We start from the raw sequence: 70,761 nt of genomic DNA on the forward strand, positions 1-70,761 counted from the left end.
AAAAAAAAAACCAAGGCAGGTGGAACTATAGCATTTCATTTTGGAAAAAGGTAGCCAGTCACGCGTATTCAACTTTCAAGTTAGCCTACACAGCAACTAAAACAAATAATTTGCTCATGCAGGTTACAAACTAACTGAACACTGTTAACCTAAATGCCACATCATAGTGGATTAGATTTCATCCATAGCTCCATGTTAACCTATTCTATACAATGTGAACGGTAACCCTAGAGATCCTTAACTGTGCCATTTCTAATTGTAAGTTCAACTTCAATAAAAAAAAAATTTAGCAAACCATAGAAGTTTTCATGTTCAACAATTCTAAAATTATAACGAATATCTTCCCTTCGCTAACTCATACTGAAACCGCGAAAAATATCATGAGCAAGGTCCAGTTAGTCGGGTACTTCAGCATCTGTATGGGGTGCTCCAAGCAAAAAGAATGTTGCCATTATTTGCCACTCTATAGACCTGCAACTCAGCGAGGAAAATAGGGCACTAATTTAAGCTATACTTTGAATAAAATGAAAAACACTAGTTATGGAGTAACCAGAATAGGTATCAGACTTAGTATGCGAACATGTAATTACTACTCTTACAAAATAAACGTTAGTTCTGACTTACCAGAATCGGTGTCAGTCTAAGTATGCGAACTTGTAATTACTACTCTTACAAAATAAACCTTTGTTCTGACTTTCAGTGGTATGAAAGACACATGCCCTTATTCCGTGGCTTGTGCATACCCAAAGGCAATGTTACCCCATTCTAGAAAAAATGTTAAACTCTAAGAGTATATAATAACTAGAAGAATTTGCACTTTGCCATCTCATCGGTTAAGAGTTCTTTCCAACATGACAGTGCAAAAGGCGCAGAAGAAATGAAAAAAAGAACAAGGTGTTCTCTCAACATCTTCACCACACTAAACGGCTCTGATGCACAGAAGTTTAGGCAAACAATCCTAAGAAGTTGAAAGTTTAAATCAATAGATTTTTGCATTTATTAAAAGATAAATTCAGTATTGGAAAATTCATGTTTTCCTTAAAAAATGAACATAAATTTTTTCATACTATCATGTTATGGAGACTGAATTACGCAGACAATTAATCATAAATATGGTAGTAGTGAAAATAATTCAAATGTAACTAGAAAGGCATAATTCGGAATTTAGTAAACACAGAAAACGGGAGTCTCAGAAAAGATAATAACATATATTGAAGTTTGCATTTTACCCATAAAGGATGAGGCAAAATCAGTCCAATACTCAAGAGTTAGGAGATGGCTCACACTTTCTTCCATAGCTCATTAGACCATCATGGATAGTCTATTTTAATCAGCACAGGTTATCAATATAGACCCATTCAAATTCCATATGATGTCTAAGCAAACCCCGAGTATGATCACATTTTCCTTCTGATTCTGTGTCCACAGTCCACACCACATGAAATAACACAGAACACGCAGCTATGGACTGGATGAACCCACTGTTAAAGCACTGCAGAGACAAAGGAAAAGGCTGGAGCTTACCATGGTAGCAGAGTGAGTTTCAAGCTTCCCCTGAATATATAAAAATAGTAATAAATAAAGTTAACCACAATGAAGTTACTACTCAACAAGAAAAAGTACACATCGAGAAAATGTTACATTTTGCAATTCAGAAAAAGTACAACTTAGATTCAAGTCAGAAACTTTAAATGAAACTTCCCAACAATCATCCCAGGGCTTACCGACTTGACTTCTGTTTGGTTAGTTGGTACCTCAAATTTTTACATGGGTGTTAAGAGGCCTTGCATACGGTGTCTGCTTCCAAGATCTTGACCAATATTGATAACTAGTACTAGATAAAACACAGAAACACTAGTGGGAAAACATAGTCAAGCCTTTTTATGCAAACAACATTAGACAAACAACCAGCAAATGGAGAAAAACTGGCTAACCACATTCTAAAACTGGACAGGAGACTCAGAGTGTGGTCTAGAAAAAGCCAAACTTGTTTAATCTAACACAATACAAGCTTATAGCGACTATTCTGACAAAAAAATTATCACATGCTTACACCAAGAAACCCAGAAGCCAACGCAGTAAATAATCAATGATTGAACATCTTTAAGTACACTAACTTTCTCCATGAAGAGGCTTACCCCCAAGAAATTTGCAGTTTTTTCGAAGAACAATGACCTTCAGCTTATACGATTTATGAGGAATGAATTATACAAAAAAGAAAAAATGCACAGGTGAAAAGGTCTGCACTTAGGAGAGAAGGGGAATTGAGGATGGGACTACATCAATAGCATGTTTGTGCAATTAAACAAGAGTTCCATTTATTCAGACAGATCATGAAACAAAAACACTCTGTAAACTTGACGTTAATGCAGATATATGCATAAAATTATAACATAGAAATTGATAATAATAAGCCATTACAAAGTGTTGCTTCAAAGTATACAAAATAGAAGACATTCTCTCTGTCTTTCAGGTCAAATTGAGACACCCCATAACCAAGCCCAAAAACAAGGGAAAAAGAAATGACTACAGACTGAATGACTGTAGTGTCTAGAACACACTGCAAATCATTGTTGCAGGTTCACAACATACCATTAATAATGAAAAACCTGTGCACATGCCTTCAATCAATCAAGTAATTATTGTTCAAAACTATACAAATATGTAGAATTACCGATCCAAATGGCCGTGAGATATCTAACATGGGCACATAAGCATTTCAACACCATTGAAAGACAGTGCACAGGTGATTGTACTAGATGCTACATGATGGTGACAATAAAGTATAAATTTTGCATACATCAACTCCCATTGCGGTGATCAGTCAACTTGGCTACAGTGGATCTTAGCTTCTTAAAAGGGGTACTGGATAGTGACTGCTGTTTGCAGTTATACACGTGCACAAACAGCCAAAATGTGTGGCATTCCAACAAAACTTTGATGGTTCATGAAACAGTTCGACCATAGCAAACGGATGCAATATATAGATTCTTTGCCCATTTCTCCTGCAAAAGAAGCCTTGTGTGAGTAGTTGTGCTTCTAGAAAGAAATTTGAGTATTGAAAAGAGCAAAGAGATAGAAAATAGCTCAACATAATTACGTAAAGTAAACAATGAATTTGAATGGTCCACCTTAACATGAGTACTAGGAAAAGCAGAAGTCCGTAGAGTCTCTTGAGTTTCATCGGCTGGCTTTCGTCTTGGAACACTAAGAACAAAAGCAGCCTGGTCCCCAGTCGCTGCAGTTGATGTGATACGGTAACCACTATCCCACCTCCGATGAATACCTTCACTAGGATACAGAAAATCTAGTTCCACAACCTGCAGTTAAGAGCAAAAGAATGTTATATCAGACATCTTTCTAGCCACCACAATGTGTTCAACTTGTGAAGACAGTTGCAAATCCCAAAAGAGACCTGGTCAGAAAATCCTGCACCGCGAGACATAACAATTGCCCATCTACCTCCAGCTGTGGCCATAGCAGTGACATAAAAACCCTCCCTCCATTTTTTATTGATCCACTTAAACGGAAACGAATCACTGACTTTGTAGGATTGCTGCAAATACTGGGTCCCTATACAAAAAAGAAGAACAAAATCTTAGTAAGGAATAAAAAATATTTTGAGTCACATTAACTTCACCAATAGCGAAACTAACCTTTAGACATTACAACCAATGAGCTACCATTATTAGCTCCTGCTATTGCACTGATGTAGTAGTTTTTCTCCCATTGCTCCATAATCCATTCCTTCAAGATATGAACAAAGTCACAAGGTTTTTGTTTATAACAAAATGCTGAAGATTTGATATGACTAGCATTTAATGGAACACAAGCATAACCACCCTCATCGCTTTGTAAAAAATGCAAGATGCAATACACATCCCTAAAGATTAAAAATAACTAGAATTTATATGGAACACAAGCAACCTTGTGAAGGAAGTAGGGTGAGAGTTCATAAACTTGAGCAGTGAAGCCGGTGCCTGCATCCATAATTAAAGCCCACAGATTTGAACACGAAGCCACGCTACTGATAAATAGCCCATCTTCATTTCCTTTCTCTATATGTTGGGAGAGCCTCCCATCAGCTACATTATAATGATATCTACACAGAAGCAGGGGGAAATCATCAGTTTTCTTTACCCCTCTATCACTAACTTGAAGAACTTGAGAGTTGACTTCAAGTAAATACCTTTGCTTCATAGGCCGACGAGCATTATAAACACTAATCCATTGTGTTGCAGGCATCCCCATGCGAACCTTCTTCTTTGGCTGTTCATCTTCTTCGTCCTCAATTGTCAGTCGTCCTCTCTTATGTCCTACCTGATATATAAGCTTCACGGCACAAATATATACATCAAATAAAATCCAAATCAAGACAAAAAAGAAAAATATTTATAAAAAAGAAGAAGCTCATTAGTCAGAGAAAGACAGATGCAATCAAACTACCTTCTGTGCACCATCAGTGTTTATTGGCCGAATATCTGGATTTGGACCAACAATTCCATCGAAAAGGGAGATATATTTTGCATAATTGGGTTCCTCATCAAACTTCAAATTCACCACATACTCAACAAACTGCCGAAAAGGCTGAGGGCAAAAGCAACACAAAGTTTCTGCGGAAGTGGCCATCTTCTTCTTGCACACAAGGAATCCTTTACTTTCCCCCTAGAAGAAAACACTTGATTGGAGTGACATACAAATTAATCAAAGCATAACACCAACAATTTAGAAATTGCAAACCTGATATCCTTGCCAAGGAAGTCGGCCGCGAAGAAGAAAAATGAGCGTGTATGCAAGAGACTCTAGGTCATCTCTCCTGCTACCAGTTCTACCAAGATGAGCATGCACACTAGCATAGCGCACTGTTCCTCTGCACCACAGAAATCAGAATGCACCAGTAAATCATGGTCAATAAAACAACATTTAAGAAACCTAAGCTGTAACTATTATATGAAAACAGATTCAATATTACCTGAAAACATCTGGACGTTGGTCATATTCAACATGTTGGCCAGTTGAACTATCTCGCCACCTTGTAGCTGTAACACAAAACAGACAACAAGATGATACATTGTTAGGTGTACATCTATAACATAACACAGACGACAATATGAAACATCATTAAGTATACAACATTCTGCACGAAGAAGACAGTATCTGTCACATCTTACCTAGCCCAAGGTCAACAAGAAAAAGCTTTTTCTTGTCAGGAGTTCCTGGGGGACCAAGCAAAAAGTTCTCAGGTTTTACATCCCCATGCACATATCTGGCAAAGATAAAAACTGTAACATCATATTCAAAGCACCAATACACAGCAACAATAGGTTGTAAAAGAATGGACCATCACCGATCTTAATTGGGCATTAATGGATAAACTGAAAGAAATATCATAAACTAATAAGAATTATCACCCTCTAGAGTGCATCTTCTCTAAAATGGAGATTGCTTCAATAGCAATACATGCAACCATTTCAATTGACATCCTGAATAGAAAAGCAGAAGTAAAACATTAGATCAGGATTAAGTGGCCCACTCAGTGAATAGTTTTGGATTGAATAACATTCTGCTATCAGTTTTAAAAAGAACTTACGTATGTGAATTGTTATTCCAAACATCCCATAAACTAGGTCCAAGCATATCCATAACCTGTATGCAATATTGGATTATAGTATGAAATCATTCCACATGCATAAAAATAAAATTAAAATAAAGCCTCTTGGTCTCATAATAGGACAGTATTAAAGCAAGGACATACCATGACATAGTAGTCACCTTGCCGGCCCTTGAAATGAACTCGTGGCACACCATGACTGCCACCAAGTGCACTGTTTAAACAGCAAAAAAAGTGAAAGTTTATCCTCGCATGTAATTTTTACAATAATTACACAATACATGGAAAAGAATACAAAACAAGATAAAACAGAAGTCTCACTTGTAAACTTGCCACTCATAAGGCGGTCCATAATTACACCCTTTACTACTTCTATGCTCAAATTTTAAGGCTACCTAGAAATTCACAGAGAAAATGTAAGTGCATTGCTCTTGTAATTCAAAACAAAATGAAACAAAACAAAAGCAATATTAGCAATCATGTCACACCTCTAAAGCTCCTGGGCCAGTTCTCTCAGTTGTTGGACTAATCCGCCGACCAACATACACTTGCCCAAAGCCTCCTTTCCCCAGTTTTCTTTCTATTCTGTACATTGGGGAACCGCCAACCTGGACCTGTTCTCATGAATCAAAGTATTAGAACACCATAATGACAGCCCAATCTTTTCAGTTCTCCATAATTCCTAATTGCTATGACTTATCTTCACAATGCATTTTACTTCTCAGCATAAAAATATTTGAAAGAAATAATAATAAGATTTTTTTTTGATAATATTCATTATTCATATATATTAATTACCGCTAAAATTCCAAAGCAACACAAAACACGACTACAGCAAAATGAAAATGAAATTCGTTATTTTCCACCATTTTCACAGCATTTCTACCAACCATCCAAATAAGATTAACAAAAATGTTTAGAAAGTGGATGAAATTGTTAACCTTCTCGGGAAGAGGAGCTGTGCTTCCTTCATCCTCAGCTCCGGCACCCTTATCTGCGCTACGGCCACCGCTGTCGTAGTCATCCATCTTTTTCTCAGCAACTTCTTCTACCAAAACCCTAACCTTTTCGTTGTCCTTCAACGGCGTTGTTTCCTGAACGTTCACAATATTATTATTACCGTTCTTCTTGTCATCAACAGCGACGATCGTCCTGCGTTTCGTCTTATTCTGTACGGTTCTCCTTTGTTGTCGAGTTCGAACAGTCAACTTCTTCCTGTTATTATTATTGTTATCGTTAATATTATTGTCGAAGTGAGGTTGTTGGCTTGGAGCAATTAGTTCTGGATTCGGGTTCGGGTTTTGGTTGATGGAGGCCCGATATCTGCGAGCTCGGCTGCTCAGTTCAGGCATCGTATGGACTTAGTTCATCCATGAAGGAGAAGATTCACGAAACTTCTAGAATCATCGTCCAGATTCGATTCAGTGGTCCGGAAGATGACGACGACGACGCCGCGTTTGCTTTTACAGAGATGCGAATGAGAATGGAGAGAAAAAATTAGGGTTTTGAGAGTAAAATTTTGGAGATCTGTGGAGGGAAATGAAAAGAAAGAGATTCTATTAGCCCACACACAGAGATGAGAGAGTTTTTTTTTTGGGTTTTTTTTTTTTTTTTTTTTAAATTTGAGTGCAGGATGTATGTAAAAAGTCACACTTTAATTTTCCAATAATGTATTTTAATTAAGTTTAGTGATGATAATAATTTAATTAATATTTAAATAATCCCATTCTATAAATAAACTTGTGAGGATCAATGTAAATCCAATAGACATAGCATAAACAAAAGAAAGACTTGGTTGGCGAAATGCCAAATTTCCCTCGGTAGTTATATTATATTATAAAATATGTGCATGCAAAGGTAGGGTAAAAGACGGTGCACGGTGACTAATACTACACCAAACAACATTTTTTTTACAATTTTTTTTTTTTTTATAATCAAGATGTAATAATTCGTAATTAATTAATGAAATTCATATGAGATTCATGTGAGACTCGTTGGTATAATATTATTCTACACGGATAAACGTGTGTTGGAAAATGATGATTAATTTTGGCTTTTATTTTTATTAAGAATGAAGAAAAGTAAAAAATGTCAAAACAAATTATTTGAAATATTGGAGAAACTGTTTAAACCAACTTTGAACATATGAAAAATTCCATTTGAAGCAAGCAGCCATTAACAATCTATATTAGGTTTAGATTTTGGTATGATGGGTTGGCTATTTGGGAGATGACACGTCATGGGGAATAAAAGGAACTTTATGGTAAGGGCTAATGGTAGAATTTATCCTCCAGCCATATAAAGTTTTACAACTTTCAAAAACAAACCAATTTGATAAAGATGTATGTGAAGACGACGCATCCATTCTTGTATTTTTTTTAGGATTCGTCGACCTTGGGACTTTAATTAGCAGAAAATCAGCTTCTAAATAAGTTTTTTTACATTGGAATTAGTGAAAATTGAAAAAGAAATTAGATGGTAGATGGCATATCAAAGCAACATGAATACACGTTTATCATGAAAATCATGCGGCTGGTAATTTGTATCCAATTGAGCCTAATTAAAAAAAAAAGAAAAAAAAAAAGTAGGGATTAGGTGAAAATGCTTTCCAATATTTGGCTTGGAAACTAGAGTATTTTTCTCAACAAAAATGAGTTTATAATGAAGATGCATACTTCCTGAATCAGAGTCAACAGAATTTGTCTGCATCTATCAGTCTTTGATCCAAGCCATAACAGGCTCTTTCCAAGTCCCCACCACACGAAACACTTTTGAAAAGGATAACTCAACCCAATTCTCTAACTGAAGCATCCCACTTCATCATCTCAACCCAAAGTTCGTTTATGGGCTTCAGCCCAAACATTGGCATCGAGGACCCAAATCTAAACAATCCCCAGTTTTAATATATCATTTGTTCATTTTTTTTGGTGTGCTTAAAATAGATCCATATGATGGATCAAACCAAACCAAACCAACCCTATAAATATTAAAGCCATATCGGACCAAATTATAGCGCGATGTCTGGGTTCTGTCATAATCTTAAGGGATTTGACTCATGGGATCCAATTCACTAATTTGAAACATAATCATTTACAATGAGTTTATCATTATGTACATATAGGTGGAGGAACCACGGCCTGGCAGCCTGACTTATCCAGTGAACAACAACTCACTCTGTATCAGCCTGGGCTCGACCTATTAAGTTGTGTCACCGGTGTCACTGTAAATGAGCCCACAAGAGATATGTGCTTCTCCAGCTCAATTCAAAATCACTGCTTCTTTACTCCCGTTACCGCTTTATTGACATCACAGAAGACAAAGCTGATACGTACGTGGTCGACATGCCACGTCATCCATGTAGGTTAGCTGTTTTGCGGGTAGATTTCCATTTCTGCAACCTCAACTGCTTGTAAAACTTCTGGATAAACTCCTCAGCTTCCTTGTCCACGTGGCAGTCTCTGTCATCATCTTTCAACGGAAAGGGCGAGTCTCTGACCCTCACCCGGCGACTCACCGGTCCCACCAGAGGTGAAAACTCTGTCAAATCACACTCTGGAACTCCCACATCATCCTCACAAATGAGTGGCGGTGGCCGCGTTGCTGCGGCATGGTGTTTGCGATGATTGTACGGAAAAAATTGGGCTGTGCGCTTGCCGAAGTGCAGGTTGGGAATGTTGGGTGGAAAAGCTGGACTGTTACTGCAGCTGAACTCGTAGTCTCGAGGTGTTATGAAGGAAGCGTGCATGTCATGTGACCGGCAACTGAGTCTGAGGGTGGTATAATGGTGGATCATGAGATCGTTTAGAGCTTTCCCGACGATCTTGCCGCGTTGAACCAAGAGGTGGAGATCAACAAAAAGCTTGCTCTTTGTGACACCCTTTTGAACAATGAACAAAAGTAGACGCATCATTTTGCATAATTTGATAGGAATAACGGGTGGGTTTGGTTCCATTTTCATGAAACTTTGAGAGAGAGGTGAATACGGAGTAGCTTGCAGAGGAAAGAGTGATAACGAGAGGTATTTAAAGAGTGGAAAAGGTACAGTGAAACCCCACAGGGCCACTAGAGAAAAATTTTAATTTCTTATTTTAAAATAACAAACTAAATTTAGTCATTGTTTTGTTTTGTGCTGTCTGTTTTTTGTTTGATATAATTTTTAATTTGTTTTTTAATAACATTATTTGTCATTTACCATGTGATTTTTGAGTTACGTACAGAAAAGTGCTTTTAAATTCAGCGTTCACTGCGGGGGCCTGATTTTGATCGAATAGACAAATTTTAGTATAGCTATATGATAATGGTTATCCGGTTTATTAACGGAAACTACACAGTTACCTTTAGGTAATTAACCACCAATTAGTCTAATTTTTGGACATATTATTTAAGAAGTTTAAAATTTATTTTACTTTATTTTTTAATAAAATTGGCCATTTGGTATCTTTGCTGAGTCAAAAAATATTAGTTAAAATTCATATAAACTTAATCAAACATCTTCGGTCAACAATATATATATATATATATATGTGTGTGTGTGTGTGTGTGTGTATACGTGCACGCGTGCGGGGGGTTAAGCCATGGAATTAATGTCCCTTAATTTCTTCCTAATAATTGACACATCTTGTTCAATAAGACCAAACTAATTAATGAGCAGCTGTAATATAGTTGTATCAGGTTGGCAGTAGCCGTTAGACCTGGCAAAAGAGGGCTTGTACCCGCTGGTCAACGGGCACCCAAACCTAACAGGCGAGTACAAATATCTTTTTAAAATACCAATTTCAAAGTTACCTGTACTCGGCCCAGTCGTGAAAATTGTGGGTGGGCCAAGTAATGCCCGCAAGTACCCGCACTTGAATTTAAAAAAAATAAAATCCATAATTATAATTCAAAATAAATGAATAATTAATCAAGTCAAAAGTCAAAACAAATTAACTAACCCTAACTCTCAAACTGAAAAAAAAAAAAAAAAACGCGACTCACTTAGTCTCATTCTCTCAAACTCAATCTCAACTTTCTCACAGAGTCACGTTGATGACGAAATAACAACAACTCTCCACTCAGTCTCATTCTCATTCTCTCAAACTCAATCTCAACTCTCAACTCTCTCACGGAGTCACGCTCACAGCTCACTCACATTGACGCGAAACAACAGCAGCTCTCCACTCAATCTCATTCTCTCAAACTCAATCTCAACTTTCTCACAGAGTCACGTTGACGACGAAACAACAACAACTCTCCACTCAGTCTCATTCTCTCAAACTCAATCTCAACTCTCAACTTTCCCACGCTTACAGCTCACTCACTCCAACGAACGACAGCTCCCAAACCCAGGCCAACGACGAAACAACATCAACTCTCCTCTCACTCTCATTCTCTCTCAATCCGACGCTGCCTCACTCGAATAGCAGCGACTCTTACTCTCATTCTCTCAACAGCAACAACTCTCTCTCATGCCATCGGCAACTCCTCTGTGCTTCTTTGTTGTATGAAAATGAGCGGCAACTCTCTCTCACGCCCAATCATTCTCAGCGGCAGCTCTTTCTCACACTATCGCTGCCTCACGCCTTCGCCGCAGCTCAATCTTCCAATGTCTGTCGTTGTCACATCAACGCCATAGCCATCTGAGACTGAAAGTAAGGTATGTTGTTTACCTTGGCGATTGTTTGGACGTGATTTTGGGAGCAGTTGTGATCCTCTATGCTCCCTTGTTGTATGAAAATGAGCAAGTTAAATATGTAGTTGTTTTCTCGGTGCCGATTTCTTGATAGAGCCTGCGCCATTTTTTGTCAAAAATATGGAAATGCTTTCTCAATTATATTAAAATTATTCAGGTTAGCAATTGTATAGATAACTATCCGTCATATTTGGAGATTATATTCATCTTGGGTTTGTTAATATATTTTGCAAATTCAAAATCTATGTAGGAATGCAAATATGGAACCAAATTTATGTTTGTTTGTAGCCTGTAGGCTCTATTCTGCCTTACCTACCTGAGAGTTCATATTAATTTAAATTATAAATTATATTAACTCTAAATGTTAGGTCTTCGATTTGCATGCCTAAATTGTAGCCTGGGTTGATCTATTATGAATCTGTTAATTTTTAATAACTCAACATAGATGTTAACTTATAACTACTGTTTTGCAGGTTAGTTTCATTTTAGAGTTTAGACAATACTGAGTTGCAGTCTGAAATCTGAATTATACCCAGGTTAGTTTGTCCCAAAACTTACTGTTTTTAGTTTTTTGAGTTGAGGAGTGTTGACTGTTGAGTTGGAAAAATCCAGTCATTTGGTAGAGCTGGTTTGCTTGTAAAATATATGGGAGTGTTTTGTTTTTATTTTGGCTGGATTGTTTTGATCAATTAATTAATTTAAACACAAATACTCTATTGTGTCCTTTAGATTGGCTTGGCATGGAGGAGTCTATAGATTTGTTTAATGAGGCGATAGAAACGGGTCGTAATGTAGTCGTATGTCAATCTCCTTCTAGTGGTAGTACTGTTTGTCCAAAAAACCGTAAAGTTTAAGATGTTTGGGGTCAATTTACAACATATATGGCCGAAGAGAATGGGAATGTGAGGGCAAGGTTTTTGATTTGTAGTAAGTCTTATGCATATGGTAGTTCCACTCATAGGACTAAGAATTTAAAGCGTCATATGGAAGGTTGTCCTAAACGTACCCTTAGTATTGTAGATCAATTGATGATGGATTGTGATACTTAATTGAGACGTTTGAGGATTTCTCAAAATATTTATCGTGAGAAGATGGCAGTAGGAATCATAAAACATAATTACCCATATTCAATAGTGAAGCATGAAGGAATTAGGGATGTCCACATGTATTTGAATCATGAAGTTAAGCCTTATACTAGGAACACTGCTAAGGCGGATTGCATAAAGATATATTATAGGGAGAAGGAAAAGATTAAGCTTGCTTTAGAGACGGTTTCGGGTAAAATATACTTGACTTTTGATATTTGGAGTTCTTGTACTACTAATGGGTACATTTCTTTAATGGCTCACTATGTTGATGAGAATTAGGAGTTACAAAGTAAAATTCTTAATTTTTACCATATTCTTCCTCCACACTTAGGGGCTCTTTTGTCAGATCAAGTTCTTCATGCTTTCTGATCGAGCTATGCTCTCAAATCAAGCTCTCCATGCTTTCTGATCTAGCTATTATAATGACTCTCTCTCTAGCTAGTATATTCGTAAAATAACAGTAAAAACTCATTAAATATATATAAGAAAATATATTAACGAGTATAAAAGTATGGGCCCATATTTAATTTTCTTTATACACAAAACTTTACATAATATAATAAAGTCTCAAAATATTAACTTGACAGTTTTGCCCAACCCTTCTGCTGTGTGACTGTTCCAAATGACCGCCTTTCACCTGTTACCTGCAAAAACATTGGAAACAACAGGGTGAGCACTAATTGCTCAGTAAGTAAACCCGTTATGCTACCCTTTTCTCTCCGTTGCTTAATTTCTGAATTTCTTTCCTTACTTTACATTTCCCCATTCTTCTCTATTCTTTCTCTACTCTTACTCTGTTTTTCCCTCTGTTCTAATTTCCCACTACTCAGATAACGGGCATGGTATGATGCATATATATAATGCAAATGCACAAATGTATAAAAGATGAACTTTCTTTTCTCTGTATTTCTTTCATTGCTTCCTTTTCTAGTCTTTCTTTCTTTTTCTTCTTTCTTTTCTTTTCTAATCTTTCTTTTCTTTCTTTCTATTCTTTCTTTTCGTTTCTTTCTTATTATTTTCTGTTCTTATTCTTTTCTTTCTTATTCTTATTCTTATACTTTTCTTTTCTTTCTTGTTCTTTTGCCGATCGGACTCGGTTGAGGCATGGATTTGGAACCTTAGCCGTGTGAGTGTATTATTCTTTCTTGGGTACAACCCTCATCCACATACACTCTTACGGACTGTACCAATTCTTCTTTCTTCTTCTTAGGTCGCTTACTAAAGGCGGCGTGCATGTGGAGAAAATTCTTCTTGTCATTCACGGTTCCCCATCGCAACAACCTTTTCTTATTTTTATCTTTTTACACTTCTTTAAATAAAATTCAGATTTGGAACTTCTTTAATATTCTCATTTCTTTCTATTTACTCTTTAACATTCTTTAGTGCTTTTTGATGCTTTTATGAATATGTATGCATGTAGATGGTTTCATACTTATAATTCTTTCTAAATTCACATGTTTAAATGCAATTATGCAATATGAAATGTAAACATGTCATTCTCTACCATCTACAAACTCATCTCAATATAACACATACTCATACTCATATAAACACTTCTCTTTGACATTTCATCAAACAACTTATGAGCACAAAACAACTCTAATTTGGCTACACTTCTTTCTCTTTTCTAAGCCACCAAAAATTGGGAATAAAACCCTCCATCTTTAATGCCAAATCTGCCCAAAATATACACTCCAAAATGTCCACTCCAATTCTTCCAAATTTCATCCAAACATTCATCAAACATCAAATACACTAACACAACTTCTCATGGATAAGTTATAATCATCATTCAACACTAAATCCATCAACAATTCTACATATAACACATATATATGCATAAAAGAAATTCTCTACATAACATAACTTAAATCATACTTAGGGTAGGATTTACTTACCTTATATGTGAGCAATCCAATCCTTTAAGAAACTTATTTGATCCAACTTTCTTCCTCTTAAATCCTATGAACACAAACCATCAAAATTCAATACTTTAAAAATTAAAACTCACATCTTAGTGCAAGGATCTTACCTAAAGATGCTTGGGATTGAAAATCCACTCAAAAGTACCTAAAATCTATGAATTTCCTTTGAAGAAGAATTGAAGAAATTGAGAGAATATGGAGGTGAAAGCGGCATGAAAATGGATGAAGAGTGGCTAGGGTTTCACTCTTCAATCCTTGATATAACATAAAATTATATATAATTTCCCATTTTGCCCTTACACTTTCTTAAAAAATCTATCTATGTCCCATAGTCAATTACCATAATGCTCTCATTTTTATTGCACTCTCCATGAAATTTTATCTCTTTTCACTCTCCACAATTTCAACTAATTTTGAGTGAAAAGACCATTTCACCCTTAATAAAAGTTTAAGGCATTTTCTTCACATATTCTCAAAATAACTTTAACAAAAAATCAACTAAAGGTATAAGAGCATAAATTAAATTACATGGACATTACAGCTATGCTCTCAGATCAAGCTCTTTATACTTTTTGATCGAACTATACTCTCAGATCAAGCTCTTCGTGCTTTCTAATTGAACTCTTCGCAATCTCAGATCGAGTTCTTTATGCTCTCTAATCAAGCTTCATATGCTCTCAGATCAAGCTCTTTATGCTCTCTGATTAATCTCATTAGCTCGCCTATTCGCTTGAGATCACATGTTCAAGATCTCTCAGATCTCTTAGATCGCGGCAAGCATAAATCAAGTTCTTCCATTCGAAACTGCAACCTATAGTGCAACAACCATTCAAATCAAAGACATGACTGAGGGGCTATTGTTGTGCGGTCAATCCGGAGAGGATAATTCCCTATTAGGAGAGAAAATATTTAGATTGGCTCAATTTGGAAGGAAGATATTCAGATTGACTTAGCCTCCAACTAAGGTAGCCGAAGATCATGCAACTTCCTAATCCTACGTATTTGAATCTTACCTCAACTCTATCATATAAATATGTGCTATATAAACCGATGACAACTTGTTTTTGGGGGCTAGGCAATTATTCTAAGCAAATTTTCCTAGGAATTATATTGTTCTTTGTAAGCTCTCACAACATATACAAAAAACATAGTAGATGTAGGCGGTTAACTTCGCCAAACCACTTTAAAAGTTCTCTCTGTCATTTACTTTCTGACGTTATTATTCACTCATCACTGATTACCCGTAATCACGCACACATCAATTCTAATCCCGACAAGGTCGATCGGATCTCGCTGGTTGATGCAGAATTCTGTATTAACACTTATAATTTGCAGCCAGCAAGGCAAAATCTAGCAGACCTGAAACTATATATATTTCAAAGACTTGTATATCCAACACTAAGCCCTGATGGAGCAAAATTTTTATTAATAGTTGTTGATTATGCTCAATCTCAATATATTTTGTTTAAACTGTGAGATAGTTTACAAGTCGACGAATTTGGGTCCAAGTCTTATATATGTTGAAGTCAAGGTTATTCCAGTGTAGGCCAGGAGATGAATCAATTGGTTTTAGTCAAGAGTCTAAAATGGGTATGTAATTGAATGTTCTCACAATTAAGTTATGAGATAGTTGAAAAGTACAACACTGGTTTCGGTCATCTTTATTAGCTTCAGAGTTAGATCAAGACTGTTCCGGTCTAGGAGAAAATTATAATGGTCGAAATGGGTGTGCCATGTTCGGTATTAACCTCCTTTTCCGTTGATTTTTAGTTTCAAGTCTTCTTATATTCATCACTGCGATATATTTTGTGGAATTATTGTCCAGCTTATCCTGCCGATAGAGGGATGATCCATTATGTATATATAAAGATTTTATAACTCCTTTTAGTTTCTAGAAGCAATTTTAAAGATTCAATATCTAAATAACATTAAAATTAAAATAATGCCTACGTTAAGATGATACAAATATATATTCGAAGGAAAAGTTACGAAGAGGACCAACTGATTATGTTTATGTAAACCGCGTGCGCTAACCTAATATAGTTGGCTTTTGGCGTACGCTTGGGTGTTTTCTTTTGGGCAGTATTATTAGATGCACTTGACACTTGTTGCCGTGTAGAATAATACATTTCCGTTGAAGAGAGGGCAAATATTCATTATTCAACAGTCTCTTAATTAGTTTTTGTTTTTTATTTGACTGGAGGGAGCTGCCCTCCATCACTTTTTCTATATCTGACTCAGTCAATTACATATTTAACCATCTCCTTCGAATTTATATATCTATGTAAATATATATAAAGTAGCAATCTCATCGCTCACAGCCACTTACATCGATCTCTTTAATTTCTGACCATGGCAGAAGCTAAATGGGAAGGCAAGGCCAGTGTTGAAATAGCAGGCTTAGCAGTAGATCAAGTATGGCCTTGTCTTGAAGATTATTGCAACTTACATAAGTGGTTTCCTTATCTTGATAAATGCGATCAAGTTGAGGGAGTTCCAGGAAAGCCTGGTTTAGTTCGCCATGTTTCATCAACTGCAAAAGCATCACCTGAGTCTGATGAGATGATCACCAGATGGGCCAACGAGAAGCTACTGATGATCGATGCCAACCAAAAGTGTTTTAGCTATGAGGTCACTGATAACAATATTGGATTCAACAACTATGTGGCCACAATCAAAGTGTTTCCAATCAATGCTGATGATCAACAAAAAGGCTGCATAGTCGAGTGGTCATTTGTAACTGACCCAGTTCCAGGCTGGAAGTTTGAAAATTTGCTTTCTAATTTTAATTATTGTCTCCAATACATGGGGAAGAAAATGGAGCAGACTTTTCTTTCAACCATGGAACCCTGAAAATTCTTCTAATAAGGTTAACCTGGGGACAAAAGGTTAACACAGCACTGCTGGCTGCTCATTAACTCATGAAGTTCTTGAAATTTAGAAATCGTGAACTCTTATTTAAGAAAATTTGGGCAATATATCTGTCACTACGATATTGTACCCTTTCCCTTTAAAATAGAGTTCTATTGAATACGTTTTTATGTATTGAAAACATTGTGTGATGTTTTATTATCAATGTTATTTAAATGTTTTCTATATATTTCTTGTTCATTTTATTGATCTTCTTTACATTTTCACATTCCCATAATTATAACTTTAGTTAATGTCAATTTATTGAAGTATACAAAACATGAACAATGGAGTTAGCCCGGCAGAGAGGAATTTACAACAATGAATAGGCAATAGAAAAAGCCAGGGATAAGACAAGCCCGAAAAGAAATAGATTAGAGTGATTCAACAAGGGCAAATAGAATACAGAGGCAGTAAATAGGTGATCAGGACAGAAAAAAAGAGTTGGGTTGAGGCAGCAATATTCATCATCAGCATGTTATAACAGGATTATGTATAATATTAAGGCCCTAATAAAGATCGATGTTTTGATTTCTCTGGTGTATAAGAGCTTATTAAAACTAGTGCACAGCCTCAAGAAATATAAAAAAGAACACTGTGAAAAATTTATTTTCTTGCACCTTGCCTTAACATGTTATGTTTATGTTGTAGAGTCGAGGAATAACTTATTCCCTGTTGCGTTGAGTCTAAGCGCGAAAGTGGCAGTTTGGAATATTTTTTCAAGAAGATATCAATCTACCACAATAAGAATTCACTACTCTACTCTACTAGCTCCAAGAGTTGTCTCTGACTCTCTGGATTAATGGAGCCAAAATGGGAAGGCAAGGTGTCTACAAAACTGACAAAAGCCAGAGTAGACCAGATATGGCCTCTTTTCTTAGACTTCTTCAACTTACATAAATGGTTTCCAAGTCTAGCCACCTGCTATGGCGTCCATGGAATCAACGGTCAGACTGGTTGCATCCGATACTGTTCTGGCTGTTCAATTTCACCTAGTGCCAGCAATGAAAACAACCCTCAAGCTAGCTGGTCCACAGAGAGATTAATAAGCGTTGATCATGTTCAACGCTGTTTGAGCTACGAAATAGTTGACAACAACATTGGGTTCAAGTCATATGTTTCAACGGTCAAGATTGTTCCAGAAGACAATGAAGGTGAAAATCAAAGTGGGTGTGTGATTGAGTGGGGATTCACAGTTGATCCAGTGGAAGGATGGGCATTGGATGATTTAGTGAAGAAGTATGATATGGGCCTACAGCGCACGGCTAAGAGAATGGAGGATGCATGCAATTCAAGTTTAGATAAGTAATTGACATTTCTTTTGTGGTTGTGTTGTAGTTTTTCATTAATCTAATATGTTTATTTTTATTTAATTTTGTTGAAGAAATTATGGAAAGAAAGAAAGAAATCAAATTGAGTAATTTTTTTGTTGGAGAATGATGCAATATTCATGGACAGCTGGGATCTCCATGACCATGTATTCACCATCCATGCATCAAACCCACGCCAGCTTTAATTATCTGCCAACTTATGTTACCGATAGAGAGAGACGATGACGGTGCCGTATGAATTTTTGTTTTAATTAATGAAATATTAAATTATTAATTAAACCAGTAATTTCATCCTGTTTTACATCTCTTTTTGTGGCGATGGAAGAAGATAAGTGGGAAGGGAAGGCGAGTGTTGAGGTAGAAAGGTTAACAGTAGACCAAGTATGGTGTTGCCTGGAGGATTTTTGCAACATACATAAGTGGTTTCCTCATCTCGATTCTTGCTACCAAGTAGAGGGAGAGGCAGGACATCCTGGCCTGGTTCGCTGTGTGGCCTCCACAAAACCCTCATCCAGATTTAATGAGGGCAGCACCAGCAACAACAGCAGCAGGTGGACAAAAGAGAAGCTTCTTATGATCAATCCCATTGATAAGTGTTTGAGCTATGAGGTTCTTGATAACAGCAATCGAGTTAAGTTCTACGTGGCCACTGTCAAACTATTTCCAGTTGATGTTGATTAGTATAAAGGTTGCATGATTGAGGGGTCATTCGTAGCCGATCCAAATGAAGGGTGGAGAGTGGAAGATTTTCTTTCCTACATTTATCGTACTGACATATTAATGGCAAAGAATGTGGAACAAGCTCTGCTTTCAACTCATTGAAATCGACTATATATGCATGTTATTATATAAATAGTTAATTAAACAAGTTATTCATTGTTTTTAATCGGAGTTCAACATGGCAAACAACTTTCAGCAATCGCCAGCCGGAGTGAAATCAAACCGATATAACAGTGTTTAAAGAAGTTCGGCACTGCTGCAAGAAGAGGGCAGTTACAAATTTTAAGATTGATTGCTGTGATTGTCCCAAGGTCAATACTGTTTCTGGTTTAAGCACAAGAGCCAAGGGTAGGATCCCGGCAGTAATGATAAACCGAAGCAAGCCATAAAAGTTTTGAAACATGCATTTCTACTACTTTTTTCTGTAGAAGAACAGAAGCCACTGTAATAAACTTGTAACAAATAATACACATTTAATTGATGGGATTGAGACCACCCCCAACACTGATCGTTTGACCAACTTATGTAATTACTCACCTGCCTGTTTCCCGACCCTTAAAAGCTCCAACTTCACAAATTTAAAAAACACTTCTATAAGATGAGTAGTTACCACAGACTATCAGCCTTCTCAATACTGACATCTAATCTCTTCTCCATCCAGTTAATTATATCCTGTGCTATCTCTTCACGCTCAGGTTCAAAAAGAAGGTCATGCAAGAAGCCCTCGTAAAGCTTTATGTCTTTAAATTTTGAAGCTGCCTCATTGTACAAATCCCGGGAGGCTAGAGGGTCTGTCACTTTGTCTGCAGTTCCATGTAGAACAAAGAATGGTACAGTCACAAACTTAAAGTTCCGAGTTAAGTACGAGGAAATGCGCAATATCTCATGGCCTGTTCGGACCCTTATGGGCCCTGTATAGACCAATGGATCAGAATACTTTGCCAATAGCGCAGCTGGATCCCTAGAAACTGGAATTCCTCTTTTGTTAGCACCTTTAAACTGGAATCTGGGAGCAACCAGAGAAACAATAGGGGCCATAGCCTGCAAAATCGTTTTGACCAAAAGAAGTTCTAATTAGTACAGCACAAAAATATATATGTATAACTTGTATATCACACTATTCATTGAGACAACTAAACATCAAATCATTTGTATAAACGGTCTATGAAAAGAAAAAATAGAACAACCACCTACCCCAACTATAGGATGTGCTGGCTTAACACGCAAAGCTGGTGAAGTCAGCACAATTCCCTCCAGCATTCCTCTAATGTGGGGACATGAAGCCGCCTACACAAGGACGCAACTTATCAACTCACAAATTCAAAAAAAAAAAACCAATGTGATCATAGGCTAGTTTTTGATCTGTCTATGTCTTACCTTCAGAACTACGGCTCCCCCAGTAGAATGACCAAATAGGAAGCACGGTACTCCAGGGTTTTCTGATTTGATTTTATCCAAGAAAGCCCCCTATTGAATCAGAAGATAGAGAGCTTTAATAATCACTTGGAGGTATAACTGAACATCTAACTTCTAGTTAAAACACCAAAGCAATGGAGTACAGCCAAGTAGCATTATTCCTAGATTCGTAATTGTTATAAACAAGTAATTGGACTCGGTTGCAAGTTCTTGGGTAGTTTCAATCTGAAGGTGCAGTTATGACAGGCAATGACCAGGAAATAATTAGTACAGGGGGTTAAAAAAAATTTAGGTATTCAGAGGTTCTGCCTAATCACTTTGACAGAAGCGCAGCATCAGTATACATAAAAAATTTGAACTTACAGTGTCCGCAACAACATGGTCAAGTGAAGGAACATATCCATGCAATCCATCGCTCCCACCATGACCTACACTTGAAAAACTCAATCAAATTTCATGATGTCAACCTAAAACTCCTATTCAAAAAGCTTATAGAGTGTATAAATTATATACCTATCCAGTCCATAGCATACACGCCAAAGCTGCTTGAAGTTAGTTGCCTCGCAAAATGCGAATATCTCCCACTGAAAATACAACAAACATTAAAATAAAGCAGAAATTTTTATATCTCTAAGACACATAAAAAATGGACTATTCTACGAGCTGTGACAAAAAAAATAAGATGCAAAACAGACAAAATGCCTCCAAAAGGAGATCATATAAAATTACCTGTGCTCGTTGAGCCCATGTATAATGATCAAAATGCCCCTGAAAGAAGAAAGCAATTGAACATGGAATAAGCATAAAGAGCAACAGAAAAAGGCAGCAGCGAGTAATAAATTAACTGTACATGCTAAAGTTAAGTGGAATTTTATCAACGAAAAAATTAAAAAATAATAAGAGAGAACCATTTGGCACCAGTAAACATTAATCCATTCGTATGGAGTAACCTCTAGAGCCACAAAGTTTTATTGGAAATAGCAAGTTAGATTGCACACTTTACCCACAGTAGCCAAGTAAAGAAACAGACATTTGCAACAATAAATTTCGTAAAATTGAAGAATAGCGTGGTAAACCAAAACACAAGTTACACTTTCGACAAAAAGTTGAGATACAAATAAAAATCAAATGATATTCTAATACGGCACATCGGAAGCGTATCGAACCATAGCGCTAAAAGATACTCAACCTAGAAAATTTTCTATAACATTTCTGATTATTCAATTATATACATTATCCAGTTATCAGAGATAATATTCTCTTATCACAAATCATAAACTTCACTTACGATTTAAATTTGTCTTCAAAAACAAATCACAACAAAACAAATTCAAGAACTTTGATTTTCTTTAACAAAACCAGGATAAATAATTATGCTAAAACTTATTTTTTTAGGAGACGGACGATCACATGACACGACATTAAAAATTGAAAGTCAAAACCACCATTCAAAGTCAAATGAAATAATAATAAAAAACAAAAATCTTACTTCAATTCACCGGTAACCGGGAACCAGGACCGGAAAAACAAAGCATTTTTTCTAACACCAAAGAAGAGAGAGCTACTACAGCTGCAATGGACGTTCCCATCATCAGTTTCGAATCCCATGTTTAAATCCTCAGCCAACGCTCTTCTTCTCAAGGTGTCCTCCTCCTCTAGTCTCGACATCAACCTCCGCTTCCAACTCTTTGAAGCAGATTGCGGCGCACCAGCCGCCGAGCACCGCCGTGGCCGCAGGAGGAGGACGAAAGCGAAAATGACCGATTGGATGAAAATTAGAAAGGTTCTTAGGGTTTTAAGGATGGGGATTATACGATTGCTGGCCCCTGATGTCAGTTGATCCATCTCGGCCGCCGACATGCCGGCAATGGACGGACAAGATTTAAAATAAATAAAAAAAAGGAGCTATAGAAATGAATACGTTTCGTAAACACAAGAAAAGAGGGGAGCGAGAGACTTGAGGAAGGCTTGAGGCGTATTTATATGGTGGAAATTTGAATTTTCTATGAAGAGAGAGAAATGATTAGCTGTATTGGAGTAATGGTACCTAATGTCGTGGTGTAACGTTGATGGTGTGATGTTCAACTGGAAGATGGAGATGGGTTATCTGTTTTAAAGATGGACGGTTATGATGGATGAGTGTATGGCATTTATTATGTATGGTATGATTTATAGAGTAGATAGGCGTTGGGAAGCACAAGTAAAGCCTTCCTTCAAAGTCATATGATGTACAAGTTGTATGAATTTTGGATCACCGATTTAACCGAACAGGGCCCACACCAGTTGACGTGAATTATATATTATTTATTTTATCATTTTATGTTACGGTTATGGACTATCTCAACAACGCGGAAAACATTTATACATATATTATTTTATGCAAATTAAGTAATATATCAATCATAGCCGAGTCGCTTAGGTAATGGCCAGGGTAGGTGACGAAAAAGATTCGGAGAATCAAGTGAAGTGTAGATTCAATCGAAGCAAGACGTTCATTTCTAGCCGCACAAACCTCTTTGTTATCGTTACTATGATTCCTCCACGTGGTGCTATTGCCCCGCGAATTTTGCGGACATAATGAGGTAAATCAACTTGACTTATATTATATGTAACGTACTAACGTGATAAGCCGGTGAACAAAATTAGCGTACCGTTCATTATAATAATCGAGAAATAAGAGATAACTTCAGGCAAGTTTCTTTTCAATAAAAATCTCGAATTCCAAGCAGTTTGTAATATATAAGAGGATATGATTAGATAAGGTGCCACCCCATTTCTTTTGTTGGGAATCTGATCAACATAATAATTGATAAGGAATAAACAAATATTGGACATTCATGTGGTAAGTTGAAAATGAAAAGGCAAAGAAGAAATGTTTTGTTATTGCAGTAGCGTATATGATTGGAGTAAACTGAGGAAATTATAATTAATATTTTACCAAATCTTTCCTTGAGACTGAGCAATTAATTAATTAAAATAAACGAAGGATTTGGTAAAGAGATTAGATATGGAGTGAAAGTGAAAGATGCTTAAAGGGACTGGACCAGGACCAGGACCACCAAAGACATGCGATTATGGTCTTTCTCTACTTTTGACTTACTCTTTCTTTCCAATCAATGCCGGGTGAAAACTTTTTTTGTTTTAATTTATTTCAGAAATTGATTATTGGGTGGAGCCATGGAGGCAACTGGTCCGTTATTTCAAAATTCAAATCAATGAACAGAGTGTAGGCCCAAGAAATTGACTTCTTTCATCATCATGTTTGAGGCCTCTGGGCCATTACAATAGAGCGTGTTATTTCGATTTTGAAATTAAGTTTGATGATTTTTTTCAGTTTTTAAATTGGGTGGAGCTCTTCACACCAACTANTTCAAATCAATGAACAGAGTGTAGGCCCAAGAAATTGACTTCTTTCATCATCATGTTTGAGGCCTCTGGGCCATTACAATAGAGCGTGTTATTTCGATTTTGAAATTAAGTTTGATGATTTTTTTCAGTTTTTAAATTGGGTGGAGCTCTTCACACCAACTAAATTTCTTAAGACACTCTATTTTAAAGTTTTAAAATTTTTTTTTTTTTCTTACGACACCCCATAAATTCCATGAATGCCTTCTATTTCATTTTTTTTTTATATTTAAAAAAATTAACATTTCATTACTTTCATGTATGTTATATACCTCCTACCATCATTATTCCTAAAATAATTTTTTTTTATAATTAAATTGAAAGTTTAGAAAAAATTAAAGCTAAAAAAATCCTTACAAATAATCCCATACACTTAAAAAACACAAAAAATTATATAGATCAAAATAGCTACCAATAGTTTGAAGAAAAAAATAACAATAAATTTATATGAGAAGGAATAAAAATTTACAATTTTGTACTACTTTTAATCTGATATATCCTACTGCAAATCTTTTTCCTCTATTAAATTATATTTTTGTTATAAGAATGATTTGAATAACATAAAAAAAAAATTATGAGATAATAGTGGGGTGTCAAAATATTTGTAAAGAATATGAAATTAAAGTTAATTTTAATAATTAAATTTAGGGATAAATTTGTCATTGTAAAATTTATTAACAAGTGGAGCTTCTTTAGTCATTAGTGGGTGCTAATAGATCCACTCAATTATGTTTATTTGTTGAACGAGAAGTGATTTTTAGCCCTCCATATTATTGATCAATACCCCCGTTACTAAGTACAACTCAATTATATTTAAATGAATCTCTTTAAACCCCATTTAATACAAAAAAAATTAAAAAAAATAACATTTTAAGTTTAATTGGGTTTTCTATCTATCCCATTTCTAGTAATATTTATTAAGGCTAAAATTTTTAATAGAAATAAATATTTAAAAATAGGGATATTGATTATTGGTCAATTAGATAGAGCTTAAAATCAGTTCCCTTGTTAAATAAGTAAAAAAAATTGGAGTTTTATGTGAATAAAAAAACATCTTAGTTATTAATTAATACTTTTCTCAATAATACATCTATTAATTCTATTTAATTTAAAGTCTAATACCTCTATTAAATTTGTTTAAGTTTATATTTAATATAGCTCTTCTCCTCTGTATTTTCTTTGCATTATTTTCATAACAACTGTCGGAATTATTAAAAAGGAAATTTATATTTCAAGTAAATCACTAATTTATTTTTTGGTTGTATTTCTTGATTATCAGTAAATTTAAACTACTTGTCCACTTCTTTTTAATTAATTTATTTATTTGCACTATTAAATTAATAATACTACTTTCTCTTGTTCCATGATATGATACCATTCATTTCCCTTATTTATGAATCACTGTCCCCTTCCCACATCTCTTTTATCTCATTACCCTCATTTATCTAACAAAACTCTTCTAGTTTACTTGTTCCAGCAGCAAAAGCAGTGTAGTGAGCTTATATTATATGTTTATATATTTTCTGATCACAGGATTCATGCAAATAGAAGCTCAAATCAAAGGTGGAGTGATGATTAATTGATATGCTTTTCGTAATTGTGCGGTGCAGTACAGACATGCCATATATGGCGGAAATTATGGGTCGGTTTATACATAAAGTGGGAAACCTTAGAGAATGATTGTAAAACAGAGAACATTATAGTTATATATGTGGGTCATGGCTGCCTGCCACCTATATATAAAATTTAGGAATAATTTCATCTAACCTAGTTTAATTATGATATGTTGGAGGATACTCAATAAATTTTTCAATTTCTCCAATCTTTATAAGCCTCGATCCTAATATCTTCTTACGGTAATTATAGTCCTTAATGTGAGACTTTTAAGACTCATTGTTAATACTGTTAACAATCAACCAACTAGGTGATCGAATAAAAAAATTTGATAACCACTGAAAGATTACTCGACTGTTAATTAAATTCAGGGCTTCAGCCTCAAAAAGCACTTAGATTTCTAATTTCATCCCTAATATGTATTGATATTGATGCACTAGCTTTGCAGTGGTATAAGTAATAAATCTTCAACAAGTAATAAAACTATCTACTTATGTATTTGTTGTTAGAAGTGTATCTTGAATCTCCTCATAATATGTAGAAAAACGAGGAGCAGCTCATCCTATTTGATCAACAAGAAGAGAAAATCAAAATGCTTAAAGAACAACATATTCAAATGTTGGAGATGCTGAAGCAGATCACTATAGCAGCTACACACATCCAACCAGCTAGAGCTCCAACTTGACTGCCATCTCCATCTCCAACTGATGAAGAGTCTTCCCCATCTGCTACAGCTGCTTCTAGAACCTCAACTAGTGACACTTGAGATGCTAACATTGATAGTTTGTTTTTTATTATATGGGCAGTAGATATTTTGACATGTGGGTAAGACCATCTTTTTGGACTTTTTAGGATTGCTTGCATATATCCTTAGATGGTGTATATGGGATGGGCATTTTGTTTGTTAGAGTTATACACAAATAGATAGGTACTAATGAAAATGTGAGATGCATGCATTCTTTTTCGGTTATGCACACATGATAGTGCCTTTTTTTATTTTTATTGCTCATCTATATATATATATATATATATTTGATGCTATTGATCAGATTTTTATATTGTGCCACAATTATTTTATTGATGTTGAATGTATAAACAATGTCATTCACAAAGAGCAAAATTAATGCTCTTAAATATTAACCAATTAGCTACTAAAGTATTAGTTGCAGAAATAATACATCAGCCAAGACTAATCAATAATACCGGACTAAAATAATTAGTTTCCAAAACTCATATACAATTGGTTACTATATTATTTAGATGCAAAAATTAATTTTAATGACTAAATCATTAGTTACAAAATGTAAGAAACCAAATTGGGTATATACATTTCCCAATTAATAACAAAATGTTTTTGCCGGTAATTATTTTCTCATAAAAAACACATTCTGCATTAATTTCATTGTAGCAGAAAGTAATTTACCATATTTAGATTCCACTTTTTGCGTTTAAAATTATTGGAATTAACCACAAATTTTTTGTCACTAAAAGATACATTCATCAACTAATTGAATAATCGCGAAACATTTTTACAAAATTACCTTTTCACCTTTAATGTCTAATTTTTGTGGCATTCGCGACTAATTATTAGTCACTAAAAGGAACATTCTTCAACTAATTGATTAGTCGTGATACAATTTTACCAAATTATCTTTACACATTTAGTGTCTAAGTCAGAGGATTATTTCAATAAGTAATTGGTAACTAATTTGCTAGTCGCTAAAAAAAATTTCCGCATCTAACCTACTATTTAGACATCTATACTTTTTGCGATAGCAATTCTGCAACTACATGACGACTATGAAATTTAGTCGTGTAAGACATTTAGCGTCTAAGTTTGCTAGACACTAAAAGTCATTTTTCTTGTAGTGTATATATATATGCGCATTAAAGTTTTTTTTTTCCTGACGTGCTGGAATATGCCCTTTAGAAACTGAAAGCTAGAAGGTTTGTTCAACTTAATTAATGGTTGTCGCTCTGCCTTGCTACTGCCTTTCTATCCTTAATTAACTAAACAGAAGCCACACACATATAAGCTTCTTTTTTTTTACTTCTTTTCTACAGGAAACATGTGAATAAATGCCTTTACAAATTTTGTTTCTTTTTATCTAATGACTCAAAAGGTTGGATAAGTATCTTGTGATATCTTTGAGTTCTTTGTATATATCGATCTGTTTGTTGTTTCAGGGCAAACTCAACCGAGAACCAAGTATTTATTTCCTGATTTGCTTTTAAGTTTTTAACCGAAAATATAAGGGTAACTTATTAAATACTAAACTTATGTGGTTGCAATAGTCCATCCCGTGAATGTTCATGATTTTTTTTTTTTTTTTTCTTTTATAATGTTTTAAAGTAATGAAAAGATAAAAAAGAAACCTCATTAGAATCAATTTTTTCTTTTTTCAATTACTACTGTATCGTTTCCTAAAACCCATGAATTAATATGAAAATTGTTTTTTTTTTAATAGAAAAAAAATCTTCCACTATCTTCATGAAAAGTCTAGCTTATTCAGGACCTCCCTGTCTCATACGTTAATGGTTGACGTGCTACTTCGCCTAGTCCACAAACATCTCCTCTTCGGGCTTCTCGAGAAAATAGAGTACCTGTATATATATAAGTCAATGTTGCATACATCTAATCTACACAGAAAATTCAGATCATTGATATTTCTCAACTTCTTTCCTTGTCTTACTTCAACTTCTCTTACTGTAGAGCTTGAACTAATTGACTCTCCCTCTTCATTCCCATCAGGGATTTAAACAACATCCATGGCACCAAATACCAAGGAAACCATTGTGTCAAACCCTAACAATTCCAACAAAGTCGTCCACTCCAAGCCCCGACTTCCAATAGAAAACCTCCAAAGAACAAAATCCGATATCTCATCTGAGCTAACCAAATTAGCTATTGACCCAAAGTCGCTTCCAAGCATTACGGAGGTCGAGGATGCAAAGTGTGAGTGCTGTGGCATGTCTGAAGAGTGCACAACCGAGTACGTAAATCGTGTACGAGAGAAGTTTTCAGGAAAAATGATTTGTGGGTTGTGTGCAGAAGCTGTAAAGGAAGAAATGGAGAAGAATGGAGGAAAAAGCGAAGAGGCTTTGAACGAGCACATGAGTGCTTGTGTAAGGTTTAATAGATTTGGTAGGACAAATCCGGTACTGTACCAAGCTGAGGCGATGAGAGAGATCTTAAGGAATTCAAAAATTAGGGCTAAGTCCATCAGCCCTAGGATTAAGGGTGGCCAAAAGAAGGGTGCAATTACAAGGAGCTCCAGTTGTATACCAGCACTCACCAAGGACTGGTCCATCGAGATACCAAAATAATTATGAATTTCTTTTGCTACGTATGATTGCTCTTATTGCTTCCGATACTTGTAATCTATCCTAACCAGTTGCTTTACAAATATAATACAATAGCTATATATGTATACATACTTTTTTTGTTCACACTTCGATTAATCCTCAAGGGAAGCTATTCTGTGACAATAGATTATTGTGGGATAGCTTTCTCTGAGAATTAGTCTCAGTTAACAAAAAAAAAAAAAGGCGCGCATATATATATATACACTAGGATTTGTTTCATATAAACAGTGTCTCTTTTCCGTGTGTTCTAACTATTGTTCTTCCTATTATTCTTCAACAGGAAACTAGGCTTAATTGTTAAAGTTAATATCTAAGAAGACATATGGATTATATGATTGATAGCTAACAGCTAATTGTATGTAAACTATTACGTAAATGTACATAAACTTTATGTAAATAAATGTACAGTACTTGAACTAATTTATTTATGTGATGAATTAAATGAGTAGTATTGTCCATGAAATATTGGTGCGCTTCTTTTTGAGTAATTTAAACTGGCCGATTTTAATTTGTACGGTGACAATTCAGAAACGAGCCACAGCAGTGATATAATTTAACTATCACGAGGATTTAGAATTGAAGCATGATGACTTTTTAAGTAAATTAACTATATACTGTGTACTGATATTATATCAATGAAATGAAATTATGTGGAACACAACTCATGCGCACAGAGAGCAATCCTTACGCCTTTCCATGGTTTCAGGTGAAATTATGCAATTTGAGCCAAATAACCCTTTGTGTGTTCTACTTGTGTTCATTTAAGCGAGCAATCCTGTGTTAGTTCACTCTTTTACTTATTTTTATATGTTCTGGCTCCTCCGAAGGTTTTTCATCAAGTAGAATTGTACAATAAGTTTTGTGCTAAAAAGCTTTAAACATGCTTAAAAAACTTTAAACATCTTAATTTAGTGTATATAGTGTGACAAGTTGATTGAAAATGATATTATAACAACATGTTGGGTATAATATGCACTGAAATATTTATTCAAATAACTTTTATTATGGTTTAATTTTTGTTTTTGTATTAGAATTATAAATTTTCATTAGTAATTTTTCTTGTAACTTACGAAGAAGAGTATATTTATATTTTATAATAAGCTGGTTTTAATTTAATATTTAATATTTTTTATAATAATCCGGTTAATAAAACCAGTTTTGCTTAACTGTTTCTCATATTCTCCCAAACCGGTAATTGAACTAAAAATTCGGTTTTTTTCTTTGAACTGAAACTGAACCGGTTTTTTTGAATAATCGAAAATTCGGTTCGGTTTGGTTTATGTATTTTTTTGAACATCTCTAAACAAAACTATGTGTTGTAGAGATTTATATATTGAGTGAAGTGGAGTATTTGTGAGAAAATTTGCAAAATTTAAAGGGATTTGTTATAACCAATGCCACATCCAAAACCTAAACAGATTGCGTGAAGAAAACAACAGAATATACACACAAGAATGCCAAGATATACAGTGGTTTACTTGCTCAAATTTGAGCAAGCTACGTCTACATTGAGCTCGGAAAACAAGCGAGCTTGCAGCACTACTATTATCAAGAATTTAATACAAATTACACACACAGTATATCAACTTCCCAATCTTCAATAATCCTATAACTAACCCTAAAGACCCTCTCCTTGGAATTCCTAATGATCTATCCCTTTTAGGATCAGAGTCATTTTTAGGAACTCATCTAGATTTTCTTCTATACTTTTAGAATTATTCATTTTATAAAAAAATAAAGTACCCTTTAAAAAAGCCAGGTTAGGAGCAGATTGCAGTGCATATAAGGAATTAAGCTTACCCCATAACATAGGCAGTGTTTCGATTCCGTCTACCTTTCTGAGAACGCTATCTGAGAGGTTCATGACCATCAAGTTGTAAGCTTCTTCATCAATTTCCTCCTTCTTCTTTAACTTCTCCTCCAGCCACTTCTTAAGGTCACTTTCTAGTGCGAGAGCCACCTTGTTATGAGAGAGTAGCGCTTTCATTTTTTTCTTCTAACTCCCAAAGTCAATCTTCCCACCATATTGGGAGATCTCCATTCAGGTGGTGGTGTTTGTCATGGTAAAGTGTTTGGTTTGATATGGTGAGATGGCAAGTTCCAGAACTCAAGACTGGTCTTGAATTTCAAGAATCATAGAAACCCTAGATTTCTTCCCTTTATGAAATCTACACTAATTCGCTCAAAAGCTATACACTATGGACTCCTAATTAGATAAGGAAACCCAAAGATTGAGAAAGCCCCAAAATTTTTCGACACTCTAGAAAACCCTAGAAATTTCAAATTTAATTTGAGACCCCAATTTCCCCAAATGTTGTTACCAATGCTCTGATACCACTGTTATAACCAATGCCACATCCAAAACCTAAACAGATTGCGTGAAGAAAACAACAAAATACACACACAAGGAAGCCAAGATTTACCGCGGTTCACTTGCTCAAATTTGAGCAAGCTATGTCTACATTGAGCTCGGGAAACAAGCGAGCTCATTGCACTACTATTGATCAAGAATTCAATACAGATTACACACACAGTATATCAACTTCTCAATCTTCAATAATCCTATAACTAACCCTAAAGACCCTTCCTTGGAATCCCTAATGATCTATGTGTACAACCACACCCGAATGACTTGAAAACCAGTCACTCAACACCAGTTACAAGATACAACAAGCAAATCCCAGAAATCCTAACAAACCCAATTTGCTCGACAGAGAAGAAAAGAGAGAAAAAATTGTTGTAGTAGAAATCTGCTCTTTTGTGTGCTTTTATATGGTTGACCAAGGAGACTGACTTCAGCTATTGGATCTTTAGTCAATCAATGCTCAAAATTAGCTCTCCCTTTGCCCAAAACAACATCGCTTCATTAAGACACAAAACGTCACGGCTTCAAGCCTTCACTACAACAAGATCAATCTAATAGATTTTGAGTAGACATATGTAAAATTTAAAATTCTAGAATATCATTTTAATATATCAAGTATTTTTGTGCTAAATTTTGCAAAATCTTTAAAAACTCAATTGAATCCTTGCATATGTTTTATACTCAATAGTCAATACCATTGAGCTAATGCAAAATCAGTAAAACTCAATCGAATTTGCGCATATGTTTTATACTCGATGCCATTGAGCTAGTGCAATTAATTGAGTAAAATCTAATACGATCAAATAAGAGTTAATGACTTTTTCCCACCCAAATGATGGCTTAATGAACTTTTCCACTCATAGACTTTTAAAATGCTACTTTATTATCTAAATTTATATTTCAGCGGCGAACAAATAACAATTTCGGTCCAAGTTGTTGGGGCATTTGAAGAGGAAAGACCGATGAGTCTCTTAGTGGTGAAATGTTAGATTTTGATGGTTGACATTGATTAGAATTTGACTTGGAAATGGCAGTTGCGCAAACCCTAATAGCTCGATTGCTGACGATTGGTGGAGTTGACCGGAGTAGGGTTTGAGGGGTTTTGGTGAGTGATGATCAAGGAAAAGAATAGTGATGGTGTGGCGTCGCAACAATGCCGGAATCGAAAATAGAATATAATTTTGAATAATAAAATAGTATTTTAAAAATCTGTTGGTAAAAAAGCGTCATTAAACCATTATTTGAGGGGAAAAAAATCGCTTACTCATCAAATAAACATGCCATGCTTACAAATGCAGTTGTACCCTAAACACAAAAATCGTTCTTTGAGCCTTCATAAAATTCAAAGCCACGATACAATATTCCTTTTACACGTTTAAATTTAGTCAAAATTCATAGCTTGTATTAACTATTTAGCCTCAACAATATAAATATTTTCCTTCTCGCATTTTAGTTCCCTCCTACAGCTTTAAATTAATTATGGGCAGCTCACTAATATGAATTATTTGTTCTTTAAAGAAATGGGATATGCCGAGTATGGGCCGAGCTTATGGTCTTTACGTTCTAAAACGACCCAGCAGTCTGTATTTATTTATTTTTTTAAACCCTCTTTTATCAATATCAAAAGCTTACAAGAACAAGAAGTCATCACATTCTAGATTTGTCGTAATGATAATAAAACGATAAGAATCTTGCAAACAGTCGTAATTTATCTTGTTGAACTTGAAGGCACACATGAAATAGCAAGCATCACGAACCATATGACGATCAACTTGAGAGAGTAGGACAGAGTTTAGGGACCATCCTAATTTTCTTTTTCCCACATTATTTCTGCTAAGATATCATTATCCATGCAGTTATGGTTCACATCTTCATCAGAAAATATTAATGTTTCATTGCATCGATCATATTATATATATAAAACTTTTTGTTATAAATCCCGGCTGATCCAGGAAAGCTACTCCATTTAACAAGATCATATATAGAATATAATGATCATATATCTGATTTTGAAGATTAATTGTGATGATTGATCCACACACACACACACACACACACACACACACACACATATATATATATATATATATATATATATTGCAGAGCTTAGAAACTAGCTAGCAAACATTGAACCGCAAACCTGTTACACTGATGGGGCTCGTGAATCCTCACGAGGTTAAAATCCCCATAGCTTTTAAGGGCACACATGCATGGCCTCATTAGCTTTAAATTTTTAATAACATACGTGCATGATCTTTTCCCATACCATCTCTATCACTTCCCTCTTGCTATACTGTTTGCAGCACACATGCTCCTAGTGGTGCAATTTGGTCATTGATGGAGATCAAAATCAGCTCTTATCTTCAGATCTTCTGCCTGTAAAGTGCTCTTTCTGCGTTAAGATAGATAGGCCTTTATATATATATATATATATATATATAGAATTATACTTCTGACGGATACAATAACTCCACTCTTCTTTCTCATGATTATTGCTGATATCGGTTACTTAAATGAAAATCCTATCTTGACCTAATAACGTTCATTTGATATCTTATTTGTATAAGATTGGATACAGTACACGCAACTGGNCAATATAAATATTTTCCTTCTCGCATTTTAGTTCCCTCCTACAGCTTTAAATTAATTATGGGCAGCTCACTAATATGAATTATTTGTTCTTTAAAGAAATGGGATATGCCGAGTATGGGCCGAGCTTATGGTCTTTACGTTCTAAAACGACCCAGCAGTCTGTATTTATTTATTTTTTTAAACCCTCTTTTATCAATATCAAAAGCTTACAAGAACAAGAAGTCATCACATTCTAGATTTGTCGTAATGATAATAAAACGATAAGAATCTTGCAAACAGTCGTAATTTATCTTGTTGAACTTGAAGGCACACATGAAATAGCAAGCATCACGAACCATATGACGATCAACTTGAGAGAGTAGGACAGAGTTTAGGGACCATCCTAATTTTCTTTTTCCCACATTATTTCTGCTAAGATATCAGTATCCATGCAGTTATGGTTCACATCTTCATCAGAAAATATTAATGTTGCATTGCATCGATCATATTATATATATAAAACTTTTTGTTATAAATCCCGGCTCATCCAGGAAAGCTACTCCATTTAACAAGATCATATATAGAATATAATGATCATATATCTGATTTTGAAGATTAATTGTGATGATTGATCCACACACACACACACACACACACACACACACACACATATATATATATATATATATATATATATTGCAGAGCTTAGAAACTAGCTAGCAAACATTGAACCGCAAACCTGTTACACTGATGGGGCTCGTGAATCCTCACGAGGTTAAAATCCCCATAGCTTTTAAGGGCACACATGCATGGCCTCATTAGCTTTAAATTTTTAATAACATACGTGCATGATCTTTTCCCATACCATCTCTATCACTTCCCTCTTGCTATACTATTTGCAGCACACATGCTCCTAGTGGTGCAATTTGGTCATTGATGGAGATCAAAATCAGCTCTTATCTTCAGATCTTCTGCCTGTAAAGTGCTCTTTCTGCGTTAAGATAGATAGGCCTTTATATATATATATATATATAGAATTATACTTCTGACGGATACAATAACTCCACTCTTCTTTCTCATGATTATTGCTGATATCGGTTACTTAAATGAAAATCCTATCTTGACCTAATAACGTTCATTTGATATCTTATTTGTATAAGATTGGATACAGTACACGCAACTGGAAGCATTATACAGTTATGCACTCTGCCATGGTATATAGTATTTTAATTAGTATTGCTATATTGATTGAATTCACTTGTTCTATCATTTCTAACGCTCACTCTTTCTGTCCAGAACGAGCCAAGGCTTCGGAAAGCGGTGTCTGATATTGTCTCTGAAATTGATAGGTACAAAGCATTGGAGGATCTTTCTTCTATTGATGAAGTCACTCAAGCAGAATGTGAATGCTGTGGACTTAAAGAGGATTGCACCGAACATTACATCACCAAAGTTAAGGGCTCTCATTCTGGTAGATGGGTATGCGGGCTTTGTTGCGAAGCTGTTAAAGAAAATCTGGTGCGAACTCCCAAAACAGCCATGGAAGAAGCTGTGAGTTCTCACAGGGATTTTTGCCAAAAGTTCAACACTAATAGATTAAACCCAAAGCTTTCACTTACTTCGGTAATGAGGAATATAGCGAAAAGAAATTATGAGAATAGAAACGCCAACAACTTGTCAAACTCAAAGCTGGCTCGAAGTACTAGCTGTGTTCCAAGGATCGACCTTAATTAACGAGGTTGTTTTCTGCCAAACAGGCATGTTGACCTTTAGGACTTAATTTCATACCAGCAATTGCTAAGTCCGTATTATTATTTTCTTATAAAATAACATAAACAAAGTCTTTTAATTCTCATAAAATAATCAATCTAAAGTCTTCTTATTTTCTCACAAAATATATTAATCTACCAATTAATTAAATTAGCTGGTAATAAACGATGATTATACTCTATAAATGAAGATTTTTTTTTTTTTTTCCCTTAATCTTTTTATCTTCACCTGTAGTTTATGATTTCTTTTATTCGATTTGATCCCAAAATTTTATCCAGAAAAAAAAAAAAATACAATTAATCAATGTGTTAATGCAATGAAACTCTGTGCCTGCTTTATTTTGGCAATTTCTTGTGACTGTCTGGAATTCTATACCATCGGGCTATTGGCTATGAACATATATAGGCAGCACACAGCTCCATTATAGAGGTGAAGTTAGTATTAATTTTATGATTTTCAACCGAATGGAGCTGTTCTTGAGCACCGGGCCAGGTCTAAGTCTCTAAGAGATTTATTGGCATAGGTTGGTCGTTTCGGGTTAGCTGGAAAGTAACTACTACTACTGAAGAGGTTAATGTATTTGATAAAATTTTTCTTCAGTATTCACCCTATGAAATCAAGAGATAAAGCCCCAGATGAACTAAAAAAGAATATCTTAACACTCAGATTTATATATACTTGCCATTTAAAATTAGAACTCAATCAAAATCTCTTCAGCACTTGGTTTATATACAAGTATAAAGATTAGTAGAATTACCGATTACGACGACGACAGGTTTCAAGTGAGACATGATCAGTTTCAGGCTTTCAATATTAGAATAGAAATAGTCTAAAGATTGGGCCGAGTAAATCATATAGCCACATTTGCGGTCCAATTGAATGAATATGGTGTTGTGTACATAATATTAACATCATGGCTTACGGCTTTGTATAGTTGTGGTCCTTAATTATTTAATAATGTATTAGAATTTAGAATGCAGGATTCAATGTTTATCATCGAGTGCAGATGCAATAATTGCAAAATGGACCCAAGTTCCGAATCCCCAAATCTTTTTACTAATTTAATTAACCAATTAGACTACCCCAAATTGGTGCAAAAACTCATATAGCATGCAGTTAAGTTGCACACGTGCAATATATAGACTAAACTTTTGCATTTAAAATGGACTTTCCATCTTGAAAGCGACACTGTAGTGCTAATTAACTAGGGCTCTCCGCACCAATACTTAGCCTTTGCCTTTGAGCGCAGTTAACATGGTGATGGATTGGTTAGTGAGTTGGCCAATTAACCCTTACCGTTAACTGTATCAAATGATCAAATATCAATTCTTCTGGACTACTGATCATGATCAGACGGTAGATTGAATGTATTTCCTGAACCTTGGAATTTATTTAGAAGTTTTTGTCTAAAAAAAAATTGAAAACCTTGCTAGATACATTGACCTGCAAATATATCTAAGAAAGATGAAGAGAACGTGAAATGATTAGGTTGCTGAATCAGATGACTGCAAAAGTAAACAATGAAGCCAGATTTTTCTTACGTTCAGCAGAGTATATAATTCATATATATATAAATGTAGTGGGCGCACAATATAGAATCCCGCAGTACTGCAGAAACCATTAAAGTATTTATGTAAGAATACAGTGTATTCAAAATCAATCATTCATCAATTGTTGTACAAGAAGAATAAAAAAAGGCTAGAGCAAACAACCAGTAGTGGCCGCATGCCACAAGTCGACTCCTCACTTTTTCTCTATAATTCCCCTATGTGTTCATATATATATTTATAAGGATTTGGTGCAATCTTCATCAACAAATGAGAACGAATGAGTTTGATGGGTTTCATGTGCATGGTGGTAATGAAGAGATAATTGACTATGGTTCTGTCCCTTTTTGAAGATGTTAAAAAGCCACAACTTTGAATCAATTAATGCATGACACCAGTTACGCCATGTGAGGCTCAATTTGGCTCACTAACCTAGCTAATATCAACCGATGTTACAATCTGAGTGGACCCTGACGCCCGACATTTAAAGATCAATAATTCATTGAAAGTTTTTTCTTTCAGAAAAGAAACATATAAGGGAGTGCATGCATACCGATGCTCCTGTTAATAGTCCGATCTCAACTAATTTTATAAGTAGATTTTTTTTAAAAAGAAGTTTAAAGCTTACTGATTGATCTGGGCCACTAACTAAGAACACAAAAACCCTACAAATTTCAAAAGAGATAGAGACCCTCATTCAAGGGAAATGGGTCGGCAATACGTCAGTCATACCTCATTGCATTAACAGGAAAAAGAGAATATTAATTAAGGAAATAATATGAAGAGATCAGGAAAAGTATAAAATGAAAAGTGTGATATTAATTAGTATAAGTACAATGGAAGCGCTAACCCTAGTTTTGGACGGTAATGCTCTTTACAGCATATTTATTTGCATCCATAAATAAACTTTGTAATACAATCTTTAGGATGAAATGAATCCGCCTAGCTAGCTCGACAAATCGCATATACTAATTGTATTAGTTTATAAAATTCATTTAAGAGTGGGAATAATCTATCGTGACATATAAAATATTTGGTTCTGATAGATATGGCACATCATGAGCAGTGGATGACAGAACGTTCATTTGACAAAAATTTGGCATGATATAAAATGATCAACCCTTGTCGTCAATCAAGTTCAATTAGTCAAATTAATTACACAATTTTGTTTATTAAATGTCGTTGAACAAATAGAATTTGTCCAAGTTTAATTTAACTTATATGTCCAACCATATTAATGTCAACTCATCCTCTTCCGTTGCTATAAAATTTGTTTTGCTCGTTGTTTTTGAGAATAGTTTAGCTATAAATCCAAACTTACACGTTATAAAATATATATTATGTTCCCAAGAATAATATATACATTACAACTCTTTGACTTTGAATATGTACGAAAAATAATTTTCAAAATATGTTTTATGCAAACAATTCTTAACCAATCAAAAATTATATTACAATTTCAGCTATGCAAGCTTGTGTATTATTATCCCAACGAAAAAACCATTCTGTGAACTGCATTTTAAAAGCACGTCTGGGAGATATGCTTACTGAATCTGACTATGATATTTCAAGCTCTGGTTGTGTGTGATTATTGTAACCGAGCAATTTCAAGACCCCAATTATATATGTTCCCTTCTATGTAAGTAAGTGGCTAGGAGCAGTCTTCGTCAAATAGAAGCCTTACTACCTAACGCTTTTGGAAGGTAAAACTAGTATAGCTAATTAGTATTCGAAGGCTTCCCTCTCTCAAAAATATATAAATAAATAAAAAGGAAAGGAAAACTCGAAAGAGTCTTGTTTAATCTTAAACATTATGTAGTAAGATCCTAAAATCTTGTTTTATATGGTGGATGAAACAAAAACAGGGGAATAAAGGGGGACAGAATAATTTTCGAGCAACTGTTCTTTCTTTTTATTCTTTTTTTACTTTCTTTGATTAGCTTCTATATGTAGGGAAAAATGTTATTTAGTGGAAACTATTTGTCTCGCTTTTCATTTACTTAATGGTCTAACCTCTACCTAAATTGGTCTGGCTAACCATATCTTGAGATCATTTTCTTATATATATATATATATATATACCCATTTATCCTCTTATTTTACCTTAGAATAATTAGAGTTATGGATTCCTAATGGCAACTTTGAGTGATGAATATAGTGGAACAATATCAAACTCTAAAAGGTAGAATATTATAGAAAATTTGGAAAGAAAATAGAATAATTAATAATGTTGCATTCTTCAAGGTGTTCTTTAGGACAGAAAAGTAGTTTAAAATAATATAAGAAATGCAAATAGGTAGATTTTTGTATTATATCAAATGTAAAACTCTGTCCTGGGTTGTCAACAACTAATAGAGAGATATATACTACAAATAATGTGTATACTATCAATATCATGAGAAAGCAGGCTTTAAAAGGAGTGGGGATGAAGTGGGCGTGGATGGCTAATGAGGCTAAGTATATAAGAGTGTAAAACCCTAGAAAATGGAGATGAAGAAAGCATGCCGGGTGTGACAAAGACCACACACTGTATATTCCTTCGAGAAAGAGATCGTGGGTCCGTTTTAGAATTACAGTGAGAAAGTATGCGCACGAGAGAGCATTAGTGTAACGTAAAGACACTCCACTTTCTCTCTCTCTTTCTTCTTTATTCAGCCTTTTTTCATAAATTCCACACTCTTTCTTCTCCTTCCTTCCTTTTTGCCCTTATTTGTAACGTAACTCCTTCAGTATGTTTGTACTCTTTCTCTACTCAGAAGGAGAATCCAAGATGATGATCATTTCATTTAAACAGTCCAAATGAAAGGGTTTCAAATTTTATTTATTGCTTTTACATGCATGCCCTCTCTCAGTTTTCTCTGCAAACCCCATGTCAGTTTTTAACCTTTTTATCTGAATATATGCTTATTGTTGGGCAAAAAGTAAGTTGAACAGAATAATCTGAATCAATAATTCGTCATAATTTCGTCTGACAAAGTATTATAAATAAATAATGACAACACATTTGCTCGATGCTTTAATAATTAGTAAATACCAAACAATTCTTAATTATACCAAAGCTTTATTTAATTTAAGTATGGTTTTATTATTAGTTATAAAATATGGTGTCTATAATTATATATCCTCTTAAGATGACTACATGTAAATATAATGTTATCCTTTAACAAGACATGAATTCTACTTTTCATTATATTGTTCGGATACACCAGTTGCTACTATCATTGTAATTAATTAATATGGTTTTTGTAAGGTAAAGAATATGTCAGATTGTCGTTCAACCACCCTTGGATGGTCGAGTGGTTGAATAAAAACTCTTGGGATATTATCCAAGAGTCTTGAGTTTGATTCACCTTTATTGCTAATAAGGATGACCACTAGAAGTTTATCCGGTTATTAACTTTAAGGTCTCAAGAATAAATTGAAGTACACATAAGCTGACCCTGACATTTAGGTAAAAAAAAAAGAATATGTCACAGTGAATTATAGCAAAGATAGATAGAGATAAATATCGAACTTTCAAACTAAATTTTTCAACGGTTACAGAAATCCTTGTCAATATCCAAAGCCAGTCAAAAGAGCATGTTGGTAATATCCAGCATAATCAATCCTTTCCAACATCTGTCCCTGTTTCCCTTTCAATCGTTCTTGTTCAAACATCAGTCAAGTTGCCACTTTCGTAAATAACTCTAAACTCCATGCCCATTTTCATACCCTTTAAACCACCATCTATTTATACACTTGGTTCTCTCACTCTATCACCCTTAACCTCAATAGTTCAAAACAAAAGTTCAAAAAACTACTCCCCCTTTGCTAACTTCTTCACTTTCAAGCCAGTTTTCCTTGTAACAAAAACCCCGTGAACTCTTAAATTACACTACTTTAATTATGATATTTAGGTGCGTTACTAGACGTTTTACCTAAATTTATCATTACTGTTTTGGATTTACATTCTTTCTGTTAATCAAAAGTGTTCATGTAAACCATATTTTTTCAGTCTCGCCACTCATCATGACCGTTTCGATGCTGTTTGCTTATTGATGAAGTTTTAATATTATGCATATATAACTACGTCAATTTAATTTTGCTGGTTCAATGATTTGATGCAGGAATATTAGTAAAGGTTCCTGATTGGAGTTTAAATCCATGCAATTATAGTGTAAGTATATTGGTTTCCTTGTTCAGATTATTCATTCTCTAGTTTAATTTTGTTATTTATATCATATATATTAATTATAGAAAGTTGTGTTTAGTTTCACTTTTTCTACTGCCTTTTGAACAGCTTGGGATCCGAGGAAGTAAAGCCAGATCATCTTTGGTGGAGACAGAGCAATCTTAAAACACTAAATCCCTGAAAAAAACCTCTCTAGATGTTATAGATATTCATCTCGATATGGCCAAGACCGGACTTAAAACATGTCCCAAATTATTGTTCATGTTCATTACGTTGTTGTTCTTGAATTCTCACATTTCTCATGGTGCTGAACTTGAGATTCTCTTGTCCTTCAAATCTTCGATCAACGACCCTTTTCACTTCCTTTTCAACTGGAATTCCTCTTTTAGTGTTTGCGAGTGGCATGGTATCACTTGCAAAAACTCTTCTCATGTCTATAAAGTCGAGCTTCCTGCAAAAAATATTTCTGGAAAAATTTCCTCATCACTCTTTCATTTGCCATATGTGGAAAGTATCGATCTCTCAAGCAATCAGCTTTCTGGGGGATTTCCCAGTGACATATTCTCTTCCTCTCCACTTCAGCACCTCAATCTTAGTAACAACAACTTCACTGGTCCAGTTCCAGGCGGTTCAATCTCGCGCCTTCAAATATTGGATCTATCCAACAACATGCTTTCTGGGAAAATTCCACCAGAGTTCGGATTCTTTTCTGGTTTAAAAGTTCTTGATCTTGGTGGAAATGTTTTGGTGGGGAGAATTCCAATTTCAATAAGGAATATCACTTCTCTGGAATTCTTGACTTTGTCTTCAAACCAGTTAGTTGGGCCAATCCCGCCGGAATTAGGCCAACTGAGGAGCCTTAAATGGATTTACTTGGGATATAACAATCTTTCCGGTGAAATTCCAAAAGAAATAGGTCATTTAACTTCTTTGAATCATCTTGATCTTGTTTACAACAATCTCACAGGACAAATACCTTCTTCCTTTGGAAATCTCACCAATCTTCAGTACCTGTTTCTCTACCAAAATAAGTTAACCGGTTCAATTCCTATATCCATTTCTGGCCTCAAAAGTCTAGTTTCCCTTGATCTCAGCGACAATTATTTGTCCGGTGAGATCCCAGAACTCGTTGGTCAATTGCAAAACTTGGAGATCCTTCATCTTTTCTCCAACAACTTCACCGGGAAAATCCCAAATGCTTTAGCTTCCTTACCACGTCTGCAAGTCCTTCAATTGTGGTCAAACCAGTTGTCAGGTCCGATTCCTAGCAATCTTGGAAAACATAATAATCTCACTATACTTGACCTTTCAACCAATTTTCTCACCGGAAAGATACCTGAGACAATTTGTAATTCCGGTAATCTTTTTAAGCTCATCCTCTTTTCGAATTCATTGGATGGTGAAATCCCAGAAACTTTAAGTACTTGCAAAAGCTTGCGGCGAGTGCGTCTTCAAAATAACAGTCTCTCCGGTCAATTACCATCGGAATTCACCAGGCTGCCGCTCGTATATTTCTTGGATATTTCAGGAAACAATCTCTCTGGAAGCATCGGGGAGCGAAAATGGGACATGCCGTCGCTTGAAATGTTGAATTTGGCAGGAAACAAATTCTCCGGAAACTTGCCCGGTTCATTTGGCAGTGACAAGCTCGAGAACGTGGACTTATCTGAAAATGAATTTTCAGGTACTATTCCTCGGAGTTATGGGAACTTATCTGAGCTAATGCAGTTGAAGCTTAGCAAAAACAAGCTGACCGGTGAAATCCCTGAGGAATTATCTTCATGCAAGAAGCTCGTGAGTCTAGACCTTAGCCACAACCAGCTCAGTGGCCAAATCCCTGCCAGTTTATCCGATATGTCAGTTCTCGGCCAGCTTGATTTATCGGAAAATCAATTGTGCGGAGAGATTCCGCAAAATCTAGGGAACGTAGAATCACTTGTTCAAGTGAATATTTCTTACAACCATCTTCATGGTAGTCTACCGTCTACTGGAGCTTTTCTTGCTATAAATGCAAGTGCAGTTGCAGGAAACGATCTTTGCGGCAGCGATAGTCCATCTGGTTTACCACCATGCAAACGGAATAAGAGTCCCACCTTGTGGTTTGTTGTTGCTTGCTTTCTTGTTGCCTTAGCGCTGCTTGCTCTTGCTGCTTTTGTTGTTGTGTTCATTCGAGGAAAGAAAATTTTGGAGCTAAAGCGAGTGGAAAGTGAAGATGGGATATGCGAAATGCAATTCTTTAATTCCAAGATTGCCAAGTCATTAACAATAAATGAGATTATATCGTCCACCAAAGAAGAAAATCTCATTTCAAGAGGCCACAAAGGGATTTCGTCATACAAATTTAGATCCTCAGCAAGTGACATGCAATTCGTTGTGAAGAAACTCGTTGATGTAAACTCAGTTACGTCAAGTTTTTGGTCGGATATCTCAGAATTCGGGAAGCTTCGGCATCCAAACATCGTCAAGTTAAGTGGAATATGCCGATCTGACAAGGCTGCCTACTTGGTTTATGAGTACCTCGAAGGTAAAAACTTAAGTGAAATTGTTCGAAATTTAAGTTGGGAAAGGCGACAAAAAATTGCCATAGGAATCTCAAAAGCACTACGGTTCTTGCATTGTTATTGTACCCCAATTATTGTGGTTGGTGAAGTGTCACCGGAGAAAGTGATTGTCGACGGAAAAGACGAACCGCTCCTGAGGTTGAGTCTTCCCGGTCTAGAATGTAAGGACAGAAAGAGCTTTATCTCTTCCGGCTACGTTGGGCCAGGTAAAATTATAAGACCTTTGTTAATTGTTGTAGAATAATTAGGTAAATGTCTAATATTTTCCTAGGTAATTGTGGAAATAATAATTGTCATGACTGCATGGTCCAGACATTATATATACTGTGGTAGAATTCACATAATTATGTTTCGTAAATTATTTGTAATCATGTGAACGTACCATGTGGCATTCGAAAAAATCATAAAACATTCATTATTAGTCAACCTTAAATTATGAAATATTATATCCGGTTCACACACTTTATGTCAAAAATATTCTCTGTGATCATACAATATTAAGAGATTAATTAAAATTTAAAACACATTAATCAATTGATTTGATGCAGGAATATTAGTAAAGGTTCCTGATTGGAGTTTAAATCCATGCAATTATAGTGTAAGTATATTGGTTTCCTTGTTCAGATTATTCATTCTCTAGTTTAATTTTGTTATTTATATCATATATATTAATTATAGAAAGTTGTGTTTAGTTTCACTTTTTCTACTGCCTTTTGAACAGCTTGGGATCCGAGGAAGTAAAGCCAGATCATCTTTGGTGGAGACAGAGCAATCTTAAAACACTAAATCCCTGAAAAAAACCTCTCTATATGTTATAGATATTCATCTCGATATGGCCAAGACCGGACTTAAAACATGTCCCAAATTATTGTTCATGTTCATTACGTTGTTGTTCTTGAATTCTCACATTTCTCATGGTGCTGAACTTGAGATTCTCTTGTCCTTCAAATCTTCGATCAACGACCCTTTTCACTTCCTTTTCAACTGGAATTCCTCTTTTAGTGTTTGCGAGTGGCATGGTATCACTTGCAAAAACTCTTCTCATGTCTATAAAGTCGAGCTTCCTGCAAAAAATATTTCTGGAAAAATTTCCTCATCACTCTTTCATTTGCCATATGTGGAAAGTATCGATCTCTCAAGCAATCAGCTTTCTGGGGGAGTTCCCAGTGACATATTCTCTTCCTCTCCACTTCAGCACCTCAATCTTAGTAACAACAACTTCACTGGTCCAGTTCCAGGCGGTTCAATCTCGCGCCTTCAAATATTGGATCTATCCAACAACATGCTTTCTGGGAAAATTCCACCAGAGTTCGGATTCTTTTCTGGTTTAAAAGTTCTTGATCTTGGTGGAAATGTTTTGGTGGGGAGAATTCCAATTTCAATAAGGAATATCACTTCTCTGGAATTCTTGACTTTGTCTTCAAACCAGTTAGTTGGGCCAATCCCGCCGGAATTAGGCCAACTGAGGAGCCTTAAATGGATTTACTTGGGATATAACAATCTTTCCGGTGAAATTCCAAAAGAAATAGGTCATTTAACTTCTTTGAATCATCTTGATCTTGTTTACAACAATCTCACAGGACAAATACCTTCTTCCTTTGGAAATCTCACCAATCTTCAGTACCTGTTTCTCTACCAAAATAAGTTAACCGGTTCAATTCCTATATCCATTTCTGGCCTCAAAAGTCTAGTTTCCCTTGATCTCAGCGACAATTATTTGTCCGGTGAGATCCCAGAACTCGTTGGTCAATTGCAAAACTTGGAGATCCTTCATCTTTTCTCCAACAACTTCACCGGGAAAATCCCAAATGCTTTAGCTTCCTTACCACGTCTGCAAGTCCTTCAATTGTGGTCAAACCAGTTGTCAGGTCCGATTCCTAGCAATCTTGGAAAACATAATAATCTCACTATACTTGACCTTTCAACCAATTTTCTCACCGGAAAGATACCTGAGACAATTTGTAATTCCGGTAATCTTTTTAAGCTCATCCTCTTTTCGAATTCATTGGATGGTGAAATCCCAGAAACTTTAAGTACTTGCAAAAGCTTGCGGCGAGTGCGTCTTCAAAATAACAGTCTCTCCGGTCAATTACCATCGGAATTCACCAGGCTGCCGCTCGTATATTTCTTGGATATTTCAGGAAACAATCTCTCTGGAAGCATCGGGGAGCGAAAATGGGACATGCCGTCGCTTGAAATGTTGAATTTGGCAGGAAACAAATTCTCCGGAAACTTGCCCGGTTCATTTGGCAGTGACAAGCTCGAGAACGTGGACTTATCTGAAAATGAATTTTCAGGTACTATTCCTCGGAGTTATGGGAACTTATCTGAGCTAATGCAGTTGAAGCTTAGCAAAAACAAGCTGACCGGTGAAATCCCTGAGGAATTATCTTCATGCAAGAAGCTCGTGAGTCTAGACCTTAGCCACAACCAGCTCAGTGGCCAAATCCCTGCCAGTTTATCCGATATGTCAGTTCTCGGCCAGCTTGATTTATCGGAAAATCAATTGTGCGGAGAGATTCCGCAAAATCTAGGGAACGTAGAATCACTTGTTCAAGTGAATATTTCTTACAACCATCTTCATGGTAGTCTACCGTCTACTGGAGCTTTTCTTGCTATAAATGCAAGTGCAGTTGCAGGAAACGATCTTTGCGGCAGCGATAGTCCATCTGGTTTACCACCATGCAAACGGAATAAGAGTCCCACCTTGTGGTTTGTTGTTGCTTGCTTTCTTGTTGCCTTAGCGCTGCTTGCTCTTGCTGCTTTTGTTGTTGTGTTCATTCGAGGAAAGAAAATTTTGGAGCTAAAGCGAGTGGAAAGTGAAGATGGGATATGCGAAATGCAATTCTTTAATTCCAAGATTGCCAAGTCATTAACAATAAATGAGATTATATCGTCCACCAAAGAAGAAAATCTCATTTCAAGAGGCCACAAAGGGATTTCGTCATACAAATTTAGATCCTCAGCAAGTGACATGCAATTCGTTGTGAAGAAACTCGTTGATGTAAACTCAGTTACGTCAAGTTTTTGGTCGGATATCTCAGAATTCGGGAAGCTTCGGCATCCAAACATCGTCAAGTTAAGTGGAATATGCCGATCTGACAAGGCTGCCTACTTGGTTTATGAGTACCTCGAAGGTAAAAACTTAAGTGAAATTGTTCGAAATTTAAGTTGGGAAAGGCGACAAAAAATTGCCATAGGAATCTCAAAAGCACTACGGTTCTTGCATTGTTATTGTACCCCAAGTATTGTGGTTGGTGAAGTGTCACCGGAGAAAGTGATTGTCGACGGAAAAGACGAACCGCTCCTGAGTTTGAGTCTTCCCGGTCTAGAATGTACGGACAGAAAGAGCATTATCTCTTCCGGCTACGTTGGGCCAGGTAAAATTATAAGACCTTTGTTAATTGTTGTAGAATAATTAGGTAAATGTCTAATATTTTCCTAGGTAATTGTGGAAATAATAATTGTCATGACTGCATGGTCCAGACATCATATATACTGTGGTAGAATTCACAAAATTATGTTTCGTAAATTATTTGTAATCATGTGAACGTACCATGTGGCATTCGAAAAAGATTTTTCCGCGCATAAAACATTCATTATTAGTCAACCTTAAATTATGAAATATTATATCCGGTTCACACACTTTATGTCAAAAATATTCTCTGTGATCATACAATATTAAGAGATTAATTAAAATTTAAAACACATTAATTAAGAGATTATTGCAGTGGAAGTTTTTTTTTTTTTTTTCGTGGTCATGTGTTTGTTTCTTGTTTATAAAACAAAAGGTTAGTAGGACATTTCCTTTACTAAAAAGCTGAAAGCAATAGGTAATATTAATATATAGAAGTACATATTATTCTTCCTTCCCCTTAAAATATAAATGGAATCTTGGCCTTTCATTATGCTGTTTTGAAATCTGAGTAGTATGATTTTACCAGGCATTATTCTATTAACCATGCATTAATACACATTATCAAACGATCATGATCATGTATACTAATTGTTGTTTTCTAAAATTGTTTGTGTTGGTAGAAACTAAAGAAACCAAACAAATTACTGAAAAAGGTGATATCTATGGGTTTGGTCTCATCCTCATTGAACTATTGACGGGAAAAAGTCCTGCCGATGCTGAGTTTGGCGTACACGAGAGCATAGTAGAGTGGGCACGGTATTGCTACTCAGATTGTCATCTAGACATGTGGGTTGATCCGATGATCAGAGAACACTTGTCAACAAAGCAGAATGAAATTGTTGAGACGATGAATTTAGCTCTTCATTGCACCGCCGGCGACCCCACGGCTCGACCATGTGCAAGTGAAGTAACCAAGACCCTAGAGTCTAGTTTCAGGAGAAGTCCCTGTGTCTCAAGCTTAAAATTTTCTTCACCTATTTAGTTTTGTATTATGATTTTGTTTACCCTCTTTTTTTATGTTTATTTTATTTTTATTTTTTTAGTTTTGGTTTTTTTTTTTTTTTTTAATATAATTGAGGTGTTAAATGATTGTCACTCAAATGTTTTGTTTGATGGTATGCTGAGTACATACTACTACTGAGTGTAAAAATGTAGATAAATTAAATGCCATAGTATGAATTACAGTTATTATAACTCTTATTATCTTCCTCTTTTACTGAGCAAATCATAACAAAAATAATTATGACTTATAATTAGCATTTTTTACCCTACAATAATTGCAATCCAGAACTATTAAAATGGAATTTTCAAGAAATTAATGAGATATAATCAAGCAGATGGGCTATATTATTATGAAATATTAGATCGATCGATGTTATAATAACCTAATCCTTCCCCAGCTGGAAGTAATCATCGTAATAAAATCACACAATAATTCAAAGTAAAATTTTTTATTTTAAGTAATAATAAAAGACTACATAAAATGAAATCAGAGAATTTATGAATATTTTCTTTTAGGAAAATCAATCACACCCGTCAGGTTTTCTTTATTTATTATCATGAAAAATAAGATTGCTGCATACCCCCTTTGAGATTCATTTCAAAATAATACATAGAAGAATCATCAGTTTTTCTCTCTCTAATAATTTAGGCACTTGTTACAAAAAATATTTTTTCTTCTAATGTAGCCATGAGCTGAACCAGAATATGCGTCAGGGAGAATCGTTTCTAATTTTATGAAACCAAGTGAGTGGATATCCCATTTTAGGAAGAGTACTACAGAGTGAGATGATCAGTTTCCAGCAAAGGGTGAGTGGAACTTTGAAAACGCTCACCATTAATCTCTTTTTACATGCAGCATATTTGCTAAGTTTTTTTTTGGATTTTTTTAAAGCAAAGAGAAAGAGAATTGAAGGTACAGGGAAACAGGCATGCGTGGGGAGAAGCAGTTTAGATAGATTTGGATTCAACACGACAAACATGGCCTACTTTCTCCACTTCTATTCTTATCTTTTTTTATTTACTAATACTTTGTCTCGATCTGCGCTCTTTCCATTTTGCCGACTCCACTATAATGTTTGACTTGCTCATGGCGCCGTGTGGCTTGCATATTCCACATGTCAATTAAACTAATTACCAAATTATCATTATAATTAATTGGTAATTAATTCCCAACCTTTTAATTTGTACTCTTTCAGAAATGCATATCACAATTAGTTTTCTTTTCTTCCATTGGCGCCCCATAATGATATAATATTGCATATAAATGAGCCTCTTTAAATTTGAATATTGAGTATGGGAAACAGTTGAATTGAAGAATATGAACGTACGACATTCTCTCCATAGCTAGGCTTCTTTCTTTAGCACTTATTTTTACATATTTTTTCCTAGTACAGTGATGTAAGAACAGAAGGAGCGGGCAGCCATTGAATGGTTGTAATCAGCTCTTAAGGTCAAACAGCTAGCAAACAGAAACACTCATGCTTCATTAAGGGACCACTGTAGTACTATCTCCTGATGGTTTTATGATTTTGTTTGTCCCATTGTCGGTCACCTCCTTTCCTGTAAAGATTAGGAAAAAAAAAAAAAAAGTCCAAAAACTACTATACAATCACGAAGCTGCATGTAAAAGCCATTACCTTAGGCAGTAAAGCAGAAAGTCTTTGTGCTTTAATTACCTTCACACTTCATGGCTTCTCCATCTTCATCTCTCAACAGACCCTCTGGATTGACTTTAAATATCACCTGTGCACTCAGTTTTGACCTAAGTTACAAAAAATGTTAAACATAATCATTCGAATACTTTCTCTTTTATCATGATGTAGGAATTTTCCGCCCGTTGCTGACTTTACAATATTAGTAACAACCCACTTAATTATTCGATATGGATACATGATCTTTCATAAACTTGATATCTCATTGTAATTTACAACTGATTAAGCTTGAGCACTTTATATATATATAAGTATATATGGTAGATAGACTACTCCACTAAGGTCAAAAGAAGAGGAGTAATTTTCCAGCCAAGAGAGGCTTTCCCACAACCTTTCTTGTGACACTTTTCCTTCTAATTTCTAAGTTATAATGATGGCGTTAGGGATTTTCTTTTGTTCTTTTTTTATCCTTCTATTCCCTTAAGCAATGATGGTGGTGACAAAAACTCTTTTCCCTTTTGCTCAATCAGAACTCATTGGGGGTGGGGGGGCTTACATAGTTAGAAGATTCCATCAATAAAGATGAGTCTAAACATAAAAATTTAAACTAGCTGACATTATATTGGCAAACCAGCTCAGTTTTGCTGTCACAGATATGATCGATATTGCAAGTGTTTTCATCTTAAAAGTCTCAAGATATCAATTATACTTCTTGGAGACCATGCAAAAGCCTCTTTGCCTTCTCTCTTTCTATTCAAAAAAAGCTCCTTTTTCTCCCCATTTTTATTTTCTTATTAGATTCAATGGAGTAAAAGGTGTCCATATCTTTTATTTTTTTCTGCTTTTAAGTTTCCCTTTCAAGATTTTGTAGCAAACATTTTCCCAGTTTTGTTCCTCTAATTTAAGACACAACTGGTTTTATTTTCGAATTTTAATGTAATAATAACAATAATTAGATACACGTGCGTCCCATTCTATATGGCATCAACAACCCACTAGCTCAATAAAATCTAAGGAGTTTGAATTTTGATGTGGTGACACTCGGCAGGTGTTGCCGTTTGACTCGTGTTCAAATTCTCTTTAAAGATTTCAAATAGATTTTTTTGTTTTTTTATGCATTATACTTTTTTTGTTTTTTTTGTTTTTTTTTTTTTTATAACCAGAGACCAGTCAGTTTGTGTGCACTTTAACTAATCTTCGAGACCCTGAAATTAACGACTAGATAATCTTCCAATAGAATTTTCATACTTTATTTTAATATAAAGCTCATTTCAATATATCTAGCATTTATTGAATTGATCATTTAGGTAATTTCTCCTACTTATTGAAGTAAACTTTAAATACCAAATTGGCCAAGTTACAATTCTCATCAATTTATGCAGCTCGTTTTGATACACTCTAGAAATGAGATTGCTTATTTTCCATTTTTTAATACAACTGATATGTCATAATTAATAATTTGAAATCAACCCATCATGAAAAGAGATATTATGTTGGTGTTGGTCTGTCTAAATTAAAACGTTAACCTTAACCCATATGAGTATTTGTTTCCTATAGACAGTGTGGCTTGGTCAATGATCAACCCTTCACTCCCACACAATTAAAAAAGCTTCCAAGCAATCTCTGGGCCAGCTTCTTTTTCCACTGATAATGTTCCCATGTTAGGTAAACCCACTTAATTTATTGCTGTTCTCAGTTTAATGGACAGTGTTCAATTTAAAACCATTTTTTTTTTTTTTTTTTTTTTTTTATAATCTTCGATAGATTATGTGTAAGTTTTTTGTTACAGTACAATGTTATTGTTTTCCTGATAAAGGCGAGTAATTTTCCCAGAAAATGAAGTTTTGGGCACTAAAAATTATATATGCAATCGACCAGAGCATTAGATTTGATGAAGAACAAGAAGTGGGATGAGAATTATAATGATATTGATGACTCAATATCGATCATTATAAAAGATGTGAGGAGATTATGATGTTACAAAGGGGTTTGATTGAATCAAAGATTGCTTGTGCAAACGTGGCATGCATAGAACTAGTCCAGCAGGGAAACATCTTAATTAATGACCAAATGTACTTAGCCATTACAGAACAGTTTCCATAAGAAGTGATCTGAGTAATGGATTATGGAAGGATGTGGATAATTTGATCATTATGAGATTTGATTCGAGGGGTTAATGCGTCGTTATTACCAAAACCCCATCAAGAGTCTATATATCCAGCTCCAATGGGAGCTGAGTGGGAGGATGACCCTTCGTGTCTTTCAATTATGTGGAAAAAAAAAAAACAAAGAAAGAGAAAGGGTCATTTTCTGAATTGAAACAACCGATCGCTTGAAGATGGACACCATTCAATATGGTGGGGTAAATTTTGCTTATCTGCTTACTTATTGAGGATCTGCCTTTTGAAAACTTCAGTAACACTCTTGCCATTTGAAGTATAATTTGATCTCGTTTGAAGTGGGAGGATGATTTGGTAAGACCTAATTATGAAGCTCTTGCAATATCATTAAACCAGCAATGGCTATAATTAATTATCAGTACTCGTCCCTTCATTTGAAAAATTATTACTTGTTATGTGCATCACATTCTTGTTTTTTCCTTTTTCAATCTTACTTTTAAAAGTCGGGCTGTCTTTAGCCCCCAAGACCTTAAAACTATTGATCGGATAAAAACTCCAGTGGTCACCACTATTAAGAACTGTAGAAGAGACCATATTAGATTCTCTTCTTGCTCTTTTACCATTAAAGAAACTTCGAACTTGGAAGATCATATTAGATATTCTTTTACAATTAAGCCATTAAGTGGAAGTTATATCATTTTATTATCTTTGTTAATTAGACACAGATATGCCCGAAATGTCAATGAATTTACAATTTTAATAACTTTATTCATCTTCCTAATGCTTGAGCAAGAATGGTTGCTAGCAATTGCTTGGTTATGTTTTTTACATAATCATAAATAAAGGGCAACTGGGGTTTAAAAGGATTGATAATAATCATTAATTTAGGTGGAAGAACAAGTAAGGGCTAAACAGTAAGGTAATTGAAGGATGCAGTAAGAAATTGATTGACATACAACCAATGATTGATCTCTAAGATTAGAAGGTGCAAAGGGAATGTTTTGATTATAATTTAACTTAAAAAGAGAAGGAAGAGACAAAGGATAAGAATTCAGATGGAATATTAAAAGTAAAAGGCAGAAGCATAGGGATTGATAATAAAGCATAAAGCAAAATAAAAAGAGAGTAAAGTAAACCAAAAATGGGGTCACTGTTGCCATTTGCTACTACATGTTCATGACAGTACTAACGCATTTCCACACAAAAGGACGAAAAAGAAAAAGGATTCTTCTAACCTAAATTTTTCATCTACAGTCTATGAGATTGATCTGTCTAAAGCTTCACACAAATGACCAGTTGATGAACATGAAACAGATGCAATGAGCATTTTCTTCCTCATTTAACACCTTCCAAGCTACTGCTCTCTCGTACGACACTGGCCTCCCCATGCTTGACAAGCAAATACCACCTTGAAGGCACATAAAACCCTGCACCCACCAATTTTAGGATGAGGGAATTAAACCTAACTCATTAACTAATATCAACTGAAGAGAAACATTACTGCATGATAAATACGTACATGTATGCCTAATTTGGATAAAACAACTATATATACCTGCTGCATTATTTGTGGGAACTCTGAGCACAAAGTCTTCCTTCCATTGTCGTCGAAGATCTTCTCGAGAGTTATGTCTTGAAGTGCAACCAAGGTTGTCTCAAGCATGTCAAGCCCTGCTTGATTTGCAAATGTGAAAACTGGCAGAGCCTGCATAAATTAATAATTAGATTACGTTGGCCTGTAGGCCAAAAACAAAAAAACAAAACAACAAAAAACAGAAGTAAACCTTGTCACGTATGAAACAAATAAATACCTTCAGAGAGCAGCACATAAGTGCATCGGAATGATGCCAAAGTGATTTAAGAGTGGATTCACTTCCTTCATTTTTAAGAAGTTCCACACCAAGATAACATCTGTAATGAAATTCATATACAATTCTTATTAACCCACGTTATAAATTGTTATCTTTTCCTAGATGTGATCTGAATTATATATCAAATGTCTTAAGAAATTATAAGACGTACCGATAGCTTTGGCTTATCCAACGAGCAAGAGTGTGGGCTTCAGGAGTACCAGGAGGTGGCCGAAGTCCAGCTTGAGAACCAAATCGAGTAGGGGAGAGTGCCAGTGCCACCCTCTGAACAGAGGATATAATACTACGTACATACTGCCTAGCCATGGTTGCTATGTTTTCTTGAAGGTGGATCTCGAATGCAAATTGGAATGCTATCGTAATCACAGATTTTGTGCTCCCACTGGGAGCAGAGTAATCACCAGATGCTTTATTTCCAGTGGTTCCAACTTCAAGAGCAGAGGCAAGGTCAAGAGTACGGTTTGGACTGGAGGCATCCTGCATCACATTTAAGAGTGAATTTCCATGCTACATTAAATAAAGAGATAAAATGATCAAATCATACATGATAAACACTTACTTTTCCCGAATCAAGTGGAATAATGCGGAAACCAGAAGGAATTATTGGTGCATCATCAGAAAATGAAGCATCAATTGGAGCAAAGACCAGTTCGGCGCTGGTGCCAATTGCATTCTCATCCACTCCGCTACAAAGCTGAGAAATAATAACCATGCTCAGTAAAAAATCAACAGCTGAAATGGAATCACCCAATAAAGGTTAAAGTTATTGCATTTATGAGAGGGATAAAGCCTAGGTCAAACCTCGCGGCCTGAATCATTTTCTTGGCGACATTATGGCCTAACTTCCTAGTCTACGTGACTTAGATAAATTTGGACCAATAATTGGTGCACCGTTCAAGCATTAACTTCTGTTATTTTTGCAACTGAAGACCTAAAGCTAAGGTTAACTTATACTTTTAACTCCTTGTTTGGAATGGGAAAATTGCACAAAAATCTGGAGGCATCTAGTTCATCAGGAATCAAGTACTATCTTCACATAGGCAAGTTATCAGAAGAGGCAAGAAAAGCAAATGTATGAATACAAACTTTATGAATTTGCAAATTGATGTGCATTATGTCTTGAAATAACAAGAATTAAGTATTGCTACTTACTTGCAAGAGGAAGATGTCACTAGGCATTATCATGTCGTTCCGATAGGGGCCCATATTCTCAAGCTTAATGACCTCTAAAAACTGTAATGAAACAATTTGATTTTATCAGATACTGCCTTACAGAGACATTTTCTGTAAGAATGATGCCAAGAAAAAATCAAGGACTAGCTTCGGTAAAACTTGCCTCTTCATGCTCAATTGTGTGAGCCAGTGGAAGAATAACTTGACCCCCAAAGTTTCCAGCTCGGGGCACTGGTAAGCTACAGGGACCAGCTTTAACAGCAGCAGCCGAATAAGCATCAATACTGCTGTCTGCCCACTCTGATCTGTGTTCTCGCAAGAATCTGAGCAGAATAGCTGGAGGTACATCCTATAAAAGTTGAAAGGTAGCTTCTTCAGTCAAGCATATTTAATCTTTATTCATAAACTCAGACATACAATAAATACTAATCTATTATCTAGTAAATGAGCAACACGTATGAAAAAACATACCTGTAATAACATGGATGCCTTGGCACACAGCACTGCATTGCTCATAGAGGGGAATCCGTTGGCATAAGAAAGAGGCACACCCATCATCTTGCTAGGAGATGAGTTCACGTGGACTGTAACATCATCAATGCCGTCACTTTCCAACATAGACCACCCCTCATCAGTAAACCCATTAAGAGCTTCATTAAAGCCCCTGCATAATACAATCTGTCAGACGACTGCATACAATTAAAGAATACTGTATTGATCAAAGGGAACAATCTGAAGTATCAGGAATAACATACTTGCTTAATCTTTGACTAAGTGCACGTAGAGCTGCAGGTCTTCTTCCCCAACCAGTAACATTAGGCTGTGAAACTTCTTGGGAGATCTGCCTTAAATGGCGTAAAGCCTGCATCAAATGGTAAGGTTATATTGGAGGAGTATGAGACATTCAAACTCAATGATATTATCCTTCTTTCTACATCTTAATAGGCATTATTTCTATAGCATAAAGAAGAAGCTATTTGTATATAAGTTAATAAATTCCTCAATGCAAAGAAATCACTAGAGTCAAGTGTCTTACCGCCATTGTTGTCTTCTGAGCAAGCAGGGTTGATGACTCATAAAGCGGGCGCAACACTTCAGGGACACTCCACGGCTATACATACAAGTGATTTAAAATTAAAAATGGTTCAGTTATTGGGAAAAAACACCTATATTTTCCCATACAAAATGAAGCAATTCACCTACCTCTAAATCCATATGATCAACTATATGAATGATTGATCCACCCCCTTCACAAGGTCTTATCAGATAACCACTAGGCAGCATTTCTGCTCTCACAAAATGTGACGCCTGTGGCATACTCGGACCATTCTGAGTATTGTTGAGTGATCTTTCACAGACCTAATAATTTAAAAGAACATATATACATCATCAAATCACAATTGAAAGCTTGTTGATGAGATAAGCATCAAAGAAATTTCATGTATATTAGTACTTGCTTTAGAAGATTTGGAATCACATACCACAAGACTACCATCCTCCAAAACGGATGTGTAGCGCAGCAACCAGAAGTCACGGGCTGGTGCCAAAGTGGTTGGCGCATAGAGCTTCACGAAGACAAAAAAAATTTTTAGAAACAATTAAAGCTAATTTTTTTATCATGCTAAAACTAAAACCCGAAGCTCCAAAACTATAAGCACGAACCTGCATGTATAGCAATTCAATGGTTCCACTGCTTCCAGTGGGCAGCACGTTTACAACATCCACAGATCGGCAATCACGATACCATGATGGCCTATCTTTAAGGATTTCAGCGACCTGCACACAAAATTACCGACTAATTAATCTTCCCTTAACCAAATTAAAACTCTGTGCCCAGAAGGGAATTTAGTGCATTACCCTTGTAGGATCTAGGCCAACAAGGCCACATGCACGTGCTGCCACTCCAGTGCAACCATGAGAAATAGCAACGATTCCAATGGAATCCGGACCAGGCTGCACACACACAAATAAGAGATGATTACATGAATTATAAGCTTCAACCTAGTAACAACAGTTCTTTAAAGAAAAAAAAAAAATTCTTACTTAGATTTAAAAGAACAGAAACTATTATCGGAAACATTGACATCATGAAACCTTAGGATATGAAGAAAGAAATTAAAAAGACGACAGTGGTACGTTGTGCGTGGTGTGGTAGTCTGCATTCTGGTTGATTATTCACATTAATAATTAAAAATTAATAATGGGTAAATTTTTTTTTTTTTTTTTTAACCTAGTAGCAAAGTAGCCTGTCTGATACCAACGTTTTTCCATAAACTCGTTAAAGCACGCGAGAGGGAGAAAAATTAAGAAAGAAGAAAGCATAAAAAGGGCAAACAAGGAAAAAAAAAAAAACTAGCAAAAGCCAATAAAAGAGTGACAGAGACATCATCGTGATTAGTGCCGATGTTGTTGATATGACGTAAATGCGTGTTGCTTAGAAGATTAGCAAGATATTTACGTGGTTTATCAATAATTGTAGACAATGACAAAGAATAATTAACGGAGCAGAAGATTTAAATAATGAAAGTGAAGAGAGCAGTGACCTTCATCCCAGGCATTTGGACCCACTCCACAGCAGTTCCAGTGGCCTTTGAAAGAAACTCTGTTAAAGTCTCGTCTGCAATGGACAAAAGTCTAGAAAACATACAACCGGAATCTTATTAGATACTGCAACAAAAGTATAATTGTTGAGAGCAACAACACAGAAATCTTTCTCTACTAACCCTGCAGGACTGGCATCCCTTGGTGGATGCTGAGGAGTCAAATGGTGCTGACCACTCGTCACCACCGATTCACAACTAGTGTCTGTGGTGGCAAGTGTCGCCTGCAAAATTACACAATAAATTAACTCCAAATCCATAATAAACAAATATTTATAATACAAAAAAATATTCAATCGAATTCTTCTCATGTCCAGGCCTGAAAACTAACTAAGAACAAAAAATTCCACCGCAAATTGTTACCTAATTAAATTTTTTGCATAACTGAATGGATATATACAGGATCATAAATAAATATAAGACTCCAGATTTTGATTTATTCTCCTGTTCTAAATTTGAAGGCAACGAAATAAATTAAGGAAAAGGAGCGACAGATAGCATAAAATGAAATTGAATAGTTTACATTTTGCGTCTGTTGGCGGAAGAACGTGTTCTCATACACCAGCTGGGACACCTGCTTCTGCAACCGATCATTCTCCTCCATTAACAGCTTATTCATTGCTGTCAACTTCCTATTCACAGCTTGAAGGCGTGACGCTTCTTTCCTTTGTTTCTCTCTACACCTGCACAAGAAAAAGAAAAAAAGCATAGTTTCAGCTTAATTTCAACAATAATAATAATAATAAATCTTAAATAAAACAAAAAAAATTTAGACAGACCTTCTGTTTTGAAACCAAACTTTGATCTGCTTGGGTTCGATGTTGGAGAGAATAGGACATTCTCTGATGAGCTGCTGGCGGCGCATAGAACTTGGTTTAGGACAATCATGATAAAGTCTTTCAAGAGCTTCGACTTGTTCCGGCGTGTATCGAACATACTTCCCGTTGTCCATTTGCATCTTGTTATTACTACTCACGTCCTTGCAGCTCGAACTCACCGCCATCATTGCTTCACTGTCAATAACGAAAAACAAAACACAATTTGAATACTTGTTAATCAACTAACCAAATAACAAGTAATATAATTAATTAAATTCATAAAAAGAAGGTTTTGCGAACGAACCGTCAAGCAGATCAGATGACTGTGTATTGCCCCACACGAGGATAGCTAGAAGGAGTCCAGATTCATTATAGTTTACGAACACAGTCAAATCAAATCAAGCTTTGGTATAGTTTGAATATTGTTCGTTCAAAAATCAAGAATTCTTTTCTTTCTTTTTGAAAAGCTCAAGGCGTAAGATCTTTCACTGTGGACGTAAAGAGTGAGAAATAAAAAACGGAGGAAACTCTGAAAGATGCGAAGATGTGTTAAGCAAAGGCGTGAGAGAGTTCAAGAAGAGGGAAGTGGTAATTGAGCCATGAAGGAAGAGGAGAGAGTTAAAAGAGCTATTGAGTTGGGTGGGTTGTATAAATATGAAAGAAGAAGAGTTATAATTATTTAAAACGATGAAAGAAAGAGAATGAAAGTGATTCTTTGCTAAAAAAGAGAGAAACCCCTTAATACCAGACAGCAGAATATGAGACCGACCATATCCCGTTTTGTTTTCACATCATTTTTTTTCACTTTGCTCCGTTTCTGTTGCTTTTGCTGCCACTGCTTTTGTTTTTTTTTTGTTTTCTTGCACTCCTCCAACTTCAATCCTCTCGCTTATGTCAAATATATTTGTCCATTACTCTTCTCTTTTAACATTTTATCCACACTCTCCCTTTTGAGCGCGTGTCCCAAAAATTATGATTTAATTTTTTAAATTAGAGATTTAATTAAATAAATGATTTTAGTTTGAATAAAGAAGAGGGAGAATGGAGAGAGGACAAAATTATGAAAGTTAATGCATGCGACCGGGGCCAACCTCGATTTCTCATCTTTTATACATTCTACTCATCATCATCTCCCCCAAGTATCCATTAATTTGTTTTTTTTTTTTTAAAAATAAATTAAAAACCCAGAGCTGTGTTGAAGAAGAGAAGGTGGTGTATCCTATAATATAAACTAGGTTTGAAAATTGGGTTTACTTGTAATTAGCTACCTCAATCTTATAGTCAACAAGACCATGTTATCATACACAACTTAATTCTCCAAATTAATTACAAATATATATTAAACTTTGCTGAATTAGACAAAGTAATGGCAGGTAGTCAATGCCATTAACCATACACTAAAATGTACTAGTCAATTAAGGTGACCAAACTATTAAGTAGTCTAGTTCATCAAAATTGGGTACCAGCTAAAGAATTAACAATTAATGGCAGACCAACTTAAGTGGGTGTTTGATTCTTGGGCATTCCGCATCCAAGATTATTACTTTTTAACCAGATTAGATTAATTAATTTAATTATCGACTACTCTTTAATTTTTCACCTTTGATCCATTGTAATGGGTTATTTAACAGGTCATAATCTAGCGACTAAGAGATAAAGGCCGAAAAGATGTTTTTTATTTTAGATTTAATTAACAGTAGAATATGTCAACGGCTGTGAAAATAAAATGGGCTGGAAAAAGTGTTAACATGACCCGCCACTCCCGCTGGGTGCATAGAAAACGGTGCCACTAGTATTAGTTTAATAGCGAGATTTAGCCCATCAGAGATGGACAGCTGTGAGTTTTAAACGTATGCTTGACGCAGGCACGCAGCAGACCATATCTGGTGTGGTCCACACGTGTGGGACCTGTGGCCCCCGCACGCGTGAAGACTCTTCTTAACTTTATAACGTGCTCCTCACCAGCCACCCCAGGTGTACCATATTTTTTTATTTTTTATTTTTTATTTTTATCTCTCGTGCTTTTCTCGTTTATACCCTCTGCCTCACCCCACGCGCTCTTCTATTTTCGTTAAACATAATCCACTTTTATTTTCTTATTATTAACCAATCAATTAAAAGTAAATATAAAAACTTTTTTTTTTTCGTCAAAGATATATTAGACCCCTTAAGACTCAAGCCCTCTTTTATACTTTTGTTTATGCACTTTTTTGTTTGACTTAAGCAGATAACTTGTGATGCAAAACAGAATAATTATCCATCCAAGTAACTTTTCATTAATGTTAATGTTAATAATTGATTAATATTCAAAATCCAAATAAAATAAAATAAAAGCGAGTGGGGTGGGGTGGGGGTAGAGAAGGAATGAGAAAAGAACAAGTGTCAACTTCTTTCGGCGTGAGAGAACTGAGGGGGTATGCACTATAGACATTCTATTCGGGTTATAGGAAAGCGTGACTTGGTGTTTCCTTAACGTAACGGACTTTTAACACTCTCGTTCTCCTTTACCGTGACACGACGTAGTTGTGTCTTCTTGTTCTTACTTAGTTACTGGTTTTTTTTGTTGAAATGTGTGACAAATGTAACCTGAATATTTAATGAATCATTTACATGACATTAAAAATATGTGTGTAGCAGCAGTGGTACAAACACAAAAGCATATACACGATCCTAAAAGGGCACGCGAAGCAGAAGTAAATGGGAGTGAGGAAAAGTGTCAGTGGGACGGCCTCAGCGTGGGCCGACAGCCAATTGGTGGGCCCCATTAAGCGGCGGGGAAATAGAGGCTCTTTGGGCCCGCCCGGCTGTTTGATAAGGATTTGATTTTCTTTTTCTTTCTTTAATCAGAATATTCGGCGGCGGCACTCTGGACGCAAATCTCGGTGTTACTGTTAGTAGATTAGTGGTCCATCACCTGTGATGGTGACTGACTCTACGCGCTTCCCTCTACACCCGTAGAGCGTGGAATTGGAAATGTTTACTTGCTACTTACGACTTAAGGGTTGTCGGGCCACTTTGAAATGAAGCCCACCTTTTGTTTTGTTAGCCCAATAAAATGATTATGCTGCCCATATGCCTCTGTGAATACCACAATCATTTTGTTATGTCCCTAAAAATAATCACTGCAATTCAAATATATCTTTGCATGTACGCTTCCTCACTCCAAAATTTCTTTCTTTAGCCAATATTGTGGATACATGGCCTAACCGAATTGAACATACGTATGGTAAAGGATGAATGCGACAATCTGAGTTGGATATCATCCAATAAATTAGTAAAACTGACATCTGACCTAATTCATTTTTTGTCAAGTTATGGTGGTTGTACCAAAATTGGTCATCAGGAATTCACGAGCTTTCTTATAAGATGTTAACATCGCCCAGAACCGGTCTCTCGGTTTATCATTTTTCAATTTGACCGTTTCTGTTTCGTTTGCAGACTGGATTGTCCGCCAGTGGTAGTGGTGGTGGTTTACTTTCATAAATTTGGCTACATTAGGAGACTTTGAATCCAATGCCACGGAAAATCACATTCACTCGTGACTCAAAGTTAATTGCTGTTTGTTCTTACGTCAGATTTGATGGTGTTTCGTATCTGGTACAACTAGTGGAAGAGATGGAATTCCCCTTCCTCATTTGTCAACTTTTTACACGATCTTTACCTCCACTATCGAAGCCACTGTCCTCTAATCTACAAGGTTAACATTTTACATGTTCAGACTACATAAATTCTTTTAAGTATTTAAGAAAGATTGAAGCGACGTTTAGTTAGGGGTAATATAAGATTATTAAAGTTATGTCATCTTATATTATTTGATTATCAAGTTTGATTGTCAAGTAATATAAAATTTCAATAATCTTCAAATACCGATAATAGTTACTGTTAGTAATATTGGAGTTAAATCTAATTATCTCTATTTTTTTAGATATTGTAAGATTATTAAAATAATCTTTTTTTTTTGTTATAATTATATCCCTTATTAATAAAATTTTAAAACAATAATACCCTTATTTTTAAATTTATTTACATGAATGTTGTTTTTACTATTTCACCTCAATTAATTAACTTTTTGGACAAAATTACCCTTGAATTCAAAATAAATTGCAACCCACCCAAGCCACCACCCTCACCCACCTGCCACTGACAACCATCGCCGTCGTCGGAACGACACACAGAAGGCCAAAAATGATCGTCGTGCGCCGATATGGCCATCTCTGACCAGATCATGCTAGATCTGGCCATTGACGGACGTTGACTGCCAGATTGACAGATATGGCTGATGACGGATATCATTGATCTGGTCGTCAAAGGCAAGATCCGTCGATCTGGCCATCAACGGTCAGATCTATCACGTCTGGCCACCCGAAAATGGCCATACGACACACGGAGGCAATTTCCTACCTTCTGTACGTCGTTAGGTTGTCGACAATCGACAATGGCTGGGTTGGTGGAAATACTTTGTTGATTTTCCAAACTTTTAATATAGGGTTCTTTTTGCTAAGTTTTTAAATGCAGGGGAGTTATAAAATCCAAATAATAATCAATATTAAAAAATAATATAATAATAATATTTAATTAAAAGACAATTCAGTAATTTAAATAACATACTCACCAATTTATTCCTCACAACTAAACATATTAATATAACATACCCACTAATTAACCAAACACATTTTCCTAAAGATTATTGAAAAATTCACAGTAATCTTTAAGGTAATCTAACTTTTCAGTAATCAAATATTCTCGATAATTCAACATTCCTGAACCAAACCCCTAATAAACGTGTGGAGCACTTCACATTTTTAATCACGGGAAAAATTGCCCTATAGCTCCACATTTCAATCAACATGTCATATAATAACGTCAACTCAAGAAATCAAAGTCATAGAATTCTTATAAAAAGACAAAAAGGATATAAATAGCATGTCAGATCATGACTATGTTACTATTCAGATGACTATGTTACTATTCAGAGGCGGGCTCCATGCTTGAACAAGTTTTCTAAGTCGTCCAACATCCAAGATATTTTTTTTTCAAATAAGAAAAAGAAAAACATGGCTGCTACAATCTTTCAACAGTCAAGAAATATGTTACTGCACTCAATTTTAGAAAAAAGTAGTTTACATATAGTATTAGAACGAAGAAAAAAAAAAATCAATCAATTTCAACAAAATTGACCTAACAAATAATATTCATTAGTTATAAAAATCAAAGTATTGGTATCATGATCTTTACTTCTCAATACTCAATAATGAAGAATTTCAATGGACAACTACAAAGAGAACATCACATGGTCTAAATCAATTGTTTATTTGCCATTTACATATTCAACTAGAAGCCGGTCGAGCTCAAAATGGCGGGAAAGAAGTTTCTGCAAATGCATATAATTTAGAGAAACCTCACCTTAAAAAAAATGGAAAGATAAAAAACAGGAGAATACAGCTAAGGCAGTTGAAATCATACCTTGGTAATGGGAGGATGAGAAAATTTTTCTTCAAAATTGAATTCTGGGAATCGATTAATCTCAGCAGCATTCTCAAATAATATATATGTAGGAAGCTGTCCCATGCTCCCTACAAGGTTCCAACATGAATTCAGTAACAGTAATTGACGGACAATTAATAATGAGACCGGATTAATTAGAAGAAGATCCAAAGAATAAATTTGAGTGAACAGACAGTAATTTACCGCCAAGAGATATTCCAAATTTTTCTGCAGCATTTGGGAAGAGTCCAAGATCAACTATTCCAAAAGATAAATTTTTGTTTGAATATCTGCCACAGGGAAACCGAGTTAGGATAAAGCTTAGGGGAAACAGCCAACATTTAAGAAAAATGAATAATTCAAAATTCACCAACATACGTAATTGAGAGCTCGGGAAAGCACCGGCTTGCACGTAAACAAGTGGATGAACACAAAACGCGAAATTCTACCTGTAAGATTTAAGTTTTTTACTCCTACTATATATCAAGCAAATATGAAAAATCAAGTACATTGAACATAACATTAAGGCTCACAAATTTGCATGTGAACTTGCGAAATCAACTATAAATGAGTAGTTGTACGAAAAAATCTCAAAAGAAAATTTTGCTGATCATATAACCACCGAAGAAAATTTTGCTGCTTCACATAAGAAAGATTGAGTGTATAGCAGTAAAATTTAAAAAGATGACGTTAAACCACAAAGGGGAGCGCTATAATAAACCTGACTTTTCACCTGAAAGTCACACATCTTTCCAAGTTATAAGGATATGCAGTCTGCCTCCAATTAACAAATTGCTAAACATATACCTAAGTCCCATGTAATGGCATGCATTCTAGGAAATGAACCTCTGATTCAACAAAAAATACAAGAAAATTACAACTTTCAAGGTCCTTTAAATATATTCACACTATGTATTAATGTTAACTTCACAAAAGAATTTATAATGCTTTTATTACTTGCTTAATTGCTTTCATCATAAACCAAAGCCTGCTGTCAAACATATATTTACAATAGGCTTCCAGTGTTTTTTGTTAATGAAGGCAAAAGTTCTAAGACATGTTAAATAATAACTGAACCATGTAATTTTTCCCTCACAGATGAATTAGATGCGAGTCTTAAGACACCAAGAGAGTGAGAAACTCAAGTATTAACAGCAGTGCACAACCTTTCACATAACCAGCGACCAGTGAGCATTTAATTGAAATACTACAAACTCTAGAATACGAAGAAGTAAAAGAATAGATCTCTAGAACCCACCAGCCAGAATCTTGTTGTTTTTCCTTCTGTCAGCAGGGCTTCCAACTGCAATGGCGTCAATTTACTGGCAGTACCTAAAATGTTCAATAGAAATTAAGTCCAAAACCAGTGCTCAATTTATAACCTCCACGAGCACGTCAATTCTTCTAATCAATAAAACACAGAAGATCCCAATTTTCATACCCAGTCCTTGGAAAGCAGGTTGCTGCGTTAAAATATATATAACTGCACAGAACACACCATGGTAAATGTGTACTCAAAAATAAAAGTGTTGCTTGTGTAGCAAATACTAGAAGTCCCAAAACATCAACAGCACATAAGAGAATAACACAAACCTAAAAATACCACCATATACCAAAGAGCCAAATGGTAATCAATTAGTAAAGAAATAACTAGCAGAAGAACCTGAAAAAGGGAATTGAACAAAATTCAGAAGTTTTGAATAGTAATAATTTATACAAGGAAAAATGAGAATATTAATCATGCATTCTGTAATTTAATACATGCATAAGCACAGTGATTACTGAAAACTAATTTACATTGGTAAAAAATCATAAAAGCGGCAGAAAACAACGTTTTAAGTGATCACCTTAGCATAAAACAAAGTATTAGCAATAAATTCTTCCCATGTTTCTTCTCTCACTATCTGTTGTAAAGAGAAATTCTACGCTTAGTAACCAAATTAAATTAAACAACAGGTTTTAGCATAATTTAAATAATGTAATTTAAAAAAAAATACCTTAATAGTGACCAACAGTAAAAATGTGAGAATACCTTGAATCTCCTGCACAAAATTAAAATTACAGAAAATGAATAAAAATAAGAAAAGGCTAATGAGAAATTGGTTATGAAGAAGTAGAATACCCGATGAAAGAGTTGATTGATGATGTGTGGAGAGAGAACAAAAGCTGCAGATGTGCGTACGATTAAATAAGAGAAGAAAGTGAGAAAATGGAAGAGATAATATGGCTCCGACAACATTTGATTCAACCATTCCATCTTTCGGATCTTTCTGAAATGGATCTGCTTCGTTTTATAGGGTTTCAATATCCTATTTCCTTCTCCATTTTCGAATCACACTGGGCACTGCAGGGGCTTGCAATACTTTCTGTTGTTCTTCTAACTTCTAACCCGACCCGGAAGTTAACCGGGTTTAAGACAAATTAAAAAAAAAAATCAATATATTCAAAATTTTAATTAATTAAAAGTCTATGAGAGTTTCCAAAATTTTTATTTTAACGAATTCGTTTCTTTTAATTGAAATTAATATACGCCCCTAAAAACACATGAAAATATTTTTCTCTTACGAAGATCATCATAATTTTTTTTTTTTTAAGTTTATCATAAATATTTTTAAAATTTCATCAAATTTGCCAAAAAAAATATATTTTAGGGGAGGTGACAGAATCACATAAACATTAAACCAATAAAACATATAAGTATTTTAATTAACAAAACGTAAATTAGATTAGGGCAAATAGAAATGAATAACATTTGGTTACCTTTATGATGGATCAGCTCTAAGGGGGGTGTTTACTTAGCTTCTTAGACGGGTGGAATCGATGGGGGTTTCCCCATTCCACCGTTTACTTGGGCCATATTTTGGGGGAATCCCATTCCTCTTAAATTTGGGAGAAAAGTGTTGTGCCCCTATCACCACCGCCATTATTGCCAACTATTGACCAGCACAGTTGTCATCTGACAGACCGTCCACGTCACCTCATCGTCACCGATGTGACTTTTCATCAGAATCTTACTTTTGTCCTCACTATTAGCCAACGCAAAATCTGTAGGCCATCGTACATGACATTGTTTTTATCATCATCGACGACCGAACAGAACCCACCTAGATCCATATATCATCTAACGATGGTTCCTCTTGTGCCAACGGTGACGAAAGAAGTGTGCTCAAACGTTGTTGCCTAGATATGTTGACCAGTGGTGACCGATTTGGAATTTTTTTATTTTTCAAATATTATTTAAATAAAAAATAATATTTTTATATTTATTAAATAAATTAAATTAGTATTATTTTAGTTACATTGATAATATTGTATTTTAATTTAATTATTTATGAAAACATAAAATTGTGAGGTTATTTTTGCTTAATATATTATTAAGGAATTTTATTGTCTAACAAAATATATGTATATAATAATTTAATACTAACGGCATTTTCTTCGAAAAATCATAAATTTCATTCCATTTCGATCACTATTTATTATTACAAGTAAACAACGTAATCATATTTTATTCATTCACATATTCTCATTCTCATTCTCATTCTCGTACTCATCCTTATTTCCACTCTCACGCATTTCACGGAGTAAAAGCCACCTAAATGTTTTTAGCGCTTGAGCTTAAGACCAAAATGCATCATCTAAATGCCCAAAACTACGTCCAATATGTTGACAAAATGCCTCATCTAATTTGATGATGAAAAAGAGTAATGTTATTTATGGGATGTTTGTCTGAGCTTATAAGCTGATCAAACTAATTTATAAACTCTAAAATTAAGTTGACCTGTTTGTTTATCATTTTTTTTTTTTTTTTTGAGCTTATAACTTATAAGCTAAAAAAAAATAAGTTGGGGGAAGGTACTTTTTTTGCTTAATATATTATTAAGGAATTTTATTGTCTAACAAAATACAACAATGCTACAGACACCGGTGTTTTTACACCGAAATTTTGTACCGGCTGACGTGTATGCTGACTCAACCATCCAACGTATTTTAGCGTTATTAAATTTTATCTAATGAATGGCCGTCCATAACATATGGACGGCCGTTCACTAATATGGAACCCCCCGTCCATATTATATGGACGGGGTCCATTTATTACGGATAGGCGTCATTGCTAAATACAAATAAAAAATATTAAAAAAAATTAGGGACGGCCGTTCATAGGTTATGAACGGTCGTGTATACACATTGGACGGGAGTTCATATGTTAATGGACGCCCGTCCTTTAATTTTTGACCGGCGTCCATTACGTCCTTTTTTTAAAATATAAAAATTTAAAAAAAAATATTTGGACGTCCGTCCATACTTAAGAGACGCCCGTCCCACCTCTAATTAAAATAAAAAATTTGGTTTAAAAAAAATTAAAAAAAAGGGCAGCGGTCTTCTTCTTCTTTCTTCCATCTGCGCTGGTTCATCGTGTTTGTGGCATTTTTGTACAAGACATAGATTGTTGTCCAAGCAATAAAGTACAGTTATTACTAATTTCTCTTTCCTTTTGGGATGAATTTGCCCTTGTGCTTCTTCTCTTCATGATTACGTGAGCTATGTTAACTACACAGAATGGGTTAAGCAAACAGCCCAAAACTTCCCATTGAGCATAACTTCTTGCACAGACTTCCTAGACTTCCCAGGGAAATTTCAACGTCGTCGTCGGGCTTGGAAAGAACCAGCTTCTTGGATTCAGACAAGTACATGGCGAAAACTTCAACTCCTTCAATGGAAATAGGGCTCTTGCCACTGTTGGTGATAGTTGAAGAAGAAGGAAAAATTTACAAAGAGAAAGCAGAGGATTCCTTCAAGAAATTTAGTAGCAAGAAAAGTGTTCCACATGAAAATAAAACCATACATTCATGATTTCAAGCTGGCTTTTGAGCATTTCTGCATTCACACTGGAGGGAGAGCGGTGTTAACAGGCAAAGGCGTAACTAGAATAGCCGTATTTCCAGCTATAAGCTGGTGACTGGCTGCATTTTCTAGTCGCTCCCATGCTTCTTTTCGCTTCTCAGCTACCAAGGTTAGCTTTGATTCTTCTTCCCTAAACTGAGAGTGGCAAGACATGAACAGTACGTCATCCATCTCTGGGAACATCTTTCTGACATTCAGAGTGAGGTTCAGCAGTGCTGAGTTCTAATGGTTTTGAGCGTTTTTCTCTAAAACTGGAAATATGACGGGCAGAACCACCCGCCGGTTATGTGCAATCAAGTTGACAATTTGATCGTTGCTCCACCAAAAAAGGGCCCTTTCAGCCACCTGAAGAAAATGAAGTTAGAGAGAACATATCTTGGAGCTTCTTTTTTAGGCAAAAAGCAACACTACTAGAAAAACACTTCTAATATATACAGTTTTTTTATAAAGTGACGCCCGTCCAATAGCAAGGGACGCCCGTCCACAAATTGTGGATGGGCGTCCCCAAAGTTTTTTTTTTTTTTCATATTTGGGTTAAGGACGGGCGTCCCTTATTTGTGGACGCCCGTCCATAAAATTTGGACGGGCGTCCATTGTTTTTTTTTAAAACAAAACAATTTTTTATGGACGGTCGTCCATTCCACTATGAACGACCGTCCAGGATGTATGGACGGCCGTCCGAAATCATTGGACGGCCGTCCATTTATGTCCGGATTCAATCGGTCCAACGTGGCGGTCTCCACGTGTTTCGATGCAATTTTTCGGTGCAACTTTTCGGTGGATATAGCATTTTTTAACAAAATATATGTATATAATAATTTAATACTAATGGCATTTTCTTCGAAAAATCATAAATTTCATTCCATTTCGAGCACTATTTATTATTACAAGTAAACAACGTAATCATATTTTATTCATTCAAATATTCTCATTCTCATTCTCTGTCTCATCCCTATTTCCACTCTCATGCATTCCATGAAGTAAAAGCCACCTAAATGGTTTTAGCCCGTGAGCTTAAGACCAAAATGCATCATCCAAATGCCCAAAACTACGTCCAATATGTTGACAAAATGCCTCATCTAATTTGATGATGAAAAAGAGTAATGTTATTTATGAGATGTTTGTCTAAGCTTATAAGCTGATCAAACAAATTTATAAACTCTAAAATTAAGTTGACCTATTTGTTTATCTTTTTTTTTTTTTTGAGCTTATAACTTATAAGCTAAAAAAAAATTAAGTTGGGGGAAGGTACCTTTTTTTTTTTTTTTTGCTTATAAGCACTCTACTTATAAGTTAATTTGACAAAGTATATGTTAGGATATAAAACAAAATTCAGTTGACTTGTTGACCAGCTGACTAGGATAGTTATTAAATGTTGTACTCATTGTTAGCTCAGCTTATCTTGTATAAAAGCAACTGTAACTACTTTACTTTTAATAAAAAAGTAACAACACGACAGTTTTCTCTCTTCTTCTTCTCTGATTTTCTTTGTTCCTATTACGTGCTTCTTCCTTACTTAGTATCAGAGTCGTTGACAAACGTCAATAATGGCTGACACTTCTTCAAATTCTTCTTCAATTAACAGATCCGACAGAAATTCAAGCCTTAAACAGAATTCTGATGCAGCAAATTCCAGTAATTAAGCTACAATGTCTTCTTCGTCTATCCCAGCAATT

The 70,761-nt window shown here is 35.2% G+C and overlaps 10 protein-coding genes and 1 pseudogene across 14 annotated transcripts; 6 read left to right on the plus strand and 5 right to left on the minus strand.

Moving 5' to 3' along the window:
- Positions 1–244: 244 nt before the first annotated feature.
- Positions 245–7,207, minus strand: LOC116122387 (annotated as a pseudogene).
- Positions 7,208–8,960: 1,753 nt separating this feature from the next.
- LOC116122383 lies at positions 8,961–9,521 on the minus strand. Its single transcript, XM_031408236.1, has one exon. The coding sequence runs from the start codon at positions 9,519–9,521 to the stop codon at positions 8,961–8,963; it is 561 nt and encodes a 186-aa protein (XP_031264096.1).
- A 7,095-nt stretch (positions 9,522–16,616) lies between these two features.
- Positions 16,617–17,367, plus strand: LOC116122399 (lachrymatory-factor synthase-like). Its single transcript, XM_031408253.1, has one exon. It carries the CDS (start codon positions 16,648–16,650, stop codon positions 17,146–17,148), a length of 501 nt encoding a protein of 166 aa, XP_031264113.1. The 5' UTR covers positions 16,617–16,647; the 3' UTR covers positions 17,149–17,367.
- A 640-nt stretch (positions 17,368–18,007) lies between these two features.
- Positions 18,008–18,514, plus strand: LOC116122384 (lachrymatory-factor synthase-like). The gene has a single exon (XM_031408237.1). The coding sequence runs from the start codon at positions 18,008–18,010 to the stop codon at positions 18,512–18,514; it is 507 nt and encodes a 168-aa protein (XP_031264097.1).
- Positions 18,515–18,854: 340 nt separating this feature from the next.
- LOC116122385 (lachrymatory-factor synthase-like) lies at positions 18,855–19,217 on the plus strand. Its single transcript, XM_031408238.1, has one exon. The coding sequence runs from the start codon at positions 18,855–18,857 to the stop codon at positions 19,215–19,217; it is 363 nt and encodes a 120-aa protein (XP_031264098.1).
- Positions 19,218–19,669: 452 nt separating this feature from the next.
- LOC116122392 (monoacylglycerol lipase) lies at positions 19,670–22,602 on the minus strand. Its single transcript, XM_031408247.1, has 7 exons — positions 22,162–22,602; positions 21,402–21,440; positions 21,186–21,256; positions 21,036–21,100; positions 20,634–20,723; positions 20,451–20,543; positions 19,670–20,297 (listed from the first exon to the last, which is right to left on the minus strand). Exons 1-7 carry the CDS (start codon positions 22,530–22,532, stop codon positions 19,863–19,865), a joined length of 1,164 nt encoding a protein of 387 aa, XP_031264107.1. The 5' UTR covers positions 22,533–22,602; the 3' UTR covers positions 19,670–19,862.
- Positions 22,603–28,348: 5,746 nt separating this feature from the next.
- LOC116122397 lies at positions 28,349–29,235 on the plus strand. The gene has a single exon (XM_031408252.1). It carries the CDS (start codon positions 28,461–28,463, stop codon positions 29,016–29,018), a length of 558 nt encoding a protein of 185 aa, XP_031264112.1. The 5' UTR covers positions 28,349–28,460; the 3' UTR covers positions 29,019–29,235.
- A 5,957-nt stretch (positions 29,236–35,192) lies between these two features.
- LOC116122386 lies at positions 35,193–35,727 on the plus strand. The gene is made up of 2 exons (XM_031408239.1): positions 35,193–35,207; positions 35,290–35,727. The coding sequence occupies exons 1-2, from the start codon at positions 35,193–35,195 to the stop codon at positions 35,725–35,727; spliced, it is 453 nt and encodes a 150-aa protein (XP_031264099.1).
- A 5,371-nt stretch (positions 35,728–41,098) lies between these two features.
- Positions 41,099–48,639, plus strand: LOC116122389 (probably inactive leucine-rich repeat receptor-like protein kinase At2g25790). 4 transcript variants are annotated; one of them, XM_031408240.1, is made up of 4 exons: positions 41,099–41,206; positions 41,417–41,466; positions 41,590–44,248; positions 48,081–48,639. In XM_031408240.1, the coding sequence occupies exons 3-4, from the start codon at positions 41,701–41,703 to the stop codon at positions 48,440–48,442; spliced, it is 2,910 nt and encodes a 969-aa protein (XP_031264100.1). In that variant the 5' UTR covers positions 41,099–41,206; positions 41,417–41,466; positions 41,590–41,700; the 3' UTR covers positions 48,443–48,639. The 4 variants fall into 4 exon arrangements, with proteins under 4 accessions (XP_031264100.1, XP_031264102.1, XP_031264101.1 ...); XM_031408242.1 differs by having other exon boundaries at positions 41,431–41,466; XM_031408241.1 differs by having other exon boundaries at positions 41,106–41,206; positions 41,426–41,466.
- Positions 48,640–53,297: 4,658 nt separating this feature from the next.
- On the minus strand, positions 53,298–59,396 carry LOC116122390 (homeobox-leucine zipper protein ATHB-8-like). Of its 2 annotated transcripts, XM_031408245.1 has the most exons (19): positions 59,001–59,396; positions 58,658–58,891; positions 58,402–58,561; positions 58,002–58,102; positions 57,822–57,912; positions 57,136–57,231; positions 56,941–57,054; positions 56,760–56,843; positions 56,482–56,637; positions 56,315–56,389; positions 56,034–56,140; positions 55,750–55,942; positions 55,442–55,627; positions 55,258–55,338; positions 54,665–54,799; positions 54,257–54,582; positions 54,046–54,145; positions 53,790–53,939; positions 53,515–53,661 (listed from the first exon to the last, which is right to left on the minus strand). In XM_031408245.1, exons 2-19 carry the CDS (start codon positions 58,882–58,884, stop codon positions 53,515–53,517), a joined length of 2,529 nt encoding a protein of 842 aa, XP_031264105.1. In that variant the 5' UTR covers positions 58,885–58,891; positions 59,001–59,396. The 2 variants fall into 2 exon arrangements, with proteins under 2 accessions (XP_031264106.1, XP_031264105.1); XM_031408246.1 differs by lacking the exon at positions 59,001–59,396 and having other exon boundaries at positions 53,298–53,661; positions 58,658–58,884.
- Positions 59,397–63,850: 4,454 nt separating this feature from the next.
- On the minus strand, positions 63,851–66,575 carry LOC116122394 (thioredoxin-related transmembrane protein 2 homolog). The gene is made up of 10 exons (XM_031408249.1): positions 66,303–66,575; positions 66,178–66,222; positions 66,028–66,084; positions 65,774–65,843; positions 65,622–65,663; positions 65,439–65,512; positions 64,559–64,629; positions 64,385–64,470; positions 64,160–64,269; positions 63,851–64,067 (listed from the first exon to the last, which is right to left on the minus strand). The coding sequence occupies exons 1-10, from the start codon at positions 66,435–66,437 to the stop codon at positions 64,005–64,007; spliced, it is 753 nt and encodes a 250-aa protein (XP_031264109.1). The 5' UTR covers positions 66,438–66,575; the 3' UTR covers positions 63,851–64,004.
- Between the last annotated feature and the right edge of the window lie 4,186 nt (positions 66,576–70,761).

The sequence above is a fragment of the Pistacia vera genome, unplaced genomic scaffold (assembly GCF_008641045.1).
Source record: "Pistacia vera cultivar Batoury unplaced genomic scaffold, PisVer_v2 Contig1330, whole genome shotgun sequence".
In the NCBI taxonomy this organism is placed as follows: Eukaryota; Viridiplantae; Streptophyta; class Magnoliopsida; order Sapindales; family Anacardiaceae; genus Pistacia; species Pistacia vera.

Excerpts from the sequence above, each read along its gene's own strand:
- LOC116122385 (XM_031408238.1), top strand. The coding sequence starts at position 18,855 with ATGGAAGAAGATAAGTGGGAAGGGAAGGCGAGTGTTGAGGTAGAAAGG.
- LOC116122390 (XM_031408246.1), bottom strand. The coding sequence starts at position 58,884 with ATGATGGCGGTGAGTTCGAGCTGCAAGGACGTGAGTAGTAATAACAAG. Across the intron at positions 55,628-55,749 it reads AGGCATCCATGTTATTACAG|GATGTACCTCCAGCTATTCT; the intron begins GTATGTTTTTTC and ends CAACTTTTATAG. Across the intron at positions 54,800-55,257 it reads GTGACATCTTCCTCTTGCAA|CTTTGTAGCGGAGTGGATGA; the intron begins GTAAGTAGCAAT and ends ATTATTTCTCAG.
- LOC116122394 (XM_031408249.1), bottom strand. The coding sequence starts at position 66,437 with ATGGAATGGTTGAATCAAATGTTGTCGGAGCCATATTATCTCTTCCAT. Across the intron at positions 65,844-66,027 it reads ATACTTTGTTTTATGCTAAG|GTTCTTCTGCTAGTTATTTC; the intron begins GTGATCACTTAA and ends TCCCTTTTTCAG. Across the intron at positions 65,513-65,621 it reads ACCTGCTTTCCAAGGACTGG|GTACTGCCAGTAAATTGACG; the intron begins GTATGAAAATTG and ends TGAACATTTTAG.
- LOC116122383 (XM_031408236.1), bottom strand. The coding sequence starts at position 9,521 with ATGATGCGTCTACTTTTGTTCATTGTTCAAAAGGGTGTCACAAAGAGC.
- LOC116122399 (XM_031408253.1), top strand. The coding sequence starts at position 16,648 with ATGGCAGAAGCTAAATGGGAAGGCAAGGCCAGTGTTGAAATAGCAGGC.
- LOC116122384 (XM_031408237.1), top strand. The coding sequence starts at position 18,008 with ATGGAGCCAAAATGGGAAGGCAAGGTGTCTACAAAACTGACAAAAGCC.
- LOC116122392 (XM_031408247.1), bottom strand. The coding sequence starts at position 22,532 with ATGTCGGCGGCCGAGATGGATCAACTGACATCAGGGGCCAGCAATCGT. Across the intron at positions 21,257-21,401 it reads CATGGGCTCAACGAGCACAG|TGGGAGATATTCGCATTTTG; the intron begins GTAATTTTATAT and ends TTGTATTTTCAG. Across the intron at positions 20,298-20,450 it reads CAGCACATCCTATAGTTGGG|GCTATGGCCCCTATTGTTTC; the intron begins GTAGGTGGTTGT and ends ACGATTTTGCAG.
- LOC116122397 (XM_031408252.1), top strand. The coding sequence starts at position 28,461 with ATGGCACCAAATACCAAGGAAACCATTGTGTCAAACCCTAACAATTCC.
- LOC116122389 (XM_031408240.1), top strand. The coding sequence starts at position 41,701 with ATGGCCAAGACCGGACTTAAAACATGTCCCAAATTATTGTTCATGTTC. Across the intron at positions 44,249-48,080 it reads TTCCGGCTACGTTGGGCCAG|AAACTAAAGAAACCAAACAA; the intron begins GTAAAATTATAA and ends TTGTGTTGGTAG.